The sequence below is a fragment of the Aplidium turbinatum genome, chromosome 12 (genome assembly GCF_918807975.1).
Source record: "Aplidium turbinatum chromosome 12, kaAplTurb1.1, whole genome shotgun sequence".
NCBI classification, from domain to species: Eukaryota; Metazoa; Chordata; class Ascidiacea; order Aplousobranchia; family Polyclinidae; genus Aplidium; species Aplidium turbinatum.
In genome coordinates, this window is record NC_137483.1 from 1,556,711 (window position 1) to 1,628,799 (window position 72,089).

General features: G+C 38.6%; 2 protein-coding genes across 5 annotated transcripts; one reads left to right on the forward strand and one right to left on the reverse strand.

Annotated features, from left to right (window-relative positions):
• The first annotated feature begins 7,345 nt into the window (after nucleotides 1-7,345).
• Nucleotides 7,346-25,004, forward strand: LOC145780973 (uncharacterized). 3 transcript variants are annotated; one of them, XM_082592661.1, is made up of 3 exons: nucleotides 7,346-7,499; nucleotides 10,581-10,706; nucleotides 24,800-25,004. In XM_082592661.1, the coding sequence occupies exons 1-3, from the start codon at nucleotides 7,475-7,477 to the stop codon at nucleotides 24,964-24,966; spliced, it is 318 nt and encodes a 105-aa protein (XP_082448787.1). In that variant the 5' UTR covers nucleotides 7,346-7,474; the 3' UTR covers nucleotides 24,967-25,004. The 3 variants fall into 3 exon arrangements, 2 of the variants coding, with proteins under 2 accessions (XP_082448787.1, XP_082448788.1); XR_014290686.1 differs by lacking the exon at nucleotides 7,346-7,499 and adding an exon at nucleotides 8,345-8,472; XM_082592662.1 differs by lacking the exon at nucleotides 7,346-7,499 and adding an exon at nucleotides 9,106-9,239.
• Nucleotides 25,005-39,873: 14,869 nt separating this feature from the next.
• Nucleotides 39,874-59,477, reverse strand: LOC145780823 (uncharacterized). Of its 2 annotated transcripts, none has more exons than XM_082592464.1 (7): nucleotides 59,205-59,477; nucleotides 52,616-52,823; nucleotides 52,151-52,316; nucleotides 48,073-48,198; nucleotides 47,325-47,454; nucleotides 45,040-45,414; nucleotides 39,874-41,062 (listed from the first exon to the last, which is right to left on the reverse strand). In XM_082592464.1, exons 1-7 carry the CDS (start codon nucleotides 59,319-59,321, stop codon nucleotides 40,454-40,456), a joined length of 1,731 nt encoding a protein of 576 aa, XP_082448590.1. In that variant the 5' UTR covers nucleotides 59,322-59,477; the 3' UTR covers nucleotides 39,874-40,453. The 2 variants fall into 2 exon arrangements, with proteins under 2 accessions (XP_082448590.1, XP_082448591.1); XM_082592465.1 differs by lacking the exon at nucleotides 59,205-59,477 and adding an exon at nucleotides 56,952-57,115.
• Between the last annotated feature and the right edge of the window lie 12,612 nt (nucleotides 59,478-72,089).

Sequence of the window (72,089 nt, forward strand, 5' to 3'; positions counted from 1 at the left end):
TTGTCAATAAACTTGGAAAAAATGAGATTGATTTTAGTTTGAGTTCATCCATTGTTAATTATACAATCCCTACCAGTTATGCGTGCAAAGTCTAGAGCAGTGGTTCCCAAAGTGGGCGCCAGCGCCCCCCTGGGGGCGTTGGCGACCATGAAGGGGGCGCTGGTTATAAAGTGGGCGATTGGGGGGCGCTGAGAGTAAATCGGGGCAGTTAGAAGAGGATTGCAAAGCATTTTTGTCATGTTTCGCTTCAAAGAAATACAAAAGAAGACGGTGACTATAAGAGCTCCGTGGCAAATATTGTGGTAATTATGTAGGCAACCTCGCTTTGCATTGCCTTACAAGTTAGTTGAGGTCGTAACGTAACGCATAACGCATGATAATTTGAAGCACTGCGATTACGCAAATCCGATCTTACAGTCCGAGAGTATTTTGATCTAGCGTTCGTCTTAATTTATCTTTGAAGACTGTCATCAAATCAGTGAATAAAATTAAAGCGCACGCTGTGAATACACGCTTTATTCAAACGATTGTGCAATGAGAACGATGAAGCTTTTGAGCGCTTACTACTCCACACCGAAGTACGATGGCTTTCCAAGAAAAATTGCCTTGCACGATTTTATTCCCTGATTGAAATTATTGTGGAATTTCTAAATAGTTGTGACCCTGGCCTTGCGAATGACGTCCTGGTTGTGAGAAATAATATCGCCTACTTGTCAGGCATATTTACCAAATTTAATGAATCAAAATTATCCCTTCAGGGTTACGAAATAAGCTCGTGTTGTATCAGCGAAATTTAGCCAGACGAGAATTTTTCCAATTCTCAAGCTTGCATCAACTTGATACCAGTGACAAAGGCATATCCGATGTTGATGTAGAGACGTACAGCAATCATCTTGAAGAAGTCCACAAAGGCATGGGAGTTCGATTCCAGGATGTATTCCAGTTAGAAATCCATGACTGGATAATCGACCCATTCTGTGATATTTCCGAACATGGAATTCTTGAGGAGGAACTGATAAAATTGCAAAGCGATTTTGCACTCAAACCGAAGTTCAATATCTCGTATCAATCGTTCTGGCAACAGAACCAAATCAAAGAGAAATACCCTCACGTGCGGAATCGGGTCAAAGTTTTTATCATTGCCTTTCCCAGCTCATACTTGTTGGAGCGTGCTTTCAGTGCCGTAACAACGCTTCTGGATAACAAAAGAAACCGTCTTGGCATAGTCAGACGTGGAGATTGTTCCTATCCAAAGTGAAACCTGATATCAAGAGGCTGATCTGCACCAACCTCATCCGTCTCATTAGAATTGGTCTTTAAGTTGTAATGAATGGAGAATAACTTTGGTTTTACTTTTTTTTGTCAAAGGGGGCGTTTGATGCTCTGTTCGTTGTCCAGGGGGGCGCTATTAAAAAAAAGTTTGGGAAACACTGGTCTAGAGTTTAGATTACGTGTTCGTGTTGCACGTTTTCTACTTAAAGGTGCACTGCAACGAAAATACATAGCTTTTGTATTTGTAGATCTTTCTGAAATAAAACGTTTTTCAACAATTTTTTTATTTTTTGTGTTACCATTAATTAAAAAACCTAAAAAAACCTTTTTTGAATTGAATGATTCTGATTGGTCAAAATTTTTGATGACGTCATTGGCTGGCAAAGCGGCATCCAAGGTCTATTGTTTCGCGTACAAACACAAGGAACAAATCGCGTAGGCTACCGAAACAGCGAACAATTATGTGCTAAGGGAGTTTTTACACCCTTAAAATGGTGGCTACTTGTATGGCTCCCGGTTGCACTAACCGGGAAATCGTCAAATCTTTCATCGTTTACCTCTGAATAATGACGACAAGCTGAAGAAATGGATCTCAGCGATGAAACTCAAAAACCCACCTGTAAACAAGCACTGCCGTGTGTGCACCAATCATTTTCTGGCCAGCGATTACCAACGCGATCTACAGGCAGAGCTACAAGGCACCAAGTCCAAACACCTGCTCATCCCTGAAGCTGTTTCTTCTGTCTTTGATTTTTCAAGATATGTGAAAGCCACTGTCAATACAGCACAGTAGGCTACCCACAAAACTCGATCGACCTAGGTACAGGTCTGTGAGTACGATCGGGCGTTTGGATCGAATAGCAAAGCGAGAAAACAACAAGACTTTGAAACAGGTCAGTAGGACAGTAAAACAGTGGCAGGGTAGGCAAAGGCATATTAGGCAACTCTGAATACATAGGCTACTTTAAGTTGATATAAACCACTTGGTTCAAGCAAATTATTTTCCTGCATTTTTTTCAATGCAAATTTTCCATCCGACTGCTGTCTGAACTGGTGTTGTCAGAGCACGAATCAGAATGATGTTCTTTGCTGTCAAGTCGTCATCTTTTTGGTTCAAAGAGAAATCCTTGTCTTGTTTCAGACATCTTGTTTATGCTCAATATACAATGACCCATGCGACGTTTCTAAGGCAAATGCATGAAGCTGTTTACTTGGTTGCCAGCCGATGACGTCACAAGACACATAGCGCCATCAGGTGGCCGATTTTCATTTGGTTATATCTCCCAAACAAAAAAGCATATCAAAAAAATTTTTTGAAAAATTTAATACTTAAACACTAAAGAATCACCAAAAAAATTTTAATTTTTCATTTCAGGTCCCCTTTAAAGTCTCAAAAGATTTGTCCTTTGAAGGGTACCATTATGGTATCAGGCACACCATAAAAAGTATGTCTGTCAATCGTGTTTGTGTCCTGGATAAAGTGTCAAATCTTATTGAAGCAATAAATTTTTTAAACAACCTCACTACAAGCAAGAAATTTTACTGCAGCAAATGTCCAGCATGTCTTGCGCTTCCGTTGTGGAAAAAAGTATACACCTAAAATGATAGCAAGAGCTTTTGAATATTTCTCAATGTCTCATTCACTCTATAGCAGGGTTGGAAAAAATCATGATTGTTTTAAAAAAATCAAAAAAATCGGATTTTTTTTATTTAAATCGGATTTTTTTTTATTTAAATCAGATTTTTTTGATTTTTTTTTATATAAAAAAGCGTCGAGTCTACTTGGGGGAAGAGATCATTTTAGTAAGATAGCAGAATTATTTTTAACCCCTTGATTGATTAAAATGCTTTGCTTTGCAAGTGTTTAATCACTTTTATTATCATATTGTAGGCTAGCCTGTCTATTGCACATATTTTTAAGTAGGTGTGATATGTTGCTTTATACTAAATCATAATGTGCATATCGAGATTGAGGTACGTCTCAGACTGTCATCTCACTACACTAAGATCTTTCCTTACGTTTGAACACACATTACTTTGCTTTTTTGCTCAACTGATGCATAGCCTACAACCAGACTTTTTGCAAAGAAAGTTTAACTGTGTAATATAATTATGTTACCGACGTACCATACCAAAACAGTAAAAGTTCAGATGACACAAAATTGCAGTTTATTTTGCATTGAAAAGTTTGTACGTAAATACAGGGTCTGCTACTATTCGGTGAGTCCGATTCGGTGAGTCTGATTCGGTGAGTTCCTAACTTCTAACCCCTAACCCTAAAACGGCAATGATAATTAGGCTACGGTACCCGATAATTTAAAAAAAAAATTGAAAAAATCCCCCGTTAAGGGATCGGACTCACCGAAACGGGCCATTCCGGTAAATACAAGCTCGCCAGCTTTTGCAATGCCCAATCGATTTCGAACTTCTGATTGAACCAGACCAAAAGTGGAAAAAAACTCGCTCAAAAACTATGTTTAGTGAACAACACTGTTTGTGAACTGCCAAGTAAACTAAGTTGCCTTTCAAAACATGCATAGCCTATAGCCTTAAGTATTTAAATATAACTTTTGTATTACAGAGAAGCAGTGAAACGTTTGTTGATGTATTTATTTTTATTTTTGCAAATAAAAAATCATTTGATTTTTTTAATTGATTTTTTTGATTTTTATTGTTTGATTTAAATCATGATTTAAATCAATGATTTAAATCATTTGATTCAAGTCAACCAACCCTGTTCTATAGTCCTCTTCGAGGAGATTTCCAACTCCCATGTATTTCATTGCTTACAAGATTGTCTAGCAGAGTAAATCAGTTAGAAGACTGTGAGTTTTACAGCGGTATTTTGACAACTGCACATATGTTCGTCACAGGAATGTCGCTTTATTGATTGATGAAATTTATGTGAAGCCTGCCTTGACATATCAAGGTGGAAGTATTTTTGGAAAAGCTGTTAATGTTAATAATCCAAAACATTGTGCGACTACAGCTTTAGGTTTCATGTTATGTAGCCTGTTTGGCGGAAAAAATTTCTTCTCAAAATGTTGCCTGTTTATTGCGTAGATTCGGATTTTCAATTCCAGGAAGCTTGTGCAATTTAGGAAATATTCGATGTTCTGGTGGCTTCCCTATTGCAGTAATCTGTGATAATAATCGAGTGAATCAAAGTTTTTTCAAACAATTTGACCTTATCTCATGAAAGCCTTGGTGTACTACAGACATAGGCGCCGAGTTTTCAATATAGCTGGGCGGGCGAACACATACTGTCACGTCATAAAGGTTATTTTGTGCGCGTTTCAAAAGGGCGATTTTGCTAGGTTGTTGGGCTAGCCTAGTTTTACATTTAAGTCTATGTCTTCTCTAACACGATTTGGAAACAAGTAATAAATATAATTGGTACGCAACAATGTCTGGTGCTGGTAATTCAGTTCCGCATATTTTTTGTGATTGGTATGTGCGGGTTGCGGGACGAAAACTGCAATACTGTACTACTGTAGTTCCATAATTACATTACTATTGTTGATATAACACGATAACACACACACAATACATCGGTGGGTTCATACGATAAGTCGCTCCTAGCGGGCGCACAGATAAGATACAAGATGCTGTAATGCAACGCAGAAGCGATTTTACGGCAATTCAGCTCCCGAGAAGTCATCTAGCGATAAACTGCGCTATTGAACCGAGCTTATTGAACCGAACATTGAATCTACGATTAGAACCATAGACTCCTTAAGTAAAGGACTGGAACCTCCCATGCTCGGGGTTTGTAACTTGAGTCCGAATGATTAACTTGAGTCCTGGCTTAAATGACTTCTAGAGAAGCTAGAAACACAATCTTGGATTCTATATTAGGGTTTTTGAGGATGGCGAGTTCAATAGTGTTACTTTCAACACCATATGAGGTCATTTTCAAGGTCAAAATATCATATTTTAATGTCAAATTACAGAATTTTGGTCATTTTTGCCCATTTTTGCGTCTAAATCGTAAAACAAAACTGTTTCAAAGAAGTCTTTGACGAAATATGATATTGTGCACCTACTGCATCTATTGTGTAAGATATTTTTTCTACACTGCGTTCTTTGAAGTTCTTTTTATTTATTTTCGGAAATATTTTGGGATTTCATATTCCCTAGCAAAACATTGCGGTTCCAAGCCTTTGTGACGTAACAATTTATTGAAATCAAAGCTGTAATTTGCATGGCAAGACTGAAATGCGTTGCCGGTTTCATTTTGCTGAGTTGTTATCCTTTGTAGATGCACCTTTAGCTAGTAGTATAATGCTGGTTGTACTAGTTTAGCTAACATTCAATTGAAAGCTTATGTCCTCAATGTAAGTGACAAAGAAAAGCCTTTGGGATGCCTCAGGGGGCAAGAAAAGCTTTCCAACTAGTGTCAGTGATAGACATTGTCTATTATAGTGTCATCTTGTTATGTATTGTCAATTTGTGTATTATATTGTAATCATTGACTCTTTTAGATAATAGCCATAGTGTTGAGAAATACATATGATGTTTATGTAATAGCATATTTCGTCACAGACTTCTTTAAAACAGTTTTGCTTTACGATTTAGACGCAAAAATGGGCAAAAATGACCAAAATTCTGTAATTTGACCTTAAAATATAATATTTTGACCTTGAAAATGACCTCATATGGTGTTGAAAGTAACACTATTGAACTCGCCATCCTCAAAAACCCTAATATAGAATCCAAGATTGTGTTTCTAGCTTCTCTAGAAGTCATTTAAGCCAGGACTCAAGTTAATCATTCAGACTCAAGTTAAAAACCTCGAGATCGTCAGTTTCCAGTCCTTTACTTAAGGAGTCTATGATTAGAACAGTTATATAACGAAGGATCATGTAAATTGGCATGAAAAGGGGAAGGCTTACGCTCTGCAGTGGGCTCTCACAGGCTGAAAATGATGATGATGATAAACGAAGGAGGAGAATTGCAACTAATGACAACCAACGATTTCATCCGGCCAAACCAACAGGTGTGCACAGTTTAATATCAGTGACGTAACAGACGCAACTGTGATGATTAAGACGACAAAATAGAGCATTTTGGCAGCAGAGTTAATTGATAACGTCTTTTGAGAGAAAATTACTCCTTTGAAGAACAATGTTACAGTTTTTACATCGATTTAACATCTGGCGATGTTAAAACGATGTAGAAGCAGTGGAAATTGCGGTCAGACTTTTGCCGCGAATGAAGTTCCTCGCAGGTTTGCGCAATTTACTTGATTTATAGCACTGGGCTACGAGTGGCAGAGTGGAGACAAACGGCGCGGCTGGACACTTTTGCTCCTTTAACGGCGAATCAACGTTGTTTGACGTTGCATGAATGCAACAATGGCAATAATTGACGAAAACTAATAGCTTAATTAGTAGGTCTAATAAGGCCTATCATATGGCGACAAAACCCTGCGAATAAGGTAAGTAGGCTAGTATCAGAAGGTGGCAGATGGTTACAAAAATTTTGGGACTTAAATTGCATTAATTTTTTTTTTTTAATTCCTGAAATGTCCGGCGGGCGCGGCCTGCCTGCCCGCCCGGGACTCGGCGCCGGTGACTACAGACAACATGCACTTCCTTTTTGATTACCGTATGTGCATTTGATGAAACAAAACTGGTTCACAGAAGCATCATAAGAACTAAGATTTACATGCAATGACAAGGAAATGATTGCCAAATGGAGTGACTTGAAAAAGTTACATGAACAGGAGAAGGAAAAGCTTTCAAAACTTAATGATGTTGCTGTCAGTTCAGAACCTGTTGAGCGACAAAATGTGAGTCTTTGTTTGAGAATTGAGAGTATTTTGCCATGAAACACATGCTGCTTTAAAAACACTTTAAAACGCTTTAAAAACATGCGGAATGGCCCGTTTCGGTGAGTCCGATTCGGTGAGTCCGATCCCTTAACGGGGGATTTTTTCAATTTTTTTTTTAAATTATCGGGTACCGTAGCCTAAATATCATTGCCGTTTTAGGGTTTGGGGTTAAGGTTAGGGGTTAGAAGTTAGGAACTCACCGAATCAGACTCACCGAATAGTAGCAGACCCAAAAACATGTTGGTTTTGCAGAAGGGACATTGTTTTTTTCAAAGTTCATTAAGTATTTTAGTATAGTCTATGTTAAAAGATTAAATTAAGATACAATTTCAAAAGACCCGACAAGATCTGTCATAAAAACAGCAGATGATGAAAGTTAAAAAAAAAAAAGGTAAAAGAGAAACGTAATTTACTAGTGATACAGCATCTGCACTTATTCAAACTTGCAGAGGTCTGGTTGATCTTGCAAAGTGTTTGTTAAGCATTTCACACGACTGTCGCTTTTAGGAATTTTAACAGTGACCCGATTGAAAATGCTTTTTCAAAAGTACGCCAAGGTTCTGGTTGTACGTATTTCATCAACGTGCAACAAGTGTTTTAAGGAAAACTAACTTGTTGTTTGACATTGGAGGTGGTATTTGCGATTTAGACACAACTGTTTCACATTCTTGCGGAAAGTGTCAGTACCTCGTCAAGGATGAGAAAACATGGCATGTGTTTCTAAATCTTGACAATATTGAAAATAGTTTAACAAATGCTGTCAAAATGGGGCTTGTTTATATTGCTGGATACGTCACTGGAGACGCTTTTCTTAATGACAGCATGACGTGCATGGTATTGGTACAGTATGGCCACTTCACTGATGACCTGGGGACAGTGTTTGTCAATGGGTATTTTTTTCATACATTCTATTTCATGAAATTGCAAGTTACATTTGCAGAAAATGCTTGTTTAATGTATTTTCAATTGTAGCAGACTATTATAGTTTTGCAGATATTCAAAAGAAACACTGTTGCATATTATGATATCAAAATTTTTTTTTTTGAATCACTGCAATTTGTATTCACCAAAATGTTCAAAGATTTTAAAGCTTTCTGCTTAGACTTCTTTTAACATTACTTTTTGTTGTACGATGGTTTGGTGCTTGTGTTGCCCACTAAGAAGAAACCTTTGTTATTATATAGTACTTAGCTTTATTTAGAGCATAAGAGAATAACAAACCGATATGTTTGTAACAGATTTTTGTGTAAGTTGTCAATGGTGTTTCTGCATTTTGTATATTTTACACTGTCACTTTAATCTGTCCTGTCGGTGCCACAGCACATAGTGTTGTATTGCTTTGCGCAGAACTATTTTTCTTGTTGGTATGTGATTTATCTTTGTGATTTTGATACCCACCGAGCGGTATCAGTTTGTTTGATTTGATGATAGTTCTGTACTGAGTAAATAGGTTATCTGTGCAGCTTCCTATGTTTGCTTAAACATTATATCTCGTGTGGTTTTATACTTAATCGCTGTACCTTGTCACTTTCATACTGAAACAGCAATCTCAAGTTTGACCAAATCACAGCTTTTTGTCTGTTTGTTTTGAAACCTTAAACTTTGTTATTTAAATTACCACACTTCATTGTTTGTTTAGAACAACTTCTAGCGACATGTTACATGTTCGGTTGGCTTTAAAAACAGCATAATAAACTAATAATGATGTGTAAATGTATTCACAATTTTAAGCTCGTATTATGCGACCACACAGACATTGCTGGTCGCTTATAACATCACAGTTTCTGCTACTGTACAAGGTCTATATATATAAAGAAGGTCATGATCGGAGCCAATTAAACGGAAGACACAGCATAATATTTATTTATAAATGTTTTAGATAAATTTTGGAATAAAAACTTTAAGATAATTTCGTAGTCACTGATTTGATCAACCGAAACACCTTCAAATGCTAGTAAAATCAATGAGTTTACCAGCATGTTACGTAAATTTAGAAAATTAATTTCAATTCTTCTTAGCAAGCACTGTAAATTCGATAAACTTTTCACTTTAAATATCTTCTATAAATTCAAAAGTTTGTCTGTGCTAAAGGTTTAAAGCTACTAAAGCATGAGCGAAGTCACAGTTCTATGTAAGTAACTGGCATAATTGGATATCAAATCAAACAAAACTTTCCTTTTCTAACATCATTCGCAGTTTGAGTCATCACTTGTTCACGTAGCCTAGGAAGCACTACTTAAACAAGAGTGGTCAACTAATAGTTCCTTTAATTTAGCTTCCTTTGCTAAATAAAAAACCACTTTGTCACCCGAAGTCATGAACATGATTTTTTGTGGCCCAGTAATAATAATTGTGCGTATAGCAAACAGTGTTTTTTTCTGCAGAGGAAAGTGTATGCCACTCAGATGGAGCAACTGTTTAGTGTAGCTGTGATTAATTGTCTTTGCAGTGGCGCTAACGATTTATAAAGATCATTCGCGCATTACCGGCACAAAAGCCAGGCGGTTTGATTGCGCGTCTCTGCGTCGGTAGGGTTAATTCCCCATCCGGCCATACTAAAGATCTTTTAACAATGACACTAAACTTCATTCCTACCATTAGCACAGGAGTGGGTTTAGGTACTTCCCCGACAACGTTCGCAACCGCTGAGCACTCTGCTCTCGGTGTGGGGGTAAGCCTGCTTTCCTGCCGACTGCCAGTTGAGAAAATTGCGTTTGAACAATATGGAACGAAAAATTCCTTCAAAAACTCGGCAGTTGATTGCGACTCAAGACGCCCTCAGTTTTGGGGTGGAACCCAAATTGCTAAACATTAGCAACAAAAACGTTATGAATGTCAAAAGATGTAGCCACTCAAACATGACAATTCCCTGTAAGATCCAATAACACCGTCAATCAATCAGAACATGTTAAAGTGACCACCGTCCAATTCTGACCCTTCTAGCACTCAGCTAGAAAGTTGATCAGTGCTTTGAACTTTGTTGAGTAATTGCAGAAGAAAAAAGAATGATGACAGGGATAGGAATCAAACCCACGTCATCGAAATGTATTCCCTAGCCCTAATCCTCTAGGCCATTCTGGCTACGGCAAAACGGTTACTGAAGTTACTTTCTATCAGAACTGTTTGCGTGTTTGTTTACGTTTTTTTCTCTGTTCTACCTCTAACTTCTGATTGGTTGAAATGCCATTCTACCTGTACTTTTGATTGGTTGATCGCTTCAAAGCTTTACTTGCTCTTACAAAAGTTGCTATGTTAAAATGGCTACTGTCATGAGGTTTACTCTGCGAGCGCCTCTTATGGCTGATAAACTTTTAATAATGTTAATAAAGTATTTGTTAAATTGTGAATGCAACGTAGATTAATACTATTAATTATTTTATAACTTAATACAATAATACGCAATGCGTAGCTTTGCAAGCAACTTACTGATTTATATAGAAAATCCATAACAAAAATTGTTTATCTTTCTCAGATAAAAACGAACACGGGCACATCCATATGATCCCCCAGCAAACTATGGCGAATTTGGTTGTCCAGAGCGCAACGACAGCAAAATTCATTCAAGAATTCAGAAATCTCGCTGGGTTAGAGAGATGCTGTAAGTTTTTAAACACTTTTATTTTTTGTAAAAGTTTCATAAAAGATAAAATTGGTCTTTTTTATACACATGGCACAAAGATATCAACAGTCATCGTTTGGTAACGTGAAATCTTACTGGTTGGTTATTTGAACATAAAATGAATTAGTAATTGCATTTCAGTTAGCCTATTTTTACGCCGCAGCTGCGTATATACTACTCTAGCCTATGCCTTTTATTTTTGCATTTTTATTTTTTTGTGAGATTTCAATATGGACATTCTTGTCTGATACAATCATACAAATAAATAATAAAATACTTCTTGGAACATCTTTTTATAAAAACCACGTTTTTTAAACAAGCTGTTTTCTCTAAAGAGGCTTACCCAATCACACCCAGGCGATCGCGGTCTGCTGGGAGACCATGGCCCAACTTGGCCGTGGGAGATGTAAATAAAACTTCCATAAAACGTTTTTTTTTTTTCAGTGGCTTCTAATTGTTCGTCTGTTTGCGAAAAATTAGATTTTGAACTCATGGTTAAGTAAAAAAAATTGAGTTACTTAGGGTCGAATACACCAACAGTGATTAAACTGCAATTAAGTTTATCTTGAATTAAACTACAATTAAGTGAGACTTTCGTATGCTCCAACACCAAGGGCTGTTTAATTCATGATCAAACTGTGATTAACTAGGCAAGTTAAGTAACAGATTTAATACAGCTCCAGGGTAGGTTTAAAGCTTGATTAACTTACCAACAAAGGTTTCTAGTACTGGTATTGTATTAGCTCTTGGAAATTGCAACATCAGGCTGCACCTTCTGAACTATGGAAGGTGTTATTTGTGATTAGTGATTGGATTTGAATATGATCAAAATGTAATTGTAAAGGGTTTTTCACTTTTCATGGACAGCAACTGATTTAAAATTGTATACAGGGTGGGCCAAAAGTAGGCTTACAGTTATAAAAAGTAGGGTTTGGGTCTAAAAGTAAATTTATTGTTTTCATGTGGGTACTTTTAAATTTCAAGAATGGTCGTTATATCTTACACAGAAACTGTTTACTTTCTTAAGTGCTCAGCATACAAAAATTTACAGCATACAAAAAAAGTTTGATAACTGTAAGCCTACTTTTGGCCCACCCTGTATATATAAATTAGTTGAGGTTATGGGTTGCTTCCCAAAATTTGGTTCGACACCGCTGTAGAGCAGGGTTTCCCAAACTTTTTTGGGCCACGGACCACTGTTTGTGAATCTGTTTATTCGCGGACCCCCAATACAAAGGTAAAAATGAATAAAACCGAATTTGTCTATTTAAAAAACTGGCAACATCAATGGGACGGATGGGATAGCTTCTTATTGCATTTAAGTCATCAATTCTCAGAGTTATTTGTGGCCATCTCGTGCCATAGGAGGTGAATTGCATACCACGATCCGATGATATTACGCGGGAGCTACGAATCTAGAGACCCATTGCAGTATGAATGCGTCTACGCAGCTCTTCGCGTTGACATCTGACAGGGGAATGGCTTCTGGCCAGCGAGTAAATCTGTCGATGACGGTTAAGATGTAGCAACACCCATTTGAACTAGGAAGGGGCCCTACCATACAGGGTCCACGGAAAGTCTGGACCTGTATTTTGTCTTCATGTTGGTAAGAGCTGAAAATTCTGTAGCAAGAAAAGTTTGTAGCTTTGTAGCAACAAAAGGGTTTAAAATCCAGTCAAAATTCTCATATGTCTCTATTAAAAAGTACTTCTTGAAATGTGCAGAAAGCAATTCCAAATGTTGTGTAACGTCAGAGAAAACCAACTCTGTATTAATTAAGGGTTTGTTGGTAATGTAGTCACACAGAACAGGATACTTGACAGGGTGCGTACTGAACAACGTATATGATTGTGTGACTTTATAATTTCTTGTCATATCGCCATGGACCACCTGTGCAGTCGTCGCGGACCACCAATGGTCCGCGGACCACAGTTTGGGAAACCCTGCTGTAGAGCATGCGGCTGAGTCTGGGCACGTAAAGGCATGCTGAAATGATGGGACCAGCTGACTCGATAACTGTATGGTTCCTTCGCTGCTTCCAGTCGTCTGTTGTGTTGCATGTGTAATCGCAGTGTACTGTATGTTGTCGCAATGGGCGCAAAATAAAACATGATATTATTAAAAAAACCTGAGTACTACTCGGGGCCGGATTTAGCTGATGGGCTGCCCGGAGCATTTTTAGATCGGGGGGCTTTCGTGCAAAAAAAAAATTTCTCGCCTACGGCGCGAAAGACCACCTCTACGTCTAGGCCTACAGTAGCATTACTCCAGCACTGCAAATGCACAGCATTTTGCACAAACTTCAAAGGCTGAAATAAAAATAAACACAAAATCACATTTTTTCCACGTCGGGAGGCCCTTCAAAAGGGAGGCCCGGGGCACCTGCACTAGGGTGCATCGTCTCCCGCTTTTTTTTTAAACTGGTTTTGTAACATTGAGAAGTGTGTTCCACTTAAGGAAAAATTCAGCCAAAAATTTTTTTTACGTTCAAGGATCCCTCCTTCCACTCGCGCCTGGCCGCGCCAAATTGCGGACAGAAAAATCGCCATGACTCCAAAACTAAAATACTTAGACATAAAGTGTTTGGTATTAAATTAATTGTAACTATATGATTTGATCCAAATTTGGTGAACAAAACATAATTTACAAAGAAGCAATTTTTTTACTCTTCAGGAGACACTGTTCACTCGAATACATCTAAAAAAAATAGCTATGAAATGATAACGCACTGTTCGTTTTATGCATGTTCCCTCACAAATATGATAATAATGTCACTGAATGAACTAAAAATATCAATAAGCTTAAAGTGAATTCTGTTTCATTACTAATAGTTAAAATAATATTCAATAAAACTTAAAAAAAAAGGCAGACTTTGTCTCATAGAATAGCCTTGAAAACGGCTTTAAAAGGGGGGGTCCAACGAACGACGAACGTTGTCATATAGCTCTCTTCGGGAGTAGTCGCTAGAATAGATTCTTCAGGCGAACGGGATAGTATTTGTAGTAAAGCTGTTTTAAATAATTACATTTTCACGGGCATCTGGAAATTATGTGGCGATATAGTTACACACAGAACTCCAATTTTGTCACATAATCAAAGTCCACTTTTGCAAGTGGAGTTGCAAGCTTGTTAGATGGATGTAACTGCAACAGTCTATGGTTTTTGCCGCAAGTTTGGTCTCTTAGATCTGCTTTGTTCAACCACCTGAAGAATGCTTTCAAAGTTTTGGATATTTTGACCTGATGATTAGTGTTGTGAAGGGGTGGGAAGTTTCCGGGAATTTTGAGGGACCCGGGAATATTGGGAATTTTCATTTGGCGTTTATTATGTTTAAAACACTTTTTAAAAATTTCATCAATTAGAAAAAAATATCAAAAACCTATCTTAAGCATTTCTTATTTTCTTTAATTATTATAAACACTAATTTGGTGTTGATTAAGAATGAGGCTTATGTATAATTAATAATTATTAATTATGCATACTCTTTCAATATTTAAAAAATACTGATCATATTTGGAAACACTCACACCAAGGTCTGCAAAAGGTTCACAAGTAAAAGGGTGAAAAACTGGCATCAGACAGGTCAAACTTCACGTTGTTTGAGCCCTGTGAAGACAAGTCAACTCAAATTGAAGTTGACTCTGAAATCGATGACGCTGCCAGCACAGTAGGGTGGTCCAAAAAAAAAGTCTTTTTTAAATGTTAATGTCTCACCCTAAAATATTGTTACCATTGATGAGAAAGTGACATTTGTGAAATTTCATAAAGATTGGTTGATATTTAGAGGTTGCTGCCGGGGTTCAAAGTTTTGTCGTTTGCCCCTATTTTAACATTTTGAGAGGATATGATACAGATATGATATGATACAGATATGATATGATATGGTACAGTAAAAAATACGGTACAGTGCCATGGTATATTGTAAGAAAAATACAGTTTAATAATTACTCTATAGTCTGTTTATAAACTCATGTGTCTGTAATACGAATTATACTAACTGGTCTACATATAATTAACATATACATATATATACATATAATAAATTAACTACGTGTACAAATGTACATGCTGTTACAAACCAATATACATAGTGTATACTACTCTCTAAACCTTTGACAGCCTGTTTCACCCTAAAAAGAGGGTCATCAGAAGATCCTTAGTTCCTGATTCAAATAGAATCTATTATATAAGGAACTTCTGAATTCTGATAATTTTCATTTTTTGGGTGAAACATAGTCATACATATAGGAATTATTGCGCGAGGGTCTTTCTTCTACAGTCTAGATATCACTGAAGGTGATCGGCGATGACACGCAAAAGATACTGTTTTTGTTCTTCGTCACACTCACATGTGTGTAATGTGTTGTATTAAGTGATCAACACCACTCCGCGCTCGGCAATGTCATTTACAACCTTGATTTCACTCACAATTGCTCTCGCTCTTTGATACGCATCATTGGTGTCCCAGTTATCTGGGTCTATCTCCAAAAATGATGAAGACAAATTCAGAGCCTTAAAAATTGGTTTGTATAATACAGATTATCAAAGAATGCCAACGTGATAAGCTCCTCTCTCAGGTACCACAAATGATGCAACATCTTGTTCACTGCAGCCTTTGCCATCTCTGAATTAATATCATTGTACTGATCGAGTTGTTGAGAAATGCAAAATCGTGAGATGGTGCAAGAATCAGCGATGGGGCGACAAACCAAGCTTTCAAGTACAGTCGTACACTCTCACAACAAACACACAGATATTGCGCAAAGTGACATCCTCCCTTTTTACATCCAAACTTTGAGTGCATAGATTGCTTTTGCCATCCACCTGGCATGATGAAGGGCACCAGGAGCCATGATTTGATGCCGTGAAGACGAACTCTACCCAAGAATATGATGGTCAACTCAAGGAGCTCTCCGTAGTCGTCACAATGTTGCTGTATTAACAATTTTCATTAGCGAAGGTTACTATGGCATCTGCAATGTCTGTCGCATGCTTTAAAGCCTCGTCGTCAGTTCACGCACATTGTACATCATCTTTAGCAATGAATGACCATTTCATTTGAAAGCGCTTGAAGAGTAGAATGTCCGGACCAGTCGAGCGACCCATCACGCATGAAAATATTGCCTCGAGAACTATCTCGTGAATATGATGACGGCAGGCCAAATAGAACAAGTCTTTGGTTTTCAAATGAAATGGTCATTCATTGATTTTGTTACATCAAATACAAACCGATTTTTAAGGCTCTGAATTTGTCTTCATCATTTTTGGAGATAGACCCAGATAACTGGGAGACCAATGACGCGTATCAAAGAGTGAGAGCAATTGTGAGTAAAATCAAGGTTGTAAATGACATTGCCGAGCACGGAGTGGCGTTAATTACGGAATACAACACACTACACACATGTGACGAAGAATAAAAACAGTATCTTTTGCGTGTCGTCGCCGATCACCTTCAGCGATATCTAGACTGTAGTAGAAAGACCCTCGCACAATAATTCCTATATGTATGTACTATGTATATTAGTTTATATTAGTTTACAGCATGTACATTTGTTCACTGTCTTCTAAAGTTGTTTTTGAATGTCAAATTTAGTCTCTGAATTTTAAAGACAAGTATACAAAGTCGCAGCGGTGGGATTATGCAATCCTGGTTCGACTCCCGGCTTATGCTGGTTGTTGGCTAACACCGCCTACCTCTACCCAGAGTGTAATATATTGGGTGGGCGTAGTTGCTGAAGTAAAGACGGCTGAAAGAAAGGAACTGGCCACCCTACTCTCGTTAGTGCCGAAGGCTTAGTATAATGAAAACCTTATCTTTTCATCCCCCGATGCTTGGATTCAAGTATGGGACTCACCTTTACCTTATACAAAGTCGAACATTTTGTATATGTAGACCAGTTAGTATAAATCGTAATACAGACACATGAGTTTATAAACAGACTATTTACATATAGAGTAATTATTAAACTGTATTTTTCTTGCAATATACCATGGCATTGTACCGTATCATATCCTCTCAAAACGTTAAAATAGGGGCAAACGACAAAACTTTGAACCCCGGTAGCAACCTCTAAATATCGACCAATTTTTATGAAAATTCACATATGTCATTTTCTCATCAATGGTAACAATATTTTAGGGTGAGACATTAACATTTAAATTTTTTTTTTTTTTAACACCCTACAGCACAGTCATTAGTACATCATCTGAAGAAGCCGAGCAGGAGGAGATGCTAACCGGCAGCAACTAGAACAACGACTTTGTAACTGACTCAGTATTGTTTTTCTTTGTAAAAAATCATATTGGTAATGATTTATTTTTGGAATTATTAAACTAAACCATGTGTTTGTATTGCTTAAGTATTTTAGTTATACATAGTACTTTTATTCTAAACAGTATAAGGCCATTTTCCTGTTTCAACACCAAATGGGATGGACGACAAGTGGCTCCTCGTGCCCCATCCTGTGAGTAACATCTGCACCCAAGCAGATGCCAAACAAAACTTGTCAACCAAGAGCCTCCACCCGGACGGCACAGCTGCAAGGGGCAATGGACAAGTTCAGATGCCCCACCATTCTGCAGCTCAACATAGAAGGCTACACAACAAGCAAGATCAAAGTTGTGGAGCAGCTTGCCCATACCAACCGGGTACTCGTCATCCTCCTCCAAGAGACCCACTGCACCTCTGCAGATAGGCTAGCTATTCCCAGCTACATGGTAGCCAGGTCTACCTTAAGCAGGAAGCACGGCATTGCCACGTTTGTGCATGAGAGCCTGAAGTGGACCCTTGTCGACCAATCTCCAATTGATGCTGAGATTGAGTGGGTGTGCATTTGTATCTCAGACTACAACATCGTCAACATCTACAAGCCCCCACCCTCGCGAATGTTGCCACCATCCCTTCCAACGTTCCCCTCCCCCAGTCTCTACGCTGGCGATTTTAACTGCCAGCACATCGACTGGGGCTACAACAACACAAGCAGCGACGGAGAATCGCTGGCTAACTGGGCCTCAACAAACCATCTTGCCCTCCTATTCAACCCAAAGGAACCAGCCAGTTTCCACTCGGGCCGCTGGGGAACAGGGACAAACCATGACTTGGCCTTCGCGAGTGTCGACAGCTCTCTTCCAGACAGACGTGTGCTTGAGAAGTTCCCGCGGTCCCAACACCGGCCGTCCCTCATCATCGCCCCAAAACTTGTGGCTCCTTTCCCGAGTTCACCGGTGAAGCGATGGAACTTCAAAAAAGCCGATTGGAATCAATACAGCCTCCTGACCAATGAGTCTGCTGCAAAGTTACCATCACCTGAAACATGCAACGCAGACGAGGCATACCAGGACTTTTGCAATGCCATAATAACTGCGGCAAAGGCCACAATACCACGTGGCCATCGAACCAGCTATACACCATGCTGGGACTCTGAGTGTGAAGCTCTCTATCGCTCCTACCTAAGCGCCACAAGTGGTGCTGCTTCTAACACCGCCGCCACCAGACTACTTGAGCGGCTGGACACGAAGAAGCTTGAGCGATGGAACGAAGCTGTCCAAACCATCGACTTCTCACACTCAAGCCGCAAAGCATGGAGCATCATCAACAACCTCACTGGGCGCTCAGCAAACTCCCCTCGTCAGTGCCCCGTTTCTGCTAATGCCATCGCTTCCCGGCTAGTGCAGAACGGGGTCTACAAGACGAAGGACCGCAAGGCATCCCGCCTTGTTGCCAAAGAAGTATCTGCCCTTTGGCGAGTGGAAACACCACAAGAGGAAGCAATCTCTGGAGACTTCACCCCAGAGGAATTCGCCACCGCCCTCCGCCTAGTGAAACCACACAAGTCTCCAGGGCCGGATAAGATCTGCCCTGAGCTTGTGCTCCATGCTGGCCATGCCCTAAAGTCCTGGTTACGTAGATTCCTCTCTTCCTGCCTGCACCACCTCACAATTCCAAAAATCTGGAGAAGAGCTTTAGTAGTTGCGATCCCTAAGCCTCACAAGCCACCAGAGGACCCAAGGAGTTATCGTCCGATATCCCTCCTCTGTGTTCCTTTCAACATCCTCGAGAGACTGATCTATGCCCGCGTCAACCCAATCATCGACCCGCTCCTTCCAAAAGAGCAAGCTAGGTTTCGGCGCGGAAAATCCACCGTAGATCAGGTCACACTCTTAACCAAAGACATCGAGGATTGCTTTGAGGCAAAAAAGAATGCCGGCGCAGTTTTTCTAGATCTTACAGCTGTCTATGACACCATATGGTATCGCGGCCTTACTTGCAAGCTGCTTCGCCTGCTTCCTGACCGACATATGGTTCATATGATTATGAAACTTGTCAGGAATCGAAGCTTCACCCTCACCACCGGTAGCTCACGGCGAAGCAGACCGAGACGCCTGAAAAACGGCGTCCCACGGGGATCGGTCCTGGCTCCACTTCTTTTCAACATCTACACCCACAACCTGCCAACTACGGTCTCCGCAAAATATGCTTATGCGGACGACCTGGCAATTCTCCACTCGACAAAGTCGTGGGGAAATCTAGAAGACACCTTGAGCCAGGACATGAAAACTCTCTCAGCATATCTCCAGAACTGGCGACTGAAACTCAGCGAAACCAAAACTGTGGCAGCAGCTTTCCACCTCCACAATCGGGAAGCTGATCGTGAGCTACACGTCCAGAACAACGGAAAATCTCTGTCCTTCTGCCCCGAACCAAGATATCTTGGGGTGACACTGGACAGATTGCTCACATACCGCCACCATTTGGTGTCACAGCGCAAGAAACTCACATCCCGCGCTGCGCTGCTCAAGCGCCTGGCAGGCTCTAGCTGGGGGGCGAGGGCTGACACTTTGCGTATAGCAGCCTTAGCCCTTGTCTACTCTTCAGCAGAGTACTGTGCACCTGTTTGGTGCCGCAGTGCTCACTGCCATAACATCGACACTGCCATAAACAGCGCCCTGCGCACAGTGACCGGATGCCTGCGTCCCACACCATTGGACAATCTCCCCATTCTTGCTGGCATCCAACCCGCTGAGCTTCGTCGCGAAGAAGCCACTCTGTCCCTCGGTCGACGGGCACTAGAGCCTAACCACCTTCTCCACCACAAGATCTCTGCTCTCCCAAATGAGCACCCCCGTCGACTGAAATCAAGACACCCATTCGTGCCAGCCGCTCAACTTCTTATCAACGAAGCTGATGTACAAGACATCTCTGCGGCTGCTTGGGCGGACCATAAATGGAGTTCTGAATGGAAGTCAACCACCAACAGACTCTATTTGTTCATCCCCGACGCCGACACACGCCCCATCGGTCTAACACTACCAAGACAGGCATGGGTGCGCCTCAACCGTCTCCGTACGGGCGTCGGGCTTTTCCGCTCAACCATGCACCAATGGGGAATGGCCTCTTTCTCCTCCTGTGAATGTGGTGCCGAGGAACAGACCGCAGACCACATCATCAATGACTGCTCCATTTTCAAGCCACCTAACGGAGTGGAAGGTCTGCGTGTCATGGATGACGAAACCAAAGACTGGCTGCTCTCTAGTAGCCTTCCACTGTAGTCCGAGAACATCGTGAATCTGGGGTGGTAAAAGGATAGACCCTCGGCCCCAGACGCTCACACGACGACGACGAACACCCAATTAAGATTGTTTTGAAAGTTTCTGAAAATTCCCGTTAATTCCCAAAATTTCCATGGAAAGTTTCGGCTCTGAAAATTCCCGGGAATTTTGCAACCCTACTGATGATCGAAAATCTGTGGCCAGCTTGACATCACGCTCGGAGCAGCCATTTACAACCATTAACATTTCTGCTTTTGATTTGGCCAGTTTATACTGACTATCTTGTTCCCACTCTAACATTTTTTTCATAAAAACATTGGCGTACTTTTAACAGCTTAAAGAGATACCAGGAATCTTTACCAATCGAATCAATCAGTGAAGTGTTGGCATCAATTGTGTCGGGAAAGCTTTACCTTTTCTTTTCAGAGGTTCCTGAATTGAACCATCAGCTGCTTGCATTTTTAACAAAGCAGTAACAATTCCTCTTTTCGTTTCCTCTGGAATATGGTAATCAAACAAAGAAAGAAGAATCATTTCCTCAGTTACCAGAGGTGGAGTACCAAGTACCAGAGGTGGAGATCCAGCTTCTTCAAAGCACTAGACGCTACAATGGGATCAATCTTCTCAAACAAATGTAAAGTTTTCATTAACTTCAGGTCTGCCCATGGTGCAGAAACTCCTGAACTGCAACGAAACCACCATGACACATACACATATAGGAGGAACATTGCAAACATTTTCAACTTATTAGTTTCCTTTGGCTGTGAAATGAAGTGTTCTTGGGATAAGCAGGATCCATTGCTTCTTCAGCCCTTCCAGACAATAGTGATAACTTTATGGCATAAATAACTTTAGCCACCCACCGAGCTTTGTGAATAGCTCCTGGTTGTTTAAATTTAAATGGCTTCTTGCATGGCAATGGATAGTTGAAACTAAATAGACACAGCTCCAATAGTTCTCTGTAGTCTTCTCGAGGTAAATATCTTTCATCATTTTTGTAGACCTAAGCAACTGGGTTGCAAGAGCTACAGCATCTTCTTTAAAGGTTTCAAGGAAATTCATTTTACTGATTGACAAGCACTTGTATGTAGGCTATCTAAATAAGGTGGGAAAGAGATGAGGTCTTGAGAAATAATATTGAAGTGAGTACGAAAGTGAACAAACATAGTTATTTCAGGCGATCGAGATGTTTCAATGCTCAGTGCTTCAAACGCATTACCTACGATTAGTTTTCCAACATTTTTTTGCACATTGCACACCATAGCAATGACTTCTTCAATTTCTGTTGCAATTCAGCATAACCTCCAGACCAAAGGCCAGTGTTTGTTGATGTAGTGTCAATACCATGCTGATAGCACCACCAACAAAACAGTTCCATGCATTCAATAATTCAGTAGTGAAATCAGCTATGATGCTCCCAATTGATTGCTCTATTTTAGGATTGAAAGAGGGCACACCAAGCAGTTTGGTTTAATTTCGAGGACTGAATAGTTGATTGATGGATGGTACAAAACTTGAATAAAGCTTTAAAAAGAGATGGATCCATATCTCTTTATCTCATAGAGTAGCCTTGAATAAGACTTTAAAAGGGGAGTCCAACTTGAACGTTTTCAACAAACGTAGCAAAATTTTTTTGTTTCTTTGTAAAATATGTTTTATTCACCAAATTTAGATCAAATCATATAGTTACAATGAATTTACTACCAAACACTTTATGTCTAAGTATTTTAGTTTTGGAGTTAAGGCGATTTTTCTGTTCAGAATTTGGGCGGCCAGGCGCGAGAGGAAAGGGGGGTCCCTGAACGAAAAAAAAAATTTGGCTGAATTTTTCCTGAAGTGGAACACACTTCTCAATGTTACGAAACCAGTTTCAAAAAAAAGCGGGAGACGATGCACCCTAACCTGCACCCTCTGCCTCCCCCTAAATCCGGGCCTGGCACTACTGTAAACTGGTCTGGTGGACAGTTTAGCACCCTGTAGCTTTGTAGTGGCGTTGCCAAGATTTTAAACAGCAAGGAGTTGATCCCTGCAGATGGAGTGTGTTGTGTTGGGCAACCCTGCAGTGTGTTGACTTAGGCAACCCCAGTAACAAATTACATTGAATTTGGTTCATTCTGAGTATTTCGAGCACAAAATGGTCAAAAACAAGATAAACCTCTTTCAAAATGCGACGGTTTCTATCAGGGTCGTTGAGACAACATGTCGGGCCCGCCCCCGGTATACAAGAAAAATCCGGCCTCAAAGCTTTGAAAAGCAAAGCAACGCGCAAAACGACTGCACAATCGTCGCTGACACTTGAAATGCCCTTTCACAACTTCTTAAAAAGCATGAGAAATGGTTTTCTTGATATTAAACTGCCATAACACCTCTCCCACCCCCGGTTAGGAAACACTGTTCTAATTGGAATTGTCTCAAAGATCCACTTTCAAATTTCTGATGAACAACCTTGTAGCCTAACTGCATCTGCTAGATTCAGCTGATTTCGGCTGCTTCTACAATGTAGTCAAAGTTATGGTACACCAACTTCAGTAGTTAAAACCAGGGAGCACTCTAAAAAATGGATCATTGGCACCTGACAAACGGGCTGCTTAGTAGCCTACCTGGCTCACATATTACACCAGACATCATTTCGAGCAAATTTGTGAATACCGGTCGTCAGCCTACGTTTCTACCAAATAACTTATCAGCAAATATAACGCTTTTTGCCATTGCTATGAACAAACAATGTATGTACCTTTTTCTACCACTGAACTGTACTGAACCCCATAACAAATCAAAGAAATACTCATTGCTGGAGTTATGACTCAGCAAAAACCATCAACAGTCTGATTAAATCATTGATCAACTAATCATGAACAAAATTTTGTTGGTGCATACCAACAACGAATTAACTTTGATCACTGTTTAGTTAATTAATGATTAAATTTAATCATTGTTTAAGTTAATTGGTGTTGATGCATCCAACTCTTAATCTTTTCAGGTTATCATAAATCTTTTGTTGGAATAAAATAATTAAAAAAAAACGTTTGAGATTATATGAGCAACATTTATCAGTTTGTGGAACTTTTTAAATGGTTATTGCAGCAGAAGCATAGCAAGGTCAATCTACTTAATTGAAATGAAACTACCAGATGAAATTGATAGGTAGAATATATGAGACCTGGTCAGACGGGATGCTTGGTTTGTACCACCAACATAACATCACACTGGAAGCTAAATGCAAAAGGATTGTGGAAAATTACAGAATTCCAACCCTGGATCGAAAATACAACCAAAATTCGCTGACAGCAGTCGACGCTGGATCAGTTCAATCTGATATCATAACAAAATAAGCTACTAGGCGACTTGACCCAAACAGCCACTTTATCTGGTCAGATCCGATATAATCTGGACCAGATAAAGTGGTTGTCTGGTGATGTTTTGAAAAGTTTTCGAGATCGACCGAGGTATTGGAAAACACTTCAATTATGGCTGCGTAACTTCAGTTGGCTTCATAAGGTAAATTTTAGCCCAGAAAAAGTGTTTGCCAATGTCTTGCTGCAGTATGTTGGCGAGTTGTAGTAAAGTAGCAAGTAATATTTAACTGTTAAATGCCAAAAACAAAAATAATATATATACAACATGAGATAATTCCCACGACGTTGCACATTTCGCCCTTCCAGAAAAGTAAGTTTGAGGTTGTGGGGGATAAAGTTAAATTTAAAAAATCTAGCGGAATGAGCCGCAATTATTCCGACCTGCAGTAGCCCAGTCCTTGCTTAGGACAACATGCCATCAGGACGCAACGGTATTGCGAAGGAAACGGATAACCATTTTGCAGGGATTCATAGTATAGGGATCGCCAACTCGGCTAGATATCTGACAAGCGGAGTGTAAAAGTGTTGTCAGATATTTTTTAAATTTTTAGTAAAAGTATCATTTTGGCATTTTTAAAGTAGTAGTTGCCCGTGAATAAACGGACAAGCTTTGGGCGATCACTACTCTTTAAAAATGCCAAAAAATTAGTTTTTCTAAAAATTAAAAAATATTTGGTAACACTTTTACACTCCGCTTGTCAGATTTCCAGCCGAGTTGGCAATCCCTATACTATGAATCCCTGGCATTTTGACACTTTCGTAGCAATTAGGTTGGCTGGAGTCGAACATGCAGGCTCGCAGTCGAGAGCCTGCATGTTCGACTCCAGCCACCGCACTTGCTGTTGTTTCTCTGGGCAAGAAACTTTACGATAATTGCCTCTACCCAGTGATCGATTTCGAGTAATGGGTAGTACCAAATTTAAGTCTTAAGTAGAGTAGACAACCGGAAACAGACATTGCCGCGTGGGTCAGGTGTACGTCGGAAGGCGTATACCGATGCATAGCGCCCAAGTCCGCTTTCACGCAATGCAGGATAAAGATATGAAAAACAAACAAACAATAACAAATGAATAGATGTGTTGTGTACATATGCACTTGGCAACCAGTTCTGACATCCTTGACTAGAAACTAGTTTTCTCGAGTTGATTAACCATTTTGCTCATACAGATTTCTCTTTTTTTCCTGACTTCAACCATCCAAATTGGAAGGATATTGGGCCGATAACAATAGGAACACTTCAATCTCAGGCGCAGCAACATAATACCGTGTATCTGCAAATGAAGGATGATCAATTGCAAGTTTATTCAGAAAGCCGGTGGTGTACTTCGGCGTAATCTCAATTGTTACAATAAAATGGAAATATTTGAGTGTATCTGACTGAATTAATTAATTTGTGGTTTCAAGAGCCTCTCAGCAAAGTGCAGTAGCTTACACACCTCCCTAAGCTTGATTTGAAAACATTTTGTTTGTTATCAAAGATTGGTGGACTCAAAAACATCGTGATGTTGTCAAAGTCAAAAGAACCAGTTTACAGAAAATATATTAATGCTGAATCGATAGCTCAGTGGTTACGCGCCTGGCTCAAGATCACGCGGCACTGGTTCGATTCTCGGGGTGTGCGCTTGAGCAACGCATTTCAGGACTGCTCTCCATTCAGCGGTACCTAGTGAATGGAATAATTCCCCGGCAACAACACTTCAACAATTGGAAGACTTCACTCTGCCAATCTCGGTAACCGGCCCTGCGTCAAGAGCCTCTACAAGTATGCGAAACTATCAGGAATAACTTATCAAGGCTTTGTCAGTCCGAGGATAAAGATTCAAAACCAAATCAATTTTAAGTAAAACGGAAGTTAAGCTTGGCGTATCTTCAATTCAGTAAGCCATCTTTTACGAATTAGTTCGCATCTATTGCCTTAGGAGATTGAACGGTAAATTGTTATTTGTCCCATTAACGTTTTTTTTTCCAAACTCAAGAAACAACATATTTTTGATTGTCCGACTTTGGTTAAGTTTTCATAAAAAATAAAACAGAGAATATGCAACGGACAAATGAATAGTCATCACATATATCAAATGCGAAAACATTGCAAAACTTTCTTTTGTACAACTTTGCACTCCACTGTGTGGGTTGCAAATTGGTCTCAGAAAGATAAACAAGTCAAAACTGCAAACTAGAAGATTTTTCTTCCGGAAAGTGACCTTGGCGGGCATAAAAAAGATTAGCCTACCCAACAACCTCGACATTATATTTTGGCCGAAGGAGCAGCATTTTTTTTACCAAACATAACAAAATTGTAGAAATTTTCTGCCAATAAATCAGCTTGAAATAAAAGCATCGCAAATTGCCTACTGTCAATCTTTCTACAAAAGTGAGACATGAGGTGGTAAATCTATACATTTGAAAGTCCATGGGTTGCCATAGAAATACATCCAATATTCAACTATCTTGAAAAAAGAACTATTGCTACTTTGATAATGCTCGCCACGTCACAATGCCGTGGCTTGTTGGCACGTTATTTGAAAGCTTAGAGTAGGGCAAAGTGGGGGTTGTTGTCACAGCACGATTTCCATGTGATAACCCAAGCGAAAAACTACGAGTTTTCAATAGAAAGCATAGTTTTCAGTTCTCTTTCGTACAAGCAGTGAAGGTTAATAAATTTGTCACCACAGCAGAAATTATGAGGAGTGCCATTGATTTTTGGGCAAAATCAGGTTTTATAACTAAACTAAAAAATGGTCTGGCAAACTAAGGTATGATCATAACTGATCAGGAAAGATACCATTCGTTTGCTTTAAGCCTGCTCTTTTCCTCATACCAAACAAATAAGAGATGTACACATGGTTGTTAAAACCACGTGATTTCATACCACGGGGCGTGTTGTCACAGCTGTGACTACACGCCCCATGGTGTGCATTTTTGATGTTAAAAAACATAAAAAAATATTTTTGCTTATACAACGAGGGAATATATGCGTATTTGTTAAAATACAACGCAAAAATTAATATTAGATAAATGATACACACATATATTCGATAGTGACACATAATTCTAAGATGACATTTTTATTGCTTTTGACAATGGGTATAAACTTTTTATCAATATGTTGTAAATTAATTTCTTTGCATTTCGCATATTTTTTTATTCGTTCAGCCTGTATTAAAATCATTTTTCATTGGTTTCTGTCATATTTCAATCATAAAGCATGTGCAGAAATTTTGTGACAACACGCCCCGTGCTCTGTGACAACTGACAACACGCCCCGGGGTGGGGCGTGTTGTCACTGCCCAATTACTTACATTAAACATGCATTTATGTAAAAACGAAATAATCCAGAAAAACTTTAGCTGTAGCTAAAAGAAGTCGAATGATACCTCTTTCAATTGCACTATCTAGCATCTCGATACCATTGGCACAGAACGAGATATATGCTGATTTGTAAAAATTGTGACAACACGCCCCACTTTGCCCTAAAACACAATACAGATAAAGTCTGCCTCATGCTTTACCCATTGTCCCAAGCGTGGGTACTCGGTCAAAAATAAACAGCAACATCACAAATAAAGTCAATGTCTAAACAATATCTTATTCATAAAAAGCAAATATGCAAAGTTGTTATTTACGGGGTGAAATTTTTAAATAAAGATGGTTAGTTCAAAGGTCCTGATATACAGCTACAATCAAGTTATGATCTTCAAAGAGTATTGTTTAGGTAAAAAGTGCTCTTTGTAAGTTTTAACAATAATTACTATCAAATCATAAAGATTATCAAGAGACATGAACAACACATTGTAGCCTAAAACCAAAGCAAAAACTACTCCAACAATTACTTGAAAAAGTGCTGAAGTGGAGAGTTTAAGACACAGTCGGTTATCGGCAGAGCCATGGTTCTGATTACTGTTCACTTTAAAACGCAGTTCAAGGCGTTGATGAAATTTTGTCAGCAGCAAATTTTCTGTTTATTATTTGCAATCTTGCAAAACAGTTTACAAAAAAGGCAGTGATTCTTTGTTTAACTTTCTTCAAGACAATCATCTTCTCGCGGACGCTCATGGACTGGAAGTTTTTTAGTTTTTCTCACAAGCAGGTTCAACTTGTGTTATTGATTGAACCTGGAAATTATGAAACAAAAGTTTTCGGTTATTTGCATTCTTCGGTTTTTCGACGCGAGTGTCGATTGTTAAAATTAAATTAAAGAAACAGAAATGAAGCTTTGTGGAAAAATAACTTTATAGCCATATTTAGCTTTAAATTGAATTGAGAAGAGTTTCTGAAAAAACATCATTTTAAAACTATTATCAAAGGTAACAAAAATCACTAGGTACATGCAAAAATGATTGTTGTTCAACAAAGGGGTTTCCCTTCCACTTTACTGAGACAGATTCTGAGTTGCAAGCGGAAAACAGTTGAACTCCCGATTTTAAATGTCATTTTCCACAAATTAGTCACCGGTACCCCACAAGTTGAATATGTTTACACTTGGAAGACGATGCAACGATATATCAGACAAATTTATTCAATAATAAAACAAGTTCAGCTCCATTCTTGTTTCAAAGCATCAAATGAAAAAACAATGCTTACCATAACGTAGCAGGGGTCTATAGGCCTAAAAAGGTAGGTCTGGGGGGCCTCCCCCAGAAAATTTTGAAAAACACTTCCAATTTGGTGCGCTCTGAGAGCATTTCCAAAACAAAATCTTCGGACTTTCCCAGTCCGAGGATAAAGATTCAATCAATCAATCAAACTGGGACTAGTCTAGAATGTTGGCTGCTTTTTTAGACTGAGCACAAAAACTTATTGTCAATGTCATCTGTAAGCATTTACGACATGCATTGGACTGGTGCACTAGTAAAGAGCAAATAATTAGCCTATAAATTAAGCTAGTCCATTCTTGAAGAACACAAGTATGTTTGCTCTGAACTTGTGATGTCAGTCTATTGACCCAAAGAATTTAAAAAACACTTGTGCTGTTTCAGTACTGGTTGGTTAATGTACCCTTTGGAATTGCATGTCTTATTGTAGAATCTATGTTTTTTTTTGGTAAGAGAACCAGGTTTATTTTCAGCGTACTCAGTAGCCTATAGTTACAAGCCCGAAAATCACTCATGCGTAGAGGCTGTATTCCTTTCGCCTGAAACCAAAAGCAGCCGCTATGAGATACGCATTGATGTCACTGGGAAAGCAACTTTAACCATTACACCAGATAACACATCTGATTGGCTAAGCAGCTGGTGTCGTTTTGCAAAACGATTGAGGATTGGATAAAACGAAGGCGTTTTTCAATGTAGGGTAAGCAATTTTGAAAGTTGATTTCCCTGGAGCTTTAGTGATGGTTTCTGACAAAAGCGTTTGCGTTAATTGGCATTTATAGGCAAGAAATGCGGTTTGGTGAGGACTTAGACTACTCACAAGCGTTACGAGTAATTCTAGTCACGAACACAGTAATTTTCAAGTTAAAATAGACTTGATAAAAATAGTAAGAAGTTAAACCTAGAATTCAGTCATTATATTTTGCATAGTTTTCGCTCAGGTAAGCACTGCTTTCCTTGCTTTCCCTCACCGATCGTCACTGATGTCACGTACGCTATGTCGGACAAACCATGACAAAGTTTTCCACACGTTGGGCCACACGTAGTCTGGTGTGGTAAAACGCATCAAAGACAAAGCCCCAAGTGCTGTATGGACTTATTGCTTTCTCCACCGAGAGGCCTTTGCTGCAAAAAAGCTGTCTCAAGAGCTGCACGAAGTTTTGAATGATGTGAAGTGTGTAAACTTCATCAAAACAATAAGTCCACTAAATCGGCATTTGTTTTCGTCATTGTGGATTCTGATTATTATCAAGCATTGCTGTTGCACACAGAAGTGCGATAGTTGTCATGAGGTCGTGTCCTGAAGCGAGTTTGTAATTTGCGAGAGGAGATTGCTATCTTCCTGAGGCAACAGAACTGTGTGAGATTAGCCGAGAAGTTTTTGCTAGAAGATTTCAAGGCAAAAGTTGCTCACCTTGCCGATATATTTGACTCTCTGAATTCTCTAAATTTATATATGCAAGGCAACGGTTTTACGGTGATTGATCGCGCCGCAAAAGTTTCTGCTTAACACAAAAAACTCATATTCTGGAAAAGTTATGTCACCAGAGATGAGTACGATGTATTTCCTGAGCTAACGCAATATATCTGTGGCAATGAAGTTGATATTAAGCAAACGATAATTAGACACCTGGAACAGTTTGCCAAAAAGTTTGTGCACTACTATGGAGAATCTCTAACACTTAATAACCAAAATGATTGGATAATTGATCCATTTGTTGGAAAAGATCTGCCTCAACTTTCCATCCATGTTGCAGAACAGTTTATGGACATAACGACAGAAGTAGCAAACCGTATTTCTTTTGCGTCCTTCAAAGACAAATACCCCAAAGATTCTGCAAACATCCACTTTTAGGCTTCCATCTACAAAGTGTGTCCCACAGTTTCACAATTAGGGATTCAAAAGCAGATTCCATTTGCAACAACTTGGCTTTGTAAGATTGGATTTAGTGCCATGTGTGTAGTGAAAACTGAACAGCGAAACCGGCTGGAAGTTAAAGCCGACATGCGGCTATGCCTAAGCAAAATAACGCCTCGATTTCAAAAACTCACGAACAGCAAGCCAGCACAGCTATCTCATTAGTGATTTGATAAACATATTTGTTTCGGAAAAAGTTACTGCTTTTGTAGTGCTGTTTGTTTGCAACACAATCTTGTATGGCTTTTAAAATATTACGACGATTTGTTTGGGTCGCAAGATTTTACCAAACTGAATTTTTTTTTTAAATGGGTCGCCTTAAAAACGAGTTGGGAACCACTGGCATAGCGCACCCCCAGCGTGACTAGCTATGGATCGATTCGCCACGACCGCAATTAGCGGGTTGGAAGAAGCGTCACAGAAGCATGAAAAGAACATCGTCATCGATTTTGGTTGGGATAGATTGGTCATGTTTATAGCATCCTACATCTTCGGTGCTCTAACCGTGCTTTCAATCGTTGTCGTCATAATTGGTAAGTATGAGCAAATATGCAAGGGCAGGTTAGTTGATACAGAAGGTTAGTTGATACACCACTAAAAACGGATTCCAGAAAACGTTTTTTGTACAAATACCGCCACCAACTGGTGAAGAATAATGATTGAGTGGTGACATGATGATTTCGCTGTTATCCAATTTCAAGTTTGTAAAATAATGCGAAATGTTCAAAAATTGAGTTTTTTTGTAAATTTTTTCAAATTTACAATTCAGTTAATTCTTGAGTGTTTGAAAAACGGTAAAAGATTAACTTATTGGCGACAGGCAGTGTATAGGTGTATAGTATCATTGCATAAATCAAATCATTTTTAACCGACTTAGTTAGATTGATGGCAGACACATTTTTGACAAAAGTAAGGAAAAGGTTAGTTGATACATTTTAGCCCAGGCTAGTTGATACACTGTATCAACTAACCTGCATTCATACATTCAGTAACCTGCAATATTTCAACCATATTTTCAGGTAAAATAGGCCTACATGTGAAACTCTGTAAACTGGTTTGGAATTAGTTGTTGAACTTTTGAGCTGTGTGTAAATGAAGCTGCAGAACTTGTGAACTTGACAATATCGCAGAATTGATAAGGCCTCTTTGACAACATGCCCCAGTTTTATAAAAGAAAAACTGATCGATGCAGTAGCGTAGTCAGGAATTTTGAAAAGAGGGGGTTTTGACGGCCGGCGGGCGAAGCCAGACGGCGTCGTCGCCAAAGGCGACACCCGGCGGCGGGGGTCTGGGGGGCCTCCCCCAGAAAATTTGAAAAAATTACTTTGAATTTGGTGCATTTTGAGAGCATTTTCAACAAAGATGTGGGTATAAATATTCCTGTAAAATGGTGCTGTCCGGAGGCAAAGCAAAAAGATAAGATCATGTTTTCTTGGGCATTTTTTGGTAATAAAGCTGTCTCTATGTTTTCTTGTTAATTCCTGGCTGAGATATTTGAATGTTTGGTACTGGCAAAACTCGCTCTGTTGATGCAGTTTCGTTTAAAATTAGACTGTCACGATTTCTTTCTATCTCTTACCAGGAAAAAGACTTGGAAAGATTCAATGACGTAGTTTAATGGGTCAAACCGAAAAGCAGTCAATTAAATTCACGGATAGTTCTACTGGTGAAATGATATATAAAAACGCTTGAAGGACTCCAACGAATGGTTCACCACTTCCAACAATTAATCAAAGTAACAGTAAACGGCAATAGATTCCAATGCTTGCGACTATTGATCAAGTTTAACGTAATCCACTCGCAGCTTCTCATACGATTCTAATTTCAATCAGAAATTATATTAGCGTCAACTTGCTTTACTCGTATGCAATACTTCAACTTTTGATCAACAATAATCTTTGCTTTTATTACCAACTGCTACTATTTCAGCAATGATCTCTCATAACCAACTCATCATAATAATCAACTCATCATAATATAACTCCCATAATAATAATCTCAGCATCTCAGAATAAACATTACACAAACTACACCACTATTTATAGTTGGCTGTTCAGTCCAGTAACTTCGAGAAGGTTACATCATAAAGAACCATCGTTCGGTCACGTAGCATTTAAAAGGTAAACAACAGAAGTGTCTAGAAGGTCACGTAGGGAAAATGATTCCAGAAAACACGTTACATAATACAGATTTCGTCATCAGAGGTTACTTCAGGTCATAACCGACAATAACACAACGCACCAGAATTCCATAATGAAAACAACACGCTTGTTGAAGATACAAAGCAAGCCATCGCGAGGCATTTGCACCTTGATTGTGACATAGACAAACTTTGTTTTAGAGACATAGAGACTGAAAGCCTCATTGTCAATATCGTGACGTCACACGAGTGCCAAAGGGGGTTGTAACCCCCCAAACCTCCCCCTCCCCTTGGCTACGCCACTGGATGCTACAGATCAACTGAAGACCCTCTTACTGTACGTTGTACGTAAACTCTGGCTGTCATAAGAATTGACAATTATGTAAATTTCCAAATCTGTATAACAGGTTGGCGTTAGGAAGAACATCCGGATGTAAAATATCTTTATCACATTTTACACTAGATAACACTATAAGACTGCAGCACTGTCATGGATTTTGGTTAACCCTGACCTGGCAATATGGTTCTACTATCTACTCTACAGTAGTTTGAGTATAAATTTCAAAAGTAGCCTATAAAGTATATTATATTCTCAGTGTAAATGAGGCGTATTTTGATCGTATCAACTAGAAGTTCCATGTATCAACTAACCTCATAGGTGTATCAACTAACCTTGTTGGAAGGTTAGTTGATACAAACTGGAGATGTATATTTGAATGAGTCTGAACTGATAACCAGTGACATCAAACAGACTAAACTTGGGGGAAAGTTAGTCCAACAAACGAAGTTTCTTTAGCACCATCAATGGTGTTTCTATATCCAATAGTTTTAGTAAAATTTCACTAAATGTGAAAATTGTATCAACTAACCTGCCTTTGCCCTACCAATTGTGTTTGCTGACAATGTTGCAAGCAATAAAGTTTAATGTTTCAGAAATTTTAAAGTAATAAAAATAAATTAAGATTATGCGCTTCCTAATATTACGTGTTTCTAAAAAAAATCAAACTATTTCAAACTTACATCATAAGAAAAACTTCTGTCATGCAAAACGGATTTTTCAGATTAAAATGTTGAACCGCTTCTGAACATTCAAACTGCAGTGTCCTTCAAAAATTTTAACCTTTCGAACTTTGGTGAACCTTACGGCCCACTTTTTCCAGGAAAGATCAAAACAGAAATATTTTTAAAAAAATTTCAAAACAAAACAAAATTTCTTTTTGACGAAGCAGTTTTCTCTTGACAGTGATGGATGTAAGTTTAAAAGGGGGTAGGAGAAGTTTACCGAGAGGGAGGAAAGTTTAAAAGGGCCAAGGAAAAGTCTAAAAGGAGGAGGGAAAGTTCTCACTGCTAAGTCTTGGTTTTATTTAGAATTCCGTTTCTTAAGTTTTCACTCAGACAAAATGAACCTCGTCTCTAGAGCCTTCACTACTTCTAGGGCCAGTCGTATCCTGTAACCCTCCCCGTGGGACAATTAGCGTCGCGGTTGCAGAGTTCACCAACACAATCTGTTGAAAGTCATCAGCTTTAAACAACACAATCTGCAAAGAAATTTTGCAACTTGGCGATATTCCACTGCTTCAAAATCATTCAGACATCAAAAGTATCTACGAGATGCTTCCTTACGTGATTAGTAGTCAGGTGAGTCGTAGGCTATGGTGTGTAATCACCTACACAAAGAGAAATGTTTAAAGTAATCATGTTCAAAACCAAAATATACCAAAAATTTATGAATAACAGCAGGGATGCGTATATCAAGTTTCGTGGAGTATAATATTGTTACAGATCATCTGCTTCATAACGCCATGGGTGTATTGGCACTTCGTGATGGGGGCACGACTGAACGGCCAACTCAAGTAGGCTACATGAGGGTGTTACTGAAGGAGATATTTGAGAGGCTAAAGGTCATCAAGAGAGGTTTGTACAATGACAAGCCTTATGACCGAAGAAGCGAAACGTTTAATGGCTCGGAACGTTACAAGAACGAGGCGCGGATCGAAAAAGTCGAAGATGTTGAAGAATACAAAGACGGATTGAGACAAAGACGGATTGAGGCATTACGCGCAGGCACCGCCCATCAAAGTAACGAATCAAGAGAGCTCTTGCAAAGTGCTGCAGAAGCTACTTTTGAAAGGGTCAGTGTGGTGAGATTAACCATGATGCAGTTACCATGTAGCATTGTAGCAAACATATTATCTTTGTATTCTACTTGAAAGCAAAAGGCAAGAAAAATCCGCAAAATCTGCTTTTGGCTTTCAGCGCTGTTATAAGGAAACTAACGAAGGAAACGTGGCAATGCTAATTATGTGCCCAAGTCAAGTGGCTTCCAGGATAGCTTTCGTTGTAACTAGGGACGTGGAGTAGCCATTTTATTTGATGTTTATTTTTTTCTGCAAACATTAATTTGTTTGTATTTAAAAAACGCCCTGGGTGCTGTTCAACCGAGTCACCCTCACTGTATGTTTGTTTGCTTTTTTTAATTTCAAGTAAATTGTTATATGCTTAAGAAGATTGCTGAGAAAGTATAGATAGCCAATAAAAGTAGTCATGCCACGCCGCTGGATTTGACCTGTTTTCCTTTCTTCTGACACTCTTTTGTGACGTTCTCGCAACCTTTCGCATTCATTGTCAACTCTTACACATTTTATTTCTCTTAGTCAAATACTTTCTGTTAATTGCTTTCGTTATCTTAATTAGTATTATTTCTGTTCTGAACCTTCTATAAGCATTTGGCACAGACCACTAAAACAATTTGTCAGTTTTAGGGCACTTTTGAAAATCTAAGTAAAACCCAAGTGCAAGTCAAACGTGTTTCCTCGCAAATCCCAGAACAACATGTTCTTCTGATGAGCGCGATGTTTGCTTCTGTTCTGCTCGAGGTTCCAATGTCGAGAAGCTTATTGCCTCACATCTTTCACTTCAGAATTTCTTACATTCTTTAAAAAGTTCATGTGGCAATACTCTTGTAGTGATCTGGATGATTTGTAGTCCATGGTATTTTATTCTTTTATGGCAACACTTCAATGAGGTGTTTGCGTCTGATTGGCTCTTCCATATTGCAAATTGAAATTGTAAAGCCATTGAAAGACACGTAAGCATTGTCTCGTAGTGATTTGTTTCAGATAATCGAAGAACATAAAGGCTCGGTTTTGTCACTTCAGAAAACGCATTGGAATGAGTTTGGAAATAAACTCAGCAACTTAATAACTGGAAGTTTAAAGGATCGGCATCTATTTTCCATGTTTTGTTATGAAAACTTTTCCTCTTTGGAGTACCTGCCTTACATGTTGTCAGGCATGATACATCAGTGGGCGCTAGAATGAAACAAAAGTTAAAATATTCATGAGAAATATAAACACTTTTATGTCTCCACTTTAGGTATTATGCCATAACAGTACTGTATGTAAGATGGACATGGACAATGTTTTTTTGTTTTTTTATAAATTACGACGTCTAGCTACGAAATATCAGCTAAAGCTGTAGGGGCTGACAAAGCCATTGCCTGAATATATGTCGTTCTTTGTAACATTTTCTTCTTTCATTTCCCTTTCTATCTTAAATTTTTCTGAAGGTGTTGCGACCGTGAAAAATGTCTTTCAACTCAATAACTTATTTCAGTCATAGCACGTTTTATCGTTCGCGTTTTGTCACTTCTACCTTTTTCTCGACATTTGCTCGACAAGTTTAAAGATTGGATTTCATCATTTAGCTATCAAAGATAATCTAACTAGTGTGTATCAAATGAGTGAAGACCTTTTTTTTGGAACTCCCTCTCTAATTTGCCATTTTCGCTACCTTTTTAAAAAAATTTAGCTTTCAAAAGTGGGTGGGTCAGGCCCACCCAAAAAATAAAGTAGGTGGGCTTATGCCCACGAGGCCCACGTGGTTCCTCCATCCCTGGGTGCACACACTCAAGAGGGGGTGAACACACTCAAGATGGGGTGAACAAACTCAAGATGGGGTGAACACACTCAAGATGGGGTGCACACACTCAATAGGAGGGCACACACCCAAGAAGGAGTGAACACACTCAAGAGGGGGCACACACCCAATAAAGAGTGTTCTCAGACGAACAACCCTAAGTAACTATCATGCACTGTAGGCCACAAATTCCATTGCAATAAAGGTTTTTTGTGTATAAGATATGATCCTAGTTAAAATAACGCAGGCTATATTGTCATTCAAGAGCAAAGCTTGTCTTGACTCTTTCGTATAGAAGGTTAATCCAAGAGTGGACTAACTACCTAAAGCGAAATTCAAATAATTCTGTGTGCAATTTCTTTTCTTGGATAGTTGTAATTGTTGTGAAACATTTTAATCAATACAAAGACCAAGAGAAGCTTAATCAACTTTATATTTTGCAGATGCTACCTTCCTCATGAAGAAATTTGTGTCTTGTGTTCCATCAACGGACGAAGGGAGGCGTTGATAATATTCTTTGTGGATTACACTTTGATCATTTTGACATTTCTCACAACGCTCTGCCACTTGTACTTCATGCGTAGAGCCACAAGAATAGCGGCTAGCCATTACTTTGAGGATATGAAGAAAACATGCAGCGTTGCATTTATAGCTGCTGGTCTGGCGAAAAAGGGCGAAGAAAAAGAAGGCAAACTGCGGTTGGAGCTGATGAAAATTTTGCAATCAGTTTTAGAAAGATTTAAAATGTCGCAATTAACGCCATCTGAAAATGTTTAGCAGCTCTATTTATTTGCAATGATGGTTCTCGAAGTCCGTAGCACCCTGGGATTTATGACATTTCCAAAAAGGTTTAAATATCCCGATCATGAAACCTCTATCCGTAATTTCATTTGTAAAGATGAATAGCCTGATTAGGTGTAAAGTTGGTAATGTCATCTGCATTTGTCTCAAGTCGGTGATCCTATAGTCTAATGCCCTGCTTTTCTGCTCGGCACTTAACGGTGACCAAACAATCTTCAAAGCACTTGTTTACATTTTTACGCACACGAAGCACTTGGAGAAACAAGTTGCTTGAATAGCTCTTCTTTAATTTACCATGTTCCTGTGTTTAGTTTTATATATTTTTAGTTAACAGGTGTGTTGTTATCATAGAAGTTGCTTGTACGCATTGAACTTAGTGGGCAGGTAATAGTGAAAATTTGTAAGTCAAAGATCAAGACCCAGAGGTGGGCACCCGCTACTTTTAAAGTAGCGCGCTACCCGCTACCGCTACTTGGGCCAAAGTAGCGCGCGCTACCGCTACCCGCTACCCATTTACAAAAGTAGCGCGCTACCCGCTACCGCTACTCGGGCCAAAGTAGCGCGCGCTACCGCTACTTTTTCCGCTACTTTTGTCTAAAATGACAGTAGGAAACACTCAAGTCTCTAGCGACGCAAAAATGACCATGAAAACGAATGTTATCATTCGTTTACGCTGTCATTTTAACGTCATTATAGAAAACACATTCTAAGGGAAATTTATTGTTACGCACCTTTCAAAAACACAAGCATTTCAAAATGAGAGGGTGGGTGGCAATTGACTAGTAGACCGTATGGTCGTCTCGTTGTCTCCCTGTCGGTATAGGAACTAATGTAAATTTGCATTGTGTATATTAATTGCATATTTCAAACATGTACTGACAAATAAAACATTGATTGATTGATTGAGAGTCACTGCCCGCTTTCGCTTAAGCACATCTTTTCCAACAGAGTAAAGTCTCTCCACCACAACACTGGAAGTAATGGGGGTGTTGTGTTTAATGAACAGATGTTTTAACTCGGTATTCGAAAAGCTCAAGGACTTGCTCTTGTCCGAAAAAAAGGTGTCCACAATTGTTGCTTCCTTCTGCACCGACGTTTCACGGGATGGCACAAACACTCCAAAAAATAGATCCTCGGAGTCATGACTGGTGTTGGTGTCACTCTTCTCGGTATCAACCTGGCTTGATGTCTCCCGCAACAGTTGAATTACATCTGTTTTGACTTTTTCTCGCAGTGCGTCAGCATCATCCGTGGAAACGTAGTGCAGAAATTGTAGCCACGACGTCTTGAAGGAGGGATGGAGACATGATGCCATAACGCATTTCATGTTGTTGAAGCACTTGTTGAATTGTTTCTTCACCCCTTCAAGGACTTTCATTTTCAACTCCTCATAAGTCACAAGATCACTGATCTCGGTCAACTTTTTCCCGCAAATTGTGATGGTTGGAAGCAAGACTCCGTAATATGCCTTGGACTCGCCCTGGAGAATGTCTAAAGCCTGGCAGATAGGCTTCATCACACGGAGATATTCGCCGAAGAAGTTGACGTTAGCTAGAAAAGACCGAAACTTTGCAACCAAGACGATTGTATAGCTGTTTGACCACGCCAATATTGCAAAAAAAACAAGCATTTTTTTCAATTTAAATTAAAAAGTAGCGGGTAGCGGGAGTAAAAGGTAAAGGTGAGTCCCATACTTGAATCCAAGCATTGGGGGATGAGAAGATAAGGTTCTCATTATACTAAGCCATCGGCACTAACGAGAGTAGGGTGGCCAGTTCCTTTCTCTCGGCCGCCTTTACTTCAGCAATTACGCCCACCCAATTTATTACACCCTGGGTAGAGGTGAGCGGTGTTTGTCAACAACCAGCATAAGCCGGGAGTCGAACCAGGATTGCGTGATTGGAAAGCGAGCGCCTTATCCACTCGCCATCCCACCGGTAGCGGGAGTGCGACTGAAAAAAAGTAGCGCCTCTCCCGCTACCGCTACTTTGGAATAAAAATAGCGCCGCTACTGCAGCCGCTACTACAACTAAAAAGTAGCGCCGCTACCGCTACTTTTACCAAACAAGTAGCGCCGCTAGTAGCGCCGCTACAAAAGTAGCGCGCTACTGCCCACCTCTGTCAAGACCCCAGGTCCAGTCATACCAACGCAATACCAGGTTTTGTGTTCTTTGCTTTTAAAACGATTAAGTTTGGATTACAATGTTGTTTGCGTACATTGTGAGTAGGATGTCAAACTGAAACATAAATAGCTAAAATAATTTAACAGTAGGAAAGAGATGAAATCCATCACATCATGGACATTAGTGAGTTCGCAAAATTGTTCCTTCCGATCGTTGGAGCGGGCATCAGTATTACAAAAACCTCAACTAGAAGGTCACATTGTTTCAAAGATTTTGAATCTTGTTGTCTGAGCAGAATTCACCTCAACATTACCGCGTGGTGTCACTCTATAGCAGCAACAGTTTTTCCTATTTTAAAGTTGATGTTATTACCAGCTCAGTGGCCGAGTGGTTTCGCCTTCGGCTCTGATGCTGGTAGATCTGAGATCGATTCCAGGTCGGGTCAAACCGAAGACTTTAAAAACGGTACCAATTGTGTTCTATCCTGCATAGCGCAGTGAGAATAAGTCGGGTAATAATGTGATAACATCGTAAACCTGATACAAATGAAAAATAAGCCCTGTCGCTAAAAGACCTTAGCTGTTGTAGAGCGATAATCAAAAATAAAAATAAAAAAATGTTGATGTTATTTACAACTTCACTTTCGTTTTTATGATTCCGTTTAATTTCATTCTTTTCTTTTTGTTTTTAGCTGATTCTTTTTTTTTATTCTTAGGCTACTCCTTTTTAGAGAGCAGGACAAAAAATTGAACAAAGTCTTAATTTAATATTAACGCGCAAGCATGTAATAGCGTACTGGACAAATAACCAAATAAAATTTGAACAAAAATAATAAATAGCGTAGAAAATCTACTAAATTTTCAATCACTGAAACTAAAGCAACATTCTTCAGCAAAACAAACTTTCAGTGGGAAGAGACATAAACCCATGCCCGTATGAAGCAAATCAAGTTGTTGTGAAGCTTTACAAATGATTGGATGAGTTCACAATTTGTAGGTAGCTTTGCAAAATGCCTTCAATCCAACAAATCAAGTTGAAATTTCAACATTTGATGGATTTTTACTCACGATAGATTTTCAGTTGTTTGTGTTTGATTGTTTTTATGGCAACTAAATGGCAATATGAAATTATTACTGTAATCGCCTTATCGTCCATTTCAGCAAGAACCATTATTCTATTGCGCCATAATAAACGCTTTTGTCGGTATAATCCCGCAATTAACCGACCAATGGAACACATGCCAGTAAAGATGTCACAGAAATGCTGCAATTATTATGAAGTGCAGCAACAAGATAAATCATTATAAGAAATAAAAACTGCATTGTTTTGTCATTAGGAGACTTGTTTCATATTAATGTGGCAACAACACAAGCAAAACACCAGTGTTGCCCAATACTGCTTCAGCAACTTTTTGAATGCTTCTTTCATGTCGCTGAGTTGGAATGCATATATGATTGGATTGATTAACGAATTTGCATGCGATAAAAGAATTGCACAATCAAGAATAGAACTTATATTTGCCCTAACACTGGGAACGAAAAAAGTTACCAAGTTACAAATATGTAGAGGCATCCAACACAGTACAAAAGCACCAAGAACTATAAAAAGACTTCTAGCAGCATTAAACTCTTTTTTAAGATACTTTGATCTGCGTTTTAGAATCTTTTGCATTTTAAAATTCCCATCTGTATCTGTCGAGCCGGTAGAAGAAGCTTTTGAAATGCACGAGATTCTTCTTTGATTGTCTCCAGGTGACTTATCTTTGATATGGGACGACTGGACGTTGATTGGTGAACTGTTGTCACGTGACAAAGCTGGAGATTTTGAATAAATACAACAACTGAGTTTGGTCGGAGTTGTTTCTTTTCTTGGTTGCTTCTCAAACTTCTCTTGGCTTTCTGGGAAAGTGTTTTCGTCGCCAAAACTTTCAGTAGAATCGACCTGAATAAATAAACAAATCAATATTTTGGACTGTTGGAGCACAATTCAACATCTGATGAAGCAATGTAATAAACAATCGGTGACGCGAAGATCCAGGCAGCTTCTAATCATGAAGATGTTGCCATGTTTGAGATCTCACAGGTTAAAAGAAAAAAGAATACAAAAAAAGAACATCAAGTACTCCCATAACCAGCTCTCTTAAAGGATCTTAAATGTCCAAAATGTAATCGAACTTTTAAATCCAGGATTGAACATTAGCCACGAACTCATTGTTAGCGTTTTTGTTGCGAAGGCAATCATCCTCGAAGACGAAGGATAGCCACCACTAATCCAATGCTTTCAGTTACCGAATATTACTTGCTGAACTAATTACAAATTACTTAAACGTAATTTATTTGGACGTGCTATTGAAAAAGGCACCAGAAGTCTAAGTTTTGCTTAGAATTAGACAACAACGCAAGCTACCCTACACCGCTTGGCAGGGGCGTTGACAGGGGGGTCTAGGTGGTACTTTTGGACCCGGGCCCAGAATATTTAGGGGGCCCGGATTTAAAAGATTCCCCGCGACTTCAAATATTATCAAGATCTTAAAATAATCAGTTCTAAAGGAATTGCCATCAAAGGTTAAAACAGCCACTTCAGCCGTCAGATGGTAAAGTAGCCTACCGGGCCCCCTTCCGGGTATACTGATTTTCCTAACCACGATTTTTTTTTCAAAAACACGAAATATTTATCTTCACCCACTCTTTAATTCTGAATATATCTGAATATATATATTTTTTGGTGGTAATTACTTCTAGCTACTTGCATCTACATTACATAGCCGTAGGAGATGGGGGGCAGCGGTCGCTCCCCGCTGGAAAAAAATGTCGCAAATTTGGGCAAAAAATGTCCATTTATTTGCGAAAATCAATCTTACCACAATGTTTCGACGCCTCACCAGTCTAGAAACTTTACATAATTGTTGTAATTTATGAGATACATTAATATTTTCCAATAAATGTAAATGTATTATCACCGACTTTGAAAACTGTTGCATGTAGTATTGCAATCTGGGCAAAATGATAAGTTTCGATTCGACAACTGCAAAATAGAACTGTAAAAAAGCACAGTTGGGAAACAGAGGTAAGCTTATTACTGATATTCACTAATAGCCTATGTAAGCTGCATTTCTTCATGGGTAAGATTTAAAGGCCTACTGGGTATTGGTAACTTTATGAGGTTTTTTCTTAATATCCTACTAATGTAGTTGATTATTAAAATCATTTGGGCAAAAATGTCGAGTTATTTGGACAAATCAATTCTTACCATAAGTTTTCAACATTCTACCAGTTTAATAACTTTATAGTGTTGCATTTTGTATAAAAAACATTTTGCTTTAAATGTAAAACAGAGTATCGACAATTTTGAAAATTTTTATATTCGATGTTAAAATTTAGGCAAAATATCAAGTTTCAATTCAGTATTTGCAGAAAAAAATGCAAAATAATGCTTCGACAAGCTGAGATAAGCTTATTACAGATGTTCATTAGAATATCACACAAGCCTACATTCCTTCATTGGTAGAATTTTGAAACCTTGCTGGGTTCTGGTGAGCTTATGAAGTTTTTGTTTTTTCTTTATATCCCACTAATGTAGTTGTTTGTAAAAATATTTGGGCAAAAATACCCAATTATTGGATAAGTCAATTTTACCATGAGTTATGCTGTCCTCGCAAAACTTGACTTAAATACTACAAAGATTTTGTTTTTTTTGTTTTTTTGTTTACTACAAAGATAGCTTATCATTTTTAGATACCGTATTTACTTAATTGTAAGCCGCGGCTTATAAAGTTTTTTTTTCCATCATGTTTGCGGCTTAAATTCAAGGGCGGCTTACATTTTTTCTTTTTTGTTTTTGCCTTTTTCCTTGTCGACTTTGCCATAGATGTTTTGCCGTACTGCCTTGTCTGATGCCGACAATTGTGAAGTTGTGACGTGCATTTTAAATTGTCACATGCATTTATGACGTGCATTTGAAAGAAAAAAAGGAGTTGTCAGTTTTATTTATGGTACTTAACAGTAAACAGTTTCAGCTTTGCGTGTAAACAGTATTTGCGGCTTACATTCAAGGGCGGCTTACATTAAACTTTTAACACTGTCACATGCGGCTTACAATCAAGGGCGGCTTTCAACCAAGCGCAGCTTACAATCAAGTAAATACGGTATGGTCAAACAAAATAAGCATTTGTTATAGACTTTAATAATCAACAGTTGTGAGGCCACATATAGCCTACACCACTTTTGTGAGCATTGATCCCGGCCACTAACTATAGTTATGTACAAAGTGAAAAAGTATATTTAATGAAAACAACTTGTGAATTTTTCTGGATTTAATTTCATGTTTTTGTGAGCTATGGTTTAACTGTTTTCTATATTGAATTTTTTAGTATAAACTGCTGTTTGTCTTTGCCACTCTCAGGGTTGATATGCTCAGCTATTTACTATCTATGACACAGTTTTAGAGCAACAACAATCAAATGTAAAGACACATGTTATGTTGTTTTGTCATCCAATTCATGCAGTTAATATATCAGGCAATGTAAACAGTGCTATTTTTGTGTCATGTTTTGGTAATGTGGTCTGTATTTTGTGGCAACGATTGAGTTTGAAGTTATTATCTGGGAGACTGGGAGTCATTTTTCTTCAGTGCTTGTGATTTGAGTAGGCCTAGCTGCTTCAGTGTGAAGTAAGATTATCTTTGTAATGATCTTCTGAAAAAGCATTGACTATGATTTCATTGTAATATAATATCAATATTTTTGGTATCAAAAGTAGTTTTGTTCAAAGGTGGAAGTTTGATGCACATAGCATGGTAAACTGTCAAATTCTTTTCAAGCTGTAGGATTTGAAGCAGCATGGATTAAGTAATGTTACTGGTTTGATAAGTAAACGGATTGTCATTTTAGTTTTTTTCAATGCAAATTTACAAATATTGAGTCTTTGGACTATCTTTGAATTGAAAAGATTGAGCTACTTTTGGTCAGGTCTTTTATTGAAGTTGGGCTGGAGATTTTCATATAATCTGGTAACATGAATATTCAGCAATTATTGTTATTCAGTTATTGGTGAAGTCTCAGTTCAAATTTTTTTGAATCCAGTTAGGCTTAATATACTGTATATTTTTTGTGATACACAAGAATGTTTTAATTTGATGGTTTATTTAATTGGGACACAGACAGGTCTATGAACGTAGATTAAAGTAAGTTCAGCCTTGTTTTGCTGTTGTACGTGTTTTTTTGCTTGTGTTTTGTACATGGCCAAGTTGATGACTCTCAGAGATTGTGAGTAATTTTGTATTTTTAAACATATATACGCAAAGACAAAATTTGAGCAAATTTTGAAAATTTGGGCAAATTATGTTCGCCCCCCCCCCCAAATGTTTTACTCTTCTACGGCTACTCTACTTTACAAAGAATTAATTTCAGCCGAAAACCCAACAATTTTAAACATATCGACGAAGATCGTGATTGAGAGCAAGGATTTTGCAGTTTACGGAGAAATCCCTAATTGCGCAGTTGGGGAAATTTGTAGATACAACAAATCTTTGAGAATATATAAATGATATTCCTCTTAATTTTCTACTTTGAACGGCATGTTTCATCGTCATTTTAACAGCACATCAATAAAAGTTTGTACACAACCTTTATATTCATAACATTGTCGATGAAGGGGGCCCGAAAATAAATTGGTACCGGGCCCGAGAAATCCTGTCAACGACCCTGCCGCTTGGCGTCTTTGTTGAACTTGTCCCACAAAAAAAACACAAATATTTTCTGAGTCTTATGATTTCTCTCGATGCTGTGAAATCATATTGAAGACTTGGTGTTCATGTCATTGTCGCATTTTGAATAGCAAACAAAATGAATGTAAACAACTTTCCCAACGTAAACAGCAAACAATGTAGCCTACCAACCACCACTTCAGTTCCAACCTTACCTCAACGATGGAGTTGACCTCCTCAAGGGAAACTCTTCTTGTTCCTTTGGAAGCTGATAACTCATTTCCTTGTTTGTCATTGATGGTGTGCTCCTTGCTTGTGACATCACCATGGTTTAGTGTCTTTGAATAATCGTCATATATAACATTTCTATTTGTTTCGTGTTTGCATCTGTCGTTTTCTTTTCTTCCACTGTTTGTTAGAAATATTTTAGTCCTAAGAGATATTTTGATTTTTCTCGGTTTTTCTTCCGGGTTTTTTTTGACGACAAAAATATCTTTTATGGATTTTAAGGAAGACAGCGACGGTCTCCTGCTTTGCTTCTTGTAGATCAAAACATCGGAATAAATCTTTTTCAATTGATTCCGCGCCGACTGTGATAAAACAAAACAAAATTAGCCATTGGAATAGATGCATGAATGCACATGCTTTCCAAACAGTGGAGCCTATTTCATTCCAATGGATATCAAGTCGTCGTTTCCCAACTTCCCATACGAACCTAGAGGGAAAGCACCAACTCTGATGGGCAGAAGCCACTCAACGCAATGGGCCACGCAAATGGCGCTGTCGCATAGCAACAAAGATGCGCAGTGCGATGAGAAATAGTAATTGTTTCTCTGCTTTGAACTTCAAACATTGATGTTCCAAACGTGGTTCATAAAATAAGTTTCCTTTTGTCAAATTAAAGTAAACGCGTTTTTTTACAATTCTATTTCGTCGGTTATTACCAGTTTGAAACATGTGTTGGTGTAACATCTCAACTGTGTTTGACTCCCGACTATTACATGTTAAAATCAATGGTCATGCTCTCTGGAATGCACAAGTGATTCCAATACGTGACAACTGGGAGTGTGGGAATGTTGTAAATAAAACTTGTTAGTCTCAAAATCTTTCAATAAGAAACTTAATCGACACAAACGCGATAGAGCAGAAGAACACTTCTCCCGCACCACATTCATGACGTCGTGGTCGCGACCAAATTGCTGAAAGACATCGCCTGTTGATTGACAGGCAAATTATGTTCTTGCTGTCGGCCTCTTGAGCTGTTAGATTGGAAAGCATTGTGTGCGTCTATGAATAATTTACTTCCATGGTATTGTCTTCCAATTGGTATTAAGTCAATCTTACAAAAAAAAACGAAATCTAGGTTTAGTTACAGCATTAAATTACAAATTACAGCATAAGTGATCAACAAGTTTAGGAGTTTGGTCGTTAAATTTATTGCAACATCTGCCCTGAGACAAGTTGCTGTTAAATTTGTTTTTTTTTCAACTTTCTCTTCATTATCGTGCCGTACATCGCATATTGTAACAGGTATTTCATTTTCATCCCACAAAGAGTTCACAAAACCATCCCGACATTAACTCCACTTTCCCATGGTGCATTGCAACATGAATGAATCACTTTTTTAGAAAAAAAGTGGCAAGTGCGTTTTGAAGAGTCGTATTGAAAGCAGCTTTGTCATGATTGGGTGCATCAAACAATTGATGTAAATAAACAGAGCCGTAGGAGAGTAAGACATTTTGGGGAGGCGAATAAAATTTGCCCAAATTTTCTCTTTGCAAATATACTTTCAAGAACGCAACATCACTCACAATCTCTGAGGTGGTGTATGGTCTAATACAGAGGTCGGGAACCTTTTTAGATCAGAGAGCCATTTAAAAAGCCATTAGAGAACACTTAATATAACTAACATGCAGTGGCAGGTGACGAGTTGTAAAAGTGGGGCCATGTGTTTACTGAAGATGAGAAAAACAGTGGGGTATCTGGGGAACCTCCCCAGAACATTTTGAAAAATGCATTTAATTTGTTGCATTCTGAGCCTATTTTCAGCTTTAAATTGTAATGAAAAGTTGAAAGAAAACTTTCTGTGAGCCAGATGCGTCACAAAGAGTAAATAAGGTATGTAAATAACTGTTATCTGTGCAACCACAGTACTTGTAGCTTAGATGATACATAACTCAATAATTTCTGTCGTAAGAAGTTGAAAAATTTTGTTATAAATGTTTAAAGAGGCATATCAGAGATCTCCAGTTACTGAGCTGTGACACAATGAGCTACTTAGGCCTACTGCCAGGTATCAAATAAAGAATGAAATATTTATTAATGTTATTTATTTGTTATTATTATTGATTTATTATTTATTCAGCGTAGGATCTGTTGCAGGTTATAGATTTATTAAATCAATTTTATAACAAAATGTTATTTGAGTGCCTGCAGGTGGCAGTAGTCAGGCTATAATAAGGATACTAAATTACTAACAAGATTATGAAGTAACAGTTACCTTGAATATGACGTAATAGAGCACAAACATCACAATGAGGGGAAGAAGAACACATCCCAAGAAGTTCACATACACCATGTACTCCATACTGATCCCCTCCTCAAAAGTACAAACCAGTATGGGGTTCTGGCTGAAGATGAACACCGCGTTATAATACAATAAAATATACAGAACCAAAAGTATAGAAACTAGACATGATTTTTTCATCCTATCCAGGCTTACGCCTGGTGGTTGAAGATTTAGATTAAGTGGACGGGAAGGCAAGAAAGCCAATCTTCATGTCCCCTTCAGGAGTGTCATTTAATCTGTTTTTGAGAGGTGTCGTGCAGGCGCCCTTTTGATCGTCAAGCAAAGACTCTCACACGAGGCTATGTAGCCAATGATGTGTTGAACTTATGACTCGGTTCATGGTTGCATAACTATCTTCTAAGCTCAAATAGTTGATATCACCTACAAAGTAGACGATGTCGTGGCCTTGACATTGCAATGTTAACTCCTGCAGCGGTAAACCTGGGTTTAAAACTCAGTCAATTTAGTACAAAATAACTGAGAAATTTTGGTATCCGCAGCCCTTTTTGGTCCTCAAATTAAAAGAAGATTGCAAGTATATTGAGAATACACACACTGGGTGACTAAAAAAGTCCCTTATTGCGTACTAGTTTTTGGCCAAAGGATTAAAAGCATGTTTCATTTGAGAACGCGTCAGTCATTCACATGCGGCCGCAATCAAATAGTTGATGAACAGCACCTGGTGTTAGTTGGCTTCTGTGCGCTTTCCCAACCTAGATGGGGCCCGATGATGAACACAAAGCCACAGATCCATGTTCCCGCAACGGCGATTCGCACCCTTGTTGGCGTCACGATGGCTTTGTACCTGACACGATTATGAGATCAGTGGTTAGATCAGTCAATGGTGAGGAATGAGGATGTTGCAATTAGAAAACCAGCACGTCAAATTATTATGGAAAACCTATTTTGTGAACAAACCTACAAAGGTCTGAAAGAAGCACAAATCTTTCATAGGTTGGGTGATCAAAGAGAACCTCGGGTCTTGGTTCTTCGGACAATCGAAACAAGATCACAAATGTTTTCTTGTAAATATTTTCATGCTTTGTAAGTTTGGCTTAGATTACGGTTAAGTCGATAAAAAGTTAAAGGTAGTCCCATACTCACTTACTTTGGGAAATGAGAAGAAAAGGTTCTCATCACACTAGGCCTTCGGCACTAATGAGAGTAGGGTGGCCAGTGTCATTCTTTCGGCCGTTTTTTGTTCAGTAACTATGCTCCCGAATTTGTTACACCCAATTTGTTACATGTTTGAAGTGGTCGATATTTATCAACAACCAACTTAAGCCATTAAGTGCGTAATTTATTTTTCGCAACTTGAGTTACTGTGCGCATTTAATTTAGCGACTCCCAGCAATTTTCGTCTCATTATTACTTTGTAGACTGTAGAGTTTTGGAGAGTCCCCAACCCCCAGCGCAACAAGCTTTTGTTTTGATTGTGTTTTGTACTTTTTGCTTCATTTTGTCGTTTTGACCATTCCGGAGAAGTCAAGGTTGAACTATTGTTTCTTGATATAATCGCATTATTGCTGCATTGTTTCTGTCAAACTGCAATTGCCATTGGAAACAATGTTCCTCGGTTTCGTCATAGCGCCGTTCAGACAAAGCGAACTGTCTTGGACGACAATTGTTGCGTACGCACCAGGTTAAGCTGGGAGTCGAAGCAGGTTTGTGTAATTGGAAAGCTGAGGTTGGAAAGCTGCGGTTGGAAAACTAACGTCTTATCAGTTGCGCCATCCCATCACCTCGATCAAATCGATACCAGCTGCGAAAAACTGAACAGCCAATAATTTAGTTGCAACCCTTGGCTAATTCTCGTCGAAAGTACCGTGGCAATGTTATCATTGTGATCTAATAAACACATCGCCACCGTTTATCTGCTTGGGCGCATGTATTCAATCAAGCGTAATAAGCCTCAAGTCACGATTGGACGGTTTCAAACATATTGCAACAAAACGTACTTCCTGTTACATCCGGAAGTGCCGCATTGTATGAAGGAATACTACCGAGTGTTCTCATGAAAATTATTTATTTTTATCCGAAGGAATGTGCAGTGTGCAACTGTGCATGAGGGTGATTTGCTTCTTTAACTGCCATGCCCATTGCCCAAACCAGGCATCGATCACCTCAGATAAATATTCACCCCAAGTTTTCCTTGTTTTCCTTATGTGTGATTTATGAACATTTGTTCCCACTTTCTCATTGAATTGTTTTATGTAACTTTATCTTTTGCAAAGTGATCTACTTTGAAAGGCTAAATTACTGAAAGCTCATGTGTACATTTCCCACCATTTCCTTAATAACTCTGTTCAAGCCAACATTACATATATAAGCCGTCTCAACTGTTTAGTGTGTTTGAAAGACACACAAGTTTACAAGACAACGATGACTTGTAGATTATCAATTATGATTCATAAACGAAACATGCGTGTACATCGAAAGTTGCACACCACAAGCACACCACATCAGGCAAACCAATACCAATATTGCTTAATTACAGTTTTCGATCCAACTTTAATTGAGAGTTGTGTGATCAAAGTGGTACGCACGGGGTGGTTTTAAAGAATGAAAAAACTTTTTTTCGTATTTTTATCAAAAACTTTCGTAAATCATTTTTGTTTGTGAAAAATTGAAAAACATTTTTTCGGTATAAAAGCGACCTTTTCCTTCTTTCAATAGCAATTTAAAGAAACTTTACTTTTTCAATCTCGGTAACCGGCCCTGCGTCAAAAGCCTCTACAAGAATGCGAAACTACCAGAAAACTACCTATCAGAAGTCTTTGTCAATCCGAGCAGAGTTGCCCGGTAATCCTGGGGGAATTTGGGCAGTTTGAGTTTGAAATTCTTACATTTTAGGACAAATAATGCGTAATGTTTTATTAATGGAACAGCACTTCACTGATATCACAGGAACTTAAACGTTTGCACAAAACAAATGTCCGAATGACTTTGCTAGCGGTCGGACACAGCATATAAAATTAGACCAATTTATTCCCTTTTTTTCCGAATTTTAGGCCACCTGGCAACCGTGAGTGCGAGGATAAATATTCAAAACCAACCAAACAAACATGTTTCCAGTGATAGAATACTTGTCTTTCCGAAACTTCCAACATTTCGATCAAACCTCTGGGTTGTCAACAATTCCAATAAATGGTTATTGGAAGCCTTGTAGCAAGCACTTGTGGTTTGAGTGTCTGCATTTTATTCGGCTTAACAAAAGAAAATTTTCCACAAAACCACTTTTACCAAGATAGTCTTCTCTTTTGAAACGCTTGCAGGGAAATCAAGAAAGCAGAAGGGAAGGTGGTGTTGTCATCAGCAAGCAGACAATGCAGGCGGCGGTGGAACAATGAGCAACCTCAATATAAGCAAAACCGCGCTGTTTCTCTAACAAACGAATAATTAAAAGAATTTCCCAAAGAAAAGCTGATATCAGCACGATTGAGGAAAACAGAAAGAGCTTTCGTTTTGAAGATACGGCCGATGCAGAAATGATCGACAATGCTTAGTTACCTAGGCTAACGCTTATTTCCATTGAGCGCGCGATTTAGTTGTTTCAAAAACAGCAACCTTTCAAAAAATGACAAATGTTCAGAATGACCTGAACATTGTTCAAGCAGTTTTATCACCATTGAATAAGTTTCCCTGTTACTTCCCACAAAAGTTCACTTGTTCGAGAGGTCTATTGTTGCCATTGTTACGTCTATGCAGCTGAACAAGACATTGGATCGCTGATTCATTGTGGCAAAACATATATGTATGAAAGATGCAGCTGATGTAAGCGTCGCTTGATCTCAATGTTCGCGCTTCAACATTCGATGCAACTCTTCATTGTGACTCACACATCACTTTAAGCTGTAGTGTTATTAACCCAGCTCATGTGGATGTCGTTTCTCACCGCAGTGTTTCAGACTTTTCATATACAAACTCAACCGTCTTCGTACCGAGGTGGGAAGCTCAAAGAACAATATGAACCAGCCTGCTAGATTGCACGTCTTCCCCGCTGCCCTATCTAAAGGTGGTCCCATACTTGATTCAACTGTCGGGTATGAGAAGACAAGGTTCTCATTTTACTAAGCCTTCGGCACTAAGGAGAGTAGGGCGGCCAGTTCCTTTCTCTCGGCCGTCTTTCCTGTAGAAATTATGCCCACCCAATTTATTACACCCAGGGTAGAGGTGAGCGGTGTTTTTTAACAACCTTTTTCAGGAAGGTATGATTGGAAAGCGTGCGCCTTATCCGTTGCACCATCCCACCACCTATTTACGAACCACCAACTTAAAATGCCAATCTTTTTGCGCTTGATGGCAACAGTCAAATAGCTGCAGCGATTGTCAGGACTGCTACCACCTCCTATGCAAAGATCGACATGTCGAACTTCCATTTAATTTTAATTGTCAAATTAATCATCCTAGGAGTGAGAAATTCTCTGCAGCTTGCTTCTGGTGGTGGTTTGGTATACTCAGAGGCTCTGAACTACTGACACAGGCCCGGCCACTAAAGATAGACAGATAGTATACCCGTAGTAGAGGATGGAGGTGATCGCTCCCACGCTACAAAAGAAACATCGCGAATTTGTACGCAAATGTGCAGCAATTATTTAGTTAAATTGCAAAAAATTATAAATTGCCACGTTTTTATATATGCAAAGACAAAACTGGGGCAAATTTGTTCGAACACCCAAAATGTTCAATTCTCCTACGGCTATGACAAAGAATGAATACGTTTATCTTCCCGTCCCAAGCAAGATGACGCTTCTTACCTTAGAGAGTATTCGATGGCGAGGAATCTATCGATGGCGATGATGAGGAGATTGAAGATGGACACTTGAGTCAGGATGAGGACTGCGGATACGAGGGCAAGGCAGAGAGGATAACTCATTCCAGGGCTTCCAATTACCCCATTGTCTTCGGACGATATGACAAAACCTGATATAAAACATGCCAAATGAACTAAGATAGATCAAGTGTGACATCACAAGAACGGAGTGATGTTGTTATCTGACATCACAATTTTCGTCACGCGTGTCTACAAACGAAACCGAGTTTGAGATTCTTTCCTTGATGAATGCAACCACCGATAAGGTGGATATTTCATTTGTCACTCAGGATAGTGCACTTGTGCTAACATGACATGAATTGTTACGTCACACACGTTTGCGATGCAACAACTCGAACTTTCTACCACAACCAGTCAACCACGTCACTGACCAAGTGTTGCCACTCACCGAGCCTGAGCACGATCCCACTCGGGTTGGCCACTAGAGCGACAGCGATGTCAGCCAGAGCTAGACTGGCGACCAGCTTGTAAGGAGTTGTGTGCAACCTCTTGAACCTCCACACGGCGTGCAGCACCAACATGTTGTTGAGGAAAGCAAACACAGCAATGATCACTTCTAACACCACGTACGCGATCACGCTCGATACTGGAGTGTTCTGAAACAGCAAATTATCAGCGTTGAATACACAACCATCGACAAGACCAAATCAAAATTAACTGGCGTTTTGATCAGGTTCGTATCATCATCTAAAACTAATTAGCTTAGAAAGGAATTGAACCAGAGACCTTCTGATTTAAACATTTGCATAACACCGTTTTATGCTCATCATTCCATTTCTAGGCTACTCGAAGTTTAACAGTTCCACAGTTTTGAATTCCATCAAAATATTTCGCGCGACAGATCTCAAGACACATCCATGCAACGATTTGTGGATAAGCACTTTCACTTTGTTTTGTCACAGTCACACCGATTACCATCGATTTGTTGCCAAACTATAATGTGCTTTTCGAAAATGATGAATGCATAATAAAGTCTATTCACCCTGCTGGGGCCGCTGTTCAAAAAGAACCACAATAGTAGCACAGCAAATGCAACAGAACTCACATTTTCCGTTTTATTTTATTGATTATGTCAAAGCCGGCACGAAGTTAACTTATTTCCACTGAATTGTGCCAAAGCAAAGTGTCATTTCATCATCATCATCCATTCGGGCGTACTCGGACAAGATGACATTTACAAAGGGAAAAGAATCACAGTTTTTGCTTGGTACTGCTATTTTGCATTCATCAAATGCTGGCATTTGCACAACAATCTAACCCAGTGATTCCCAAACTGTGTGCCGCGGCACACTAGTGTGCCGATAGAGATTCTCAAGTGTGGCGCAAATCTTTTTGGAATTTTGGAAAAGAACTGGATAAATATTTAAAATAAGCCTTGCAGACAAGCATATGCGACTTAAAATCGCTCTAACTGCTTCAATATATTAATAAATAAGCACATGTGACGATGAAACCAATTATGGCATTGCCGATACAGTAGGGTAATTGCCACGTCATAATTGGACTGGGCTGTGCACCGCCCGGTTGGTGTACCGGTACTAAAGCGAGTATAATCTCAGTTTATATAATCCAAAATACCAAGGTATTTATGGAAAAGTATTTTGATTAAGCTAGTACATCCAAACAGAAAGAGACAGCACAGCAAAAGACTAAGCGTAGATATAAAGAAGAATACATTCAGTAGGCCTACGGGTTTATTGCTTCAGGACGAGAAGATAACCAACAACCTTTCTGCATTATCTGCAATAAAGTCTTCTCTAATGAGTCGTTTGTTCCCAGTAAGCTTAGCAGACATTTGGAGAAAAATCATCCAACATTGAAGGATAAACCAAAAGGATATTTTGCGAACCTGAAGTCCCAAACAAGCAGGCAAAGATCATAAATAGCTACCTCAAGCTGCAGGAAAAAGGATTGATTGCAAGTTACAAAGCGGTACACTTGTTGGCGAAACGTAAAAAATCACACACGGATGCACAATCAGTGATTGGACCAGCATTAGCCATTGTTGTTGAAGAAATGCTTGGTAGCGCTGCGCGGAAAAAGTTGGAGTTCCGTTGTCAAATAACACAATTTCGCGAAGAATAGAAGAGCTATCCTCAGATTTAAAGGATCAAGTTCGCGACCACTTTGTTGCTACAGACAAAGAGCTGTCTGTACTATGGTCTTTACAAGTTAACGAATCTACTGACAAAACTGGGAAATCTCATCTTCTGGCTTTTATTCACTTCATTAACTATGAAACATTGGTAAATGAATGTTTGTTTTGCAAAAAAATGAAGGGCACAACCAAAGGAGAAGACATATTCAAGTTGGTAGATGAAAATATTTTGCTTTCTGAGTTGAAATGGAGTAACTGCGTTAGCGTTTGTACTGATGGTTGTCCTTCGATGCAGGGGGAAAATAAAGGTGTTGAAGAAAGTCTTTGATTCGTTTCCTGGTCTTAGTAAATCAACACATAAACAAGAAATCATTCCGCAAATCATGAGCACATTGTCGTCTTGACTTCAGCTTGCACTGCAACATTACTTCCCACCATTTACTGTAGAATCTATGAATCAAGCAATCTTTCTGCAGAAGAAGAACAGCTCATTGATTTACAAAACAACCCGTTTTTTCAAACGCTATTTCCACAAAAAACTTGGATGAGTTTTGGCTATCTGCTTCCAAATCCTATTTCATGATCGGTGCAAAAGCAATCAAAGTTATATTGCCATTTGCATCTTCATGGCTTTTTTGTTTTGACTGAAATTAAAAGCTGTAAGTGTAAACGAGAGAGACTGCTTGGAATTGACGATGAAATGCGGATATATTTGTCAACACTGCAACCTCGTTTTGGTCATATAAACAAGCACATCCATCCCATTACCACGTAAAAATAATTTTTTTTAAAGCAACTTTTCTTCTCTTGTAAGTGTGCCGCGAGCATTTTATAATTTTTCTAGTGTGCCACAAGCTGAAAAAGTTTGGGAACCACTGATCTAACCTCTTAGTGTAATTTATTAAGTTAAGAATCGATTTCGCTATAGTAATAGCATCTTCAGCTAGCACATGTAAAAAAGAAAATTTGAAAAATACTTAAAATGAACAACAGTTTTTGCTTGTGTTTATTTTATAGTTTTTGATGATAATTTAGCTAGAAGTTAATTCACATTTCAAGAGTTCGCCATGTCTCGATGGATTTTCTCAATTTGAAACCAATTTATTTTGATTCAAGAATAAATTATAACTTGGATTAGTGTCTGAGATCCTTGACTAAGTCTTCCGTAATACTGTATTTGAGAAAATTTTTATCGATTCTTCTTTAATTTTTGATTTTTTTTAATGTATTTTCGATAATTGACAATTAAAAAGCAATACTGTATTTGCTGACTAAAGTTGTTTGAATGCAAGATGTCGTGTCCTGCCTGGTGTTGCACACAACACTCGCTTAGGGTGCAAATGACTCAAATAAATTCACCAAAACAAATTGATTTGAGAAAGTAAACACTCATAACATTCTGCTGCGAGGTTATCGTGAATGACGTCACGTACTGGTTTAGAGGCATCCTTTTGTTTGTCCGAATCCAAGCATTTAATAATTTATGTCTCTGTTTTGCAAACACACAAGAAACCTTTTTGTAAGCACAAGTTGCAAATGTGGACAGGAGCAAAGGATGCAACATCTCCTCGAATGATCTGTTCTAAAAGCAAGGTGCTCTGCACAGGATTTGGCCGAGTTCAACGACAGAGCAAGAGCTTGTGTGATGCTCTGGGCTCTGTGTAAGGCACGATAAAGAAGAAGACAACAAACCCACCATGGGTTCGGATGTTTATCTTAATATGAGAGGTCAAGTGGATCAGATGGCTGCCCCATCCAGCATACCAACCGCTTTACGTTGATTTAACGCTTGCAGACGTTGATTTAACGCTTGCAGACGTTGAATCGACTGATCTTGTGACAAAGATGTTGCTTTTAGTTGTTTTTAGTTTGTAGCGGAACTGACCCCATTTCTTCTCTTTTTGTGATTTCTTTTCATGCAGAACACACAAGCGCGGCAGCTGCTCGATTAGAAATGTGAACCTCTGAGCCCGATCGGACACAACATCCTGCCATCCCAAATCCTTCCGAAAGTCTTCAACAAACTCCCACCCTTGAGAGAAGAGAGTGGTGCTGCCTAAATAGAGCCCGCTGCAAAGTTGGGAGAAATAAAAGCAACCCTTTCCGATGGAGGATGACTCCAGACCCTACGTGTGATTGCGGCCTAGACAATTAGACGATGAAGCACATCTTCACCAACTGCCCCCTGGCCCTTCATGTGATGACAACGACCTCAAAAACATCACAAACAATGCTCTTACCTGCTCCGACACTGGCGTGACAAGCTATGAATGAATGAATCCACTTTTGGTTAATTGAATTTCCATCCTATTCAGTATACACTTGGTAGTGCCACAGAAGATGGGAAATCACCATTTGAACTTCAACTAGAGCCCTTCTTTTTAGTGGCATTGGCGAAATACGTGATAGTTAAGTACTGTCAATTCGTGCCACACTTCGCTAACTAAAAAACAGACATTCCACTGAAATTCCAAGCTCTCTCTTTGATAACATTGAGCAACTAATTCCTTTTATGATTCATTAATATTGATTGTGAAAACTGCCATTGAAATAGCACAAACTATTTCCTATAGACCTGATTATTAGAAACCACAATTTAAACCTGTAAAACCATGCCGTCACTCACCTGGTATGACGTAACATTGGTCTGGTTGGGATAACTCAATATCATTCCTCTTACAAAATCCACAGGCTAGTCAGGAATGGAAAGCATTCCAATTAATTTATTATGATGGAAAAGTCTATTTAAGTTGTCATGTCATACATCAATGACGTCACAAAACTCTATTATCTCACATCAAACGAAAGTTTTAAAATTGAACAAAAGCAGCTAAAATTTACTCTGAAATGCAGCACAATTTGTTAAGTAAATTCACTAAAAGAACAATTTATTTTTGGGTAACTTTCATTTTTCGCTGCTAATACGTTATATAGTCACAATACAACAGTGTCATGAGTGGTATTGATTGCGTCACTTGATCGTACTTCCAGCAACACTTCTGCGTTGTGACGTCACTTGTGGGTTTTCTTCTGACAATGCAAACTTATCCATGAATGGCCGCTCTAAAGCTGCAGCTCATTGAACGCCAACTGACTCTGTTGCTGGATCAACCCACGTTTGCATCACGACGTAACAAGCGAGGAATTTAAACATCTTTGGAATGACCCGGCCTGGAATCAAACTCTGGACCTCTAGATGAATGGGCAAAGTTCATGATCATTCAGTCACTGCGCTGATAACTTTCATGGGAATCGAGATTGCTGAGTCACTCTTTATTGGTTGAGTAATGCAACGATTTGGATGCAATTCCTCGTATTGTAGTAACAATGTGTTTTGTTATTATCACGATTATGACGCGGCCCGGCAGGGTGATGGTGGAGACGTGACTGTAAGATTGGCTATTCGTAAGATGCTGTTATTATTAATATTATAACTACTTCAATGGAGCACTTGCTTGGCAGTGGCTGGCAGTGTAGGCCTAATACTTTTTAATGCAGTTTTCGTCGAAATACAACAATTCAATTAATAAGCTTTTTTTGACTGGCGGGTTACTGCTTCTGGTGGTCCTCAGTTCGATCCCAGGTCGAGGCATACTAAAGTTTTTCAAAGGTACTAATTTTGTTCTTTCTTAGTCAAGTAGTAAAGATTGGTCGTTATGTCAATATAATCCCATTGTAAATGTGATACAAACACTGAAAACACAGCAGTCTCTAAAATACAAAACTGCCTCAAGTAGTCTAAAAGACTAAAGCTACAGCAATAAAAACTGTAAACATTTTATTTAATTTCACAATTTTCAGCCTGTTTATCGCTTGCGGGATTTAAGACTCTTCAACAGCTTTGTAATGCATTAAAAAAAATACATTTACAAAATAAGTTGCGTAAAAAATACTTAGCAAAATCTTGAAGTTGCTGCACAATTGGCAGCTGTGTGCACTTCTGAGAACACACCAAATTTGGCTGAAGAAAAAATACGTCCAGAAATCACATGATCAGTCATCTTTGCAAAACAACAAAAATTTGCAAAGAAACTATTGAAATTTTATGTGTGTTCTTAACAAACCATTTGATCAAAATTTACTAAAAGCACGAATTTCCTTTGTTTGCATTCAACAAAAATTCATTTTTATTTTTAACACACAGTTTTTCTTGATTTCCCAAACAGAGCATCTCCAACCAAACATTTAATATTCGAGTTTTTACTTCAACTACACCATATTACAGCAGCGACACTTCCCAGAAAACTGCTTTATCTGGTTCAAACCTGGTAAAGATTTGGACCAGATAAAGCGGTTGTCTAGGTTAAATGAACAATGAATAAATAAAAAATGAAGGAAACAAAAATACTTTGAGACGAAGTGAAACTTTATTTCGTAGAAACAATTCTTGATATCGTTACCGGAAAAGTTTCTCAATGAGAATTTCATTTCGATTCGGTTTCAGTAAAGTAAACGTTTAATTTGTCTAGCTCTAATAAATTGACCCCTACACGCCTTGCAATATTCCTGTGAGCATTTGTTGGATTGGACAGCGAAGGATAGAATTTAACTTAATTACTTACTTCGGTCACAAGCACGTTTTAACGTTCGCGTTTTGTCGCTTCTACTTTTTTTTAAACCTTTGCTATGTTGACGTGCATTGTTTTCGCTGTTATGGTCAGAAATAAAACAACAACTGAACTGAACAACCCAGCTATTTCACAAAATAAATTACAAATAGTATTCGACCTGAACGAACTTGTAGCCAAATTTGCAACGGGTCAGGCATTCGGCCAAGACACCGTTTAGCTACACTTGACTAAAATATTTCAACCGAAGCAAAAACAAAAAACGATTGATGATAAATAAACTGAAAGCTTCACGACTGGCACCAACCTACCCCACATAATATTGCGTGCCTGTCTTCCCATTGCAACATCAGCTGTGCTGTCATAATACGGTGCTGATAACATCTTTTGAATTCAAACACCATTTTAAACCATTTCTGTATCTTCATTTTGTGAAGGTATTTTAATCTTGACCGCTTACTTCTTGCTGGAGTCTGTTGAATTTGCTTTATTCCAGCCAGCAAATTAACTTTCTTTTACATTGATTCAACGTCTGGATACGTTAAATCAACATATCAAAAACTAACATGGTGACTAGAATCGGTAACGCCTAGAACATCACACAACTAAGGCGAAAGAAAAAATTGAAAAAAGAAAACTAGATGTCATGAGTTACCAAGGGGGGGTGGGGGAGACTTGTATACCTGGGACTGGTATACTAGTCACTCCCCCACCCCCCCTTGGTAACTCATGACAAAGACAGGACTCAATGGACATGGCTCTTTCGCCTTAGTTGTGTGATGTTCTAGGTTTTTCCACTACAATCAACTGGCTTTGATACACAAGGCATACAGTTTCCCTTCTGCCAAGCAACTTCAAAACTGTCCTCCCAAGCAGCAGTCAACAAAACACCATTGTTTGGTAACAAATACACAACCAACCAACCAAGTTGAACGTTGCAACGATACGAAATTAACGTAATATCAATGTCTTTAGGTCAATCGACCTTCCTGACGGCCACAGGTTGATAGTACTTCTGCAGCCACTTACCAGACAACAAATCAGTCGTTTTGCATAAAAAAATCATTTCAAATGTGATTTTTTACAATTAATATAAAAAACAACTGATCTGTTGTCTGGGTCAGGCGTGTGCAGATGTTGAAACAATGTAAAACATCACCAAGGTTACATTGTTGGCTGTGACATGAAACACAAACGCAACCAAAGCACAACAACGCAGCAACTGTCTACTCTTTTCTCTCAATATTAATTTGGAAAATTTCACTTTATTGCTCTTTTTTCTTTTTCTTTTCTAAATTTCACATTATCATTTTAAGATGTTGCAGCGGTGCCAAATTTTAAACTGATTTTCCTGTTTCGGTCTCCACCTCGTCATATAGTTCGCGTTTAATTGAAAGTTTTTCTAGACTTTTACCATATTTGGCAAGCATTGTTTTTCGTTGTAATGGTCAGAAAAAAGTAAACTGAAACCTGGCAGTTTCGTTAAATCTCTCTCACGCGTTGTTTTGAGGCATCACTCAACAGGTTGACTGGCATCAAGTACAAGGCAAAAGTATTTGCGCAATCCGAAAGTTGGTTCTTTTTTAGATAAATTCAACGTTTGATCAACGAAAAAGGAACCTGCTTTAGCAATGTACAACTGGTCCAAGCTATCGCACATCTGCGGTTGTAAGCAGGTGACATCAAACTTAACAAATTTACGTGACGACCCACGCGATGTACAGCCAACATGGATGTCTGACTCTGACATGTATGTACAGTGTACATCTGAAGCAAATAAATTAATAATTTATCACTGATAACATTTTTCTACATATCCCGACATAAAAAGTTTTTTTTTTTAAATCATTTCACAATTTATCGATGTTAAAACGATGTAAAAAAGACAACTTTTGCTTGCTGGAAACACACAGAAAATGCCGCGTGCTATTAATCTATTTATCCAAAGTTTATAGACGTCATCAATGCAGTGAAAGTGCAGAAACAAATCAGTCTAAATCTGCTCATGTGATGTTAATGGAAGGATCACGTGGGGGAATCACCGGGCGAAAAGTCAGCACCTGCATCATTGATCAATACAATATTTTACAAAATTTGTATTTTTAATTTATGTATAGAATCAGTTATTTGTTACTGGATAAGGGTTAACATGTGTACGGCCGAAAACGTCACTTATTTACAGTTTATCTTCACTTTATTGCATTAGTATGTTAAACGCCTTGTGACTGTAAGGTTGAATTTCTCTCTGTTCAACAAAGTTATCTCTTTATCAAAATTGTATTTTCCGAAATGAAATTTAGGTTTCTTACAAGCACAACCAAGTGATAGGAGTCGAATCTCCCGAAGAGAAACAAACTTGAATCGAAGTTCGTGCTGTGAAGGTTATTCCACCAACGCATTGTTCAAGTCGTGCTGTTTTGTAATGCGATCAAATCTCTAATCTCTCTCAGCTGCAACACCTCCACAAACACACAAATTTCAATTTTATGGACGGAAATGAATTCTTTGTTTTTGTCTTTTTGCATGTATAGTAATTAATATGGACTTGTTGGTCTGATGCAAATGAATAATAAAAATAAATAGGTTTCTCGGCAGCCGATTGTAACAAGAATTAACAGCGATAGACACGTCGCCCATGAGGCTGGGCTCGTCAGTGTCGCACCGTATTCTTTCCACAAGGGTATAACACTGGATGTAAACATATTAGCAGGGACACACCTAAGGGTTGGTAGTGGTTGACAACAGAACAGCATGACGAACCGTTATCATTAACTCTCACAGAGTAAAGGACATTGTATTAGTGTTTCTCAAAGTGTGCATCTCGACGCATCAGTGCTTCGTTTAACATTTTAAAGCGCGGCGCACGAAGATTCAGTTTTAAATTTTCATAGAAAAGAGCTTTAGGCAATTCCTTTAAAAAGGGTGTGTGTGCAGCTTCATTCTTTTAAAGGCAACAGATTGTTGGTTGGTGCTTAATTCAGACATATTAGTCAGCAGCCAACAGCTTTGCCGTGACTGATTGTATGGAGTCTGGAGATATTGATTACAAATGAAAAGTTCTTTGTGAAATTTGCACAATAACTTTCGATAAAATTTACAGGAAAAGATTAAATTGCTAGGCCGTATGCCATATAAAGTATTGATTCTTGGTCCTGTTTGTCCACATACAACTTACAACATAACTTTGTCGGTGTACAATAACATTGCATGTTTATGTCATTGCTCGTCATAAGTGCGTCACGAGTTCAGCAAATTCTTCTAAGTGCGTCGCACCGAAAAAAGTTTGCAAACCACTGCATCCCAGACAGCAAAATCCGTCATTTTTACATTGATTCAACGCCTGCAGATGAGTCTAGGATTAGACGATGAATGGCGCACATTTAAACGAATGAGCAAAGCATTAAGTCAAGTTTGGCAATCAGTCCACAATCCCATTAACAAGAAAGCAACGGATACGACGTTTATTGTCGAAGGTCAAAAGTTCAAAGCTTTCAGTCGAGGTTAGGGTGAGTGCAAAATGGGCTTGTAGGCTCTAGGTCAGCACTGCGGCCTAAAACGAACTGGGCCTTCTGACGTCGGGCCGAAGTCACGTGATTAGAATCCGGATGTTATCACAAACGTGACATTTTCGATACTTTCACTGCAATGAGGGGTTCTTAACTTTCTTGTATATTCTATTTGAAGATGTCTTAAATTTTGTAAACACTTTACTAAAATACGTCTCTCGCTCATAAGTTCAAAAGTGATTACACTTATTCCCAACTTTTATTTCCAACAACTTCCTTCATTCCATCATATTTTATTTTGTGTCAAGTTGACGGAATCGTCGGCTTGAAACAATGATTCGTCTATGAACGCACGATGTACAACTTCGGTGTTCAAATTTGCATAAGTTGGCGACATTCTATTTCCTCGTGTCTACCGCCCAAAGGAAGTCCACGCGATACTCGAACAAGCTTCACGTGCAACGAGTGGAGAATAACTGTTGTAGACCATCGAAGTATCTATGAACGCTGCTGGTGACAAAATAGCCTGCAGGGTAATACGAGATATTCCACCAAACAATGCAAACTCGCCTTGCAATGCCTGAGCCAGTGAGCCTCCGATCTTTTTGGAGATGTGCTTCCTGCTTCAAGCAGCTGTGTTTAGGTTTAAGAGGGAAAGTTTTTGACTTAACGCTGAAACTGTCACTAAGTTGCCATTATAAACTCACAATGAAGCAGCTTTTTGTCTCGTTCAAATTCGGCCAGCAAATCAACGGTTTCGTGCATTAATGTCTGAAGGCATTGGTTCGACGTCTGCTGACATTGAATCAATGCAAAAAACAATTGGGATACCAACAACAGTGTTATAAAAACATATCGAAACAGTCTGTCAACCTCTCGTAATGCTACAATTTCATCTTTCTAACTTAATTTGAAGCTAAGGCAAACTTCTAGCCTGTCTTATTTTTATCTTGTACTTTTACTCATATCAATTTTAGAAAATTCACTTGCTCTTTTTTTTTCTTCGTGTTTCTGAAGTTTAATATTCTACCAAGGTGTGGCGACCGTGCTATATTTTAAACTGATTGTCCTGTTTTGGTATCAAGCACGTTATAACGTTCTCGTTTTGTCGCTTTTACCTTTTTCTAGACTTTTGTTATGTTTGGCGTATATTGTTGTTCGTTGTGATGGTCAGAAATAAAAAAAAAAAAAACTGAAACTAAGCTTCTCAAACAAATGAACCAAACCTAGCCATGATTTGTTGAACCAAAGACATGAGAAAGCAATCTGTTCGCCAGCCACTCCATCCGAGACAAGGTTGTTCAAAACTTTATTCTTCATCGAAGTGAAACGAAGCAAAAGCAGAAAAAACAAACGCGACAAATATATTTTTAGCTTTGAATATACTTCTACCTTTGATTCGTGCATCCAGCACGTCGATTTATACTCAGCCTCGGAACTTCATCTTCTGCAATCTTGGGAAGAGAAAGTTCTTTGAAAAACAATTAAACTTTGGTTTAGGGCGGCTCAAGTTGTTCTTGCCATAAAATTACTACAAACTACAATTTGAACTTTGTATAAATTTCTTTAGTATTGTCCCAACCAGAAAATCAGTCTTTTTTACATTGATTTTGAATCCTGGCGTCTGAAAAAGTTGAATCAATGCAAAGGACTGATTTGCTGGCTGTGTGGTGCTGGTATTTTACTAACTGCCACTTTCTGTCTGTGACACATCAATGGCTCACCAAACGCAATCTCGCTTCCACATCCTTAGAGTTTATAACCTCAACTGTGACTGAGACAACTCAGTCAAAGCCACAGCCGCTCAAATGACAAACTTAACGCAGGAAACTTGTGGCTTCATGTTAGCGCGCGAGCTCAATAGACGTTATACGCAAACTAGGCTCTGTGATCCTTTGTGACGTCACACGAGGATGTCTTCAAACAGTCGTCTTCTTCAACAAATTCATCATATCTAAGCAGCTGTGGCCTCCCATATGAACCCCTTCCATTCTGTTCTGTCTTTTGTTTTTAGTAGTCCTTCCAGCATGCTTTTCATTCCTGTAATTTGCTTGACATTGTCAAAATAATTCACTTTTGTCGTCGTTTTGTTCGTTTGCCTTGCACCATCCCAGTCAACATTGAATTTTTTGATAAGCTGCTTTTTGCAATGTATCCGAAATGTCTTAATTTTCTGAAGTTTTTGTTTACTAGTTTCCAGTTATCGTCTATTTGTTGAGTAACGAATTTCTTCTATCTCTTCAGCTATTGCGTAAATCATTCCAGGATTCTGCGACAATAGAGTCTCGTCATGTCCGAACTCAGGCGCGGATCTATGAGGGGGCCCAAGGGGCCCGGGCCCCCCCTGAAATTTTGTGAGAAAATGTTGAATGGTTTGATATGCTTCTAAACAGCTGATATTAGTCCCACAGCGGACTTACAACCCCCCTTTGGCACGCGTGTGACGTCACGATATTGAGAATGATGCTTTCAGTTCCCATGTCTCTAAAACAAAGTTTGCCTAATTTTAAGCGAAACTGCATTAAAAGAGCGAGTTTTGCCAATACCAAACATTCAAACATCTCAGTCAGGAATTAGCAACAAGAAAACATAGAGACTTAGCTTTATTACCGAAAAAATGCCGAAGAAAATATGATCTTATCCTTTTGCTATGCCACCGGACAGCACCATTTTACAGGAATATTTATACCCATATTTTTGTTGAAAATGCTCTCAGAATGCACCAAATTTAAAGTAATTTTTCAAAATTTTCTGGGGGAGGCCCTCCATACCCCCCGCCGCTGGGTGTCACCTTTGGCGAACACGCCGTCAAAACCTAGCTACGCCACTGATTGTTCATATCTGTTTTATCTTTTTCTTACTTTTTAATTCATTTTTTAATTTTTTGGCCCCCCCCAAAAAAAACTTCTAGATCCGCGCCTGTCCGAACTGTTACCACTTTTCATCGATGGGGCCATTAAAACCAGGGCTTTGGAATCGGGAAAAAACATACGACTCCGAGTCTCACTTCGATTTCTCAATTCATATCAGGCCAAATCGCAAAAAAGCAGGTAAACTATTGATTCAAAGAAAATGAAGGGGTGTACCAGCAAACATCTATAGGATTGGCCCATGATACAAGAGAAGGATCCCCAGAGGATACACACTGATATAAATGAATCAACAAGTGAATAAAAAAATAACAGTTAACCTCTCAAGTACATGTAGCTCCACACAGAGTGAAATTTACATGCCTTTTGACTCTTTTTTATTTCTTTAAAAGTATTATTGACCCAAAAAGAATGTCTAAAAAGACATTACGAAAAGTAACTACGGACAAAGGCCAGTGTTTCGATCTTCCGATCTCTTCAGCGTAGTAAAGTAAAAGTAGAAAGTTGTCTTGAAGGGTTGGTCGAGATGATGATTTGAAACTTGTGTGATTGTTGTGCGACAATGAGACTGGATTTAAGTTTTAAATTTGGACCTCAGCGAAACGTAGTTTTATAGCCTACTAGAAGGTGTGATTTTTTTGAGAGAATTTGTGCTAAGGAATGGCAGGAATTTGTTAAAAATAAAAACTAGAAAAGAAGACAAGAATTTGCAACTGAGCTAGGACAAAACAATCATCTGAATTCAATTCTTTTCTTATCTTATCTTATCTTTTCTTATCTTATCTGAATCAATTCTTTTCTAGTTTTTATTTTTAACAAATTCCTGCCATTCCTTAGCACAAATTCTCTCAAAAAAATCACACCTTCTAGTAGGCTATAAAACTACGTTTCGCTGAGGTCCAAATTTAAAACTTAAATCCAGTCTCATTGTCGCACAACAATCACACAAGTTTCAAATCATCATCTCGACCAACCCTTCAAGACAACTTTCTACTTTTACTTTACTACGCTGAAGAGATCGGAAGATCGAAACACTGGCCTTTGTCCGTAGTTACTTTTCGTAATGTCTTTTTAGACATTCTTTTTGGGTCAATAATACTTTTAAAGAAATAAAAAAGAGTCAAAAGGCATGTAAATTTCACTCTGTGTGGAGCTACATGTACTTGAGAGGTTAACTGTTATTTTTTTATTCACTTGTTGATTCATTTATATCAGTGTGTATCCTCTGGGGATCCTTCTCTTGTATCATGGGCCAATCCTATAGATGTTTGCTGGTACACCCCTTCATTTTCTTTGAATTTTAATACTTATATGTGCCGCTAGAATCTAATTTCTTGTATTTTAGATCCATCTCAGATGATTGTTTTGTCCCAGCTCAGTTGCAAATTCTTGTCTTCTTTTCTAGTTTTTATTTTTAACAAATTCCTGCCATTCCTTAGCACAAATTCTCTCAAAAAAATCACACCTTCTAGTAGGCTATAAAACTACGTTTCGCTGAGGTCCAAATTTAAAACTTAAATCCAGTCTCATTCAGGGTTGTCAGTTTGGAATAATTGATTCCAGATCTGGAATCAAAACGAACTGTCTAGTAGGGAAAAAAAATGTCTGGAATCTGGAATAATTTTTAGAAGCAAATTGGGATTGTTTAGACAAGTCTAGATTGTTTCGGTAATTGTCTTTTTTTCATTGCATTTAGTAGCTGCAACGCGTGCGGGTAACTTTCTGCACTTTGTTTGAAACTTTGTTGCTAAATTGCACGTTCTCTGGCGCGAACGCCTGTCTGTGAGAAATGTGACGCAACCCAGTTAGCTGACAGGACTTTCCGCACACTAACACTGGGTTATATTTCCATGTATGTTAAGTTTACTAGTTTTAATCTGTTATGTTTTGAGGTTTGTAGTTATTGTTAAGTACGGTATTTATTGATTTTCATATTTTGTTGCATCGAAGAAGTTAGATAAGAAGTTCAAAAATCCAAGAGTAGCCTACGGCGAAGTTTATTGTAGGAAGAATATGGCTGTACGCAGTGGCGTATCCTGGTGGGTTGAGCAAGGCATTGAAGGGAAACAATAAAACTCGTGGAGGGTAATAACGTGCCGAAGGTACGCGTATTCTAGGGGGGTCCGAGGTCATGCCCCCCGGAAAATTTTTGCAAAGTTACATTCAAATAATGGATTATAGTGCTTTCTGGAAACACTTTTAGGGTAATATTCGTATGAAATTTATTAGCAGATAAACAGCTATTAACTTACAGGTAGCTCTTACACGAACGGGCAAAAACTGGGCAAGGTTTCTCAGCAGGAGGCAACCCTACGTACATTTTTCAAGAATTCTAATGATACAAAGAAAAAACAGTTGCTCTTTAACTTACTGTGTTCATTTGTTAGGATACATCGTTTAACACTGCTAATCATTTGACAAACTTTTTCAACAAGTACGCAGGCACAGATATAAAAATGGGGCGAACAAAGGCGACAAACTTCATAAAAAAAATGTGCTGGCACCATCTTATCGTAGGGATATTTTCATTTCAACAGGAAGATTCTTGCCACTACTTGTATATTTACAACGTACACTGCGTATTTAATGGTATTTTGTTCTAGACTTAAAATGAAATTCGGTAGCCGTGGCCGTGTGGTTAGCGCGTTGGGCTCGCAGTCGAGAGCCTGCATGTTCGACTCCAGCCAACCGCACTTGCTGTTGTTTCTCTGGGCAAGAAACTTTACGATAATTGCCTCTACCTAGTGATCGATTTCGAGTAATAGGTAGTACCAAATTTAAGTCATAAGTAGAGTAGACAACCGGAAACAGACATTGCCGTCGGCTGCAGCGTGGGTCAGGTGTACGTCGGAAGGCGTACACCGATGCATAGCGCTCAAGTCCGCTTTCCCGCAATGCAGGATAAAGATAAACAAAACAAACAAACAAAAATGTCTAGAATAATTAGAATCAAACTGACATGCAGTCTGGAAGGGAAGGCTGCAACTAATCTGACAACCCTGGTCTCATTGTCGCACAACAATCACACAAGTTTCAAATCATCATCTCGACCAACCCTTCAAGACAACTTTCTACTTTTACTTTACTACGCTGAAGAGATCGGAAGATCGAAACACTGGCCTTTGTCCGTAGTTACTTTTCGTAATGTCTTTTTAGACATTCTTTTTGGGTCAATAATACTTTTAAAGAAATAAAAAAGAGTCAAAAGGCATGTAAATTTCACTCTGTGTGGAGCTACATGTACTTGAGAGGTTAACTGTTATTTTTTTATTCACTTGTTGATTCATTTATATCAGTGTGTATCCTCTGGGGATCCTTCTCTTGTATCATGGGCCAATCCTATAGATGTTTGCTGGTACACCCCTTCATTTTCTTTGAATTTTAATACTTATATGTGCCGCTAGAATCTAATTTCTTGTATTTTAGATCCATCTCAGATGATTGTTTTGTCCTAGCTCAGTTGCAAATTCTTGTCTTCTTTTCTAGTTTTTATTTTTAACAAATTCCTGCCATTCCTTATATTAGCACAAATTCTCTCAAAAAAATCACACCTTCTAGTAGGCTATAAAACTACGTTTCGCTGAGGTCCAAATTTAAAACTTAAATCCAGTCTCATTGTCGCACAACAATCACACAAGTTTCAAATCATCATCTCGACCAACCCTTCAAGACAACTTTCTACTTTTACTTTACTACGCTGAAGAGATCGGAAGATCGAAACACTGGCCTTTGTCCGTAGTTACTTTTCGTAATGTCTTTTTAGACATTCTTTTTGGGTCAATAATACTTTTAAAGAAATAAAAAAGAGTCAAAAGGCATGTAAATTTCACTCTGTGTGGAGCTACATGTACTTGAGAGGTTAACTGTTATTTTTTTATTCACTTGTTAAACTATTGATTATTTGATTTTAGACTGTCCATGACTGCACCAACCTGTGGTTTCAAGACAGTCTACCAATGCGGTAATACTTTTAAAAACTGGCTTTGACAACAAACTTCAAGTGTGAAAGTGCAATACAAAATTACTATGACACTACATTTAACAGCTTTTTACTGTCACGTTTTTTGCATGTCCAAATTTCGCATGCCTACCTGGCAATTGAAAATACAATTGGCGCCTTGGATGGAAATATTTGCATAAAAACAGAATTCATTGCAGATCTGATAAAGATAAATCAATCAATCATTCAATCATTTTATTTTTCGTCATTAACGCGTCCGGAACGAAATAGATACTAACTACAAAAATCGATATAAACCTACCAGCACGTTAACGAACGGGAAAAGGTGGCAAAACCTTGAAAGGTTTAAAACGTGCCTGAATGAAAAATTATGTAGTAGGCTATATATCAGTAGTTAGCACGGTCACAAAACCCAAAAAAACAAATAGCAAAAAATAAAACAAAAACAGAGATGCACACATGTAGTATTGAATGACAGCCTAATGAAAAGTGTTGTGGATTGAATTTGCCAGTTCCAACATTGATGTGGATGAGCAGTCATAATAATAATAATAATAGGATGGAGAAAGCTTTTATTTGCTGAAAAGCTTTTATTTGCTGAAAAGCTTTTAAATTATTCTCAGTGCCGAAGACCAATGAAAAATACTTGAAAAAAAATTATGAAAAAGCTATTTCAAGCAACGTGGACTAATGATGGTCAAAGAATTTCTCATGATTTATTTTCAAAGAGTGATGTGAAGATGCTATGTAGGCTACTACCCCTACTACCCAATGGATAGCCTATACATACCAAAACAACACAGCAAAGCTACACAGCAAAGTCATAAAAGGATCATTCTTGTTGGAATCATCCAGACCATGTCACCCATAGTCACGAATGTTTATGAAATTTTTTACAGTTGGAGAGCTCAGCTTTCTGAGCAGAATGTTGCTAATTTGAGAAAAACTGGGTTAATACTTTTTAAGTTATGGCTCTTTGAATTTTATGATCACTCAAGCATGAAATTTAAAAAAAAATAGAAATATATTACAAAGCTATCACAGCAAACGTATTTTTCATCTTCTAAGCATGGAATTTAATCAACTTGGTCATGCTTGAGTGATTTGCCAGACACTTTTCTAAGTCTACGATCATGTAACCACTCATCTGTGACGCAACTTTGACCGATTATAAAAAAATTGCTATATTTGGAATTTTTCGAGTAAGGTATTATAAGAAAGATTTCAACATATTTTTTCCAATGGTAAAAAGAAAGTAATGTTTATTTGAGTTTGTCACGGCAAAATAAGTAAAAACGTAATCACAACATTTAAGGGGCATCCCATACGTTTTCAAGGCAGTTTTCACCAGAGCAAGGGGGGTGGTTTGACGGTCGGCGGGCGAAGCCTGATGTCGTGATCGGCGAAGGCGACACCCAGTGGCGGCGGGTCTGGGGGGCTTCCCCCAGAAATTTTTGAAAAATTACTTTGAATTTGGGACATTCTGAGAGCATGTTCAACAAAAATTCGGGTATGAATATTACGGTACTGCAAAATGGTGCTGTCCGGTGGCATAGCAAAAGGATCAGATCATTCTTTCTTTAGCATTTTTCTGAAATAAAGCTATGTCTCTATGTTGAGTTCTATTTCGTCCCCTGAAAATTCGTACCCCAATTTCGTACCCTGAAATCGAAGTAACAAAATCCAATTTCGACCTATTTCGTCCCCTGAAAAGATCGAGAAAAATTTTGAAATGTTTGCGGCAACTCCGATCAGCGACTTCGGCCCTGTTGTTTTTTTTCTCGACCTTTTCAGGGGACGAAATAGGTTGCACCCGTTGAGTCTCTATGTTTTCTTGTTGCTAATTCACTTGTGGAATTTTTCTGTTAGAAATGACAAAATTACTGCATTTTCTGAGTAAATTGCGGGCCCTGTGCGATTGCACGGTTTGCACACCCCAAAGACCGGCACTGCATGGGGGAAGGGCGAGCAGCCACAAAGGAGCCAAGAACTATGGTTTTCAAGTCAAGCTACTTTTGCAATATGAGGATGTTGACGTACCAATATCAGAACAATTTGGATCATACGCTGCGATTTAATAAATCAACAAACACACAATAGAAATTTTTACACGCAAGAAGTGATGTAACCAATCAATGTGACGCCTTGGTGACGTTTAATAAATAATCCGTTCAGAAACAGCGTTAAATCGCTTAGCGGTAATGTTCCACACTGAACTGTATCAAGTTTGAATAAACACTTGCAGCATTTAACTCCCAGCAATGAAGGAAGTTCATAAGGTTGAATCTCTACCGCCCTCAACTACTGCTAGATGTTTTCCTTCGTCAACACCAATCTAACAGATTTACAAAATCAATTCAATGTTGAAAATATTGGTAATGGATATTTTTTGTTATATTCTTGTTCTATGATGATGCCGACTAATTCAATTTACCATTCCCAGATAAATTGATGCATTCCTTGTTTTCTTTCATTGTTCTTCACAGCAGCTGCTCTACTCTCCAACACATTCCCTCTTTGTGTTCTTGTAAACGACCTAGGCCTACTTTTATTGTTCAACCAAGGCTTCTTTTGTGAAGCTTTCTCTTATTATGAGAAGGCTTTTCTCCTTTTTGTTTTGTTTATTTGATTTTTTTTTATTATTTCAACATTTGTAGTCGTTCAATAAATCTACAGGAAACAATTTTTTTCGCAATAGATTTTACTTCAATGCCATCTGTTGCTTTTCAGCTCTGAATAGAACAATTTATTAACAATAGCTACCAAAAAGAGAAATGCTCAAAATTAAATTTTAGCTAGATATAGGCTATGCTTTTTTGGAATTGTATTGAAAAATTTAGTCAATAAACGTTATGTAGG

Excerpts from the sequence above, each read along its gene's own strand:
- LOC145780973 (XM_082592661.1), top strand. The coding sequence starts at position 7,475 with ATGATGAAAGTTAAAAAAAAAAAAG. Across the intron at positions 7,500-10,580 it reads GAAAGTTAAAAAAAAAAAAG|ATAAAAACGAACACGGGCAC; the intron begins GTAAAAGAGAAA and ends TATCTTTCTCAG. Across the intron at positions 10,707-24,799 it reads CGCTGGGTTAGAGAGATGCT|ATTTCTCTTTTTTTCCTGAC; the intron begins GTAAGTTTTTAA and ends TTGCTCATACAG.
- LOC145780823 (XM_082592464.1), bottom strand. The coding sequence starts at position 59,321 with ATGAAGATACAGAAATGGTTTAAAATGGTGTTTGAATTCAAAAGATGT. Across the intron at positions 52,317-52,615 it reads TGGGATCGTGCTCAGGCTCG|GTTTTGTCATATCGTCCGAA; the intron begins GTGAGTGGCAAC and ends GTTTTATATCAG. Across the intron at positions 48,199-52,150 it reads GCCATCGAATACTCTCTAAG|GTACAAAGCCATCGTGACGC; the intron begins GTAAGAAGCGTC and ends TAATCGTGTCAG.